Source organism: Rattus norvegicus, chromosome 5, assembly GCF_036323735.1.
Source record: "Rattus norvegicus strain BN/NHsdMcwi chromosome 5, GRCr8, whole genome shotgun sequence".
Lineage (NCBI taxonomy): Eukaryota > Metazoa > Chordata > Mammalia > Rodentia > Muridae > Rattus > Rattus norvegicus.
Genome location: NC_086023.1, coordinates 29,316,637 through 29,388,725, shown reverse-complemented (window position 1 = coordinate 29,388,725; position 72,089 = coordinate 29,316,637). Strand labels below are relative to the sequence as shown.

The 72,089-nt window shown below is 42.6% G+C and overlaps 1 protein-coding gene and 1 pseudogene across 2 annotated transcripts; one reads left to right on the top strand and one right to left on the bottom strand.

Moving 5' to 3' along the window:
• Positions 1 to 48,237: 48,237 nt before the first annotated feature.
• Rpl24l2 (ribosomal protein L24 like 2) lies at positions 48,238 to 55,682 on the bottom strand. 2 transcript variants are annotated; one of them, XM_039111538.2, is made up of 2 exons: positions 55,525 to 55,602; positions 48,238 to 48,782 (listed from the first exon to the last, which is right to left on the bottom strand). In XM_039111538.2, exon 2 carries the CDS (start codon positions 48,764 to 48,766, stop codon positions 48,350 to 48,352), a length of 417 nt encoding a protein of 138 aa, XP_038967466.1. In that variant the 5' UTR covers positions 48,767 to 48,782; positions 55,525 to 55,602; the 3' UTR covers positions 48,238 to 48,349. The 2 variants fall into 2 exon arrangements, 1 of the variants encoding a protein (XP_038967466.1); XR_010066494.1 differs by lacking the exon at positions 48,238 to 48,782 and adding an exon at positions 53,382 to 53,521 and having other exon boundaries at positions 55,525 to 55,682.
• Positions 51,271 to 53,100, top strand: Eno1-ps21 (enolase 1, pseudogene 21; annotated as a pseudogene).
• Positions 55,683 to 72,089: the final 16,407 nt, after the last annotated feature.

The following is a 72,089-nucleotide window of genomic DNA, read 5'->3' as shown; positions in this document are numbered from 1 at the left end:
GATGCTGAGGCCTGATCCTGAACGCATTAATGCCTAATTAGCATAACTATTCCTGTATGTGTCCCACAGGTCTCAAGAAATTTCTTCCGTGTGTGTGTGTGTGTGTGTGTGTGTGTGTGTGTGTGTGTGTTTCAGTCCAACTAATTCACCCCACGAAGGACAAAATCCAGGACAGCTCATCAGTTTGATAATTTGAATCCTAGAGAACCTAAGGGGCAATTAAGAGTCCTCTCTCACTTCGGGTCCAAGTGGAAATCACTGCCCTCTGCTGGCCGCTGGTAGAATTGCATGCAAACAAACATGGGAGGTGTGAGGGAGTGGGTGGGCTGGTGGGGGAGCACCCTAATGGAGGCAGGGTTTGGGGGGATAGGATAGGGGTTTCCTGACTGGAAACTTGTAATGGGCAAAATATTTGAAATTTAGATAAAGAAAATACCCACTTATAAAATTAAAAAAGATATAATTCAAAAATCAAACACCCTCCCCCAAAAGAAGGTACCAAATATATAGAAAAGGACTCAGCAAAAATTATCATTATTGAGAAGAACAAACAAACCACCAACAATAATACTAAAAATATCTGTCCCTCCAAAATTCATGGAATTTATTATCTCTGCATTTATCGCTGACACTATATTTCAAGAAAAACAGAGGCATACAGCTCTCTGTGTCCTGATATCTTTTATATACCCTTACTGCGTGCTTTTATTTCCTGTAATGTATTATAGAAATAGTTCTGTGTTTCTCCTTTGTCCAACATGATTAGCCACAGAGTAGTTCATTATAAAGGTAGCTAAAATTATGAGCACAAGGATACAGCAAGGATACTTTTTCATTATGAAGTCGGGATCCACAGAGTATGACATAATAATCACATTGAGGGCACAGTTTCCTGTGCAGCTCTGGCTGGCTGTGAACTGATCGTGAAGGCTAAGCTGCATGAGACTTGCAGAAAACCACTGTTGTCTGAGACTTGTTCTATTACAGGACAGGGAACCACGTATGAATACAAGAGGCTCTTGTGAGTGAAGGGTCACATCTTTACTATAAGCACACATGAATATATTCAACAACATTTTAAAGTGTAGAGTCAATGAGTTCAATGTATATAGCCCTAGGAATATAGCAAATTAATTGCAAAAACAAAAAGATAACAAATAAATAACAAAATTTCAAATGAAGACAAAGAAAACGAAGCACGTAAAGCAATCAAACTTCAAACCAAAAACCAAATAAAACAGGTGGGTTAAGTAGCATTCGATTGCTGCAGATTCGCAACAAACACCTACAGCCTGCTGCTGGCCTTGTAAACACAGCACAAGGGCAGGCAAGATGGTATCAATTTCTTCAAGATGAGTATAGACATGCCTCATTGGGGGTGGTTTATTGTAGATGGACAAGTCCTCCCAAGGTTAAGCCTGAGACATGTTCCAGGCGATATCTCAAAGTCTTTCAAATTGGCATGATTGAACTCCATGAAATTATACTTGATGACCCATCAGGACTAGCAAAAATTGTCACTCTTAAGACTCCTCCTGGATGCCCAGCAGTTCTTGATGTCCCTCAGCACTCCGCTGAAGCCCTCCAAAGAGACTTTTCCTGGGTCAGATGCTAGACGACATGAAGGATGCCTCACACATAGGAAGGCAAAGGAAAGAACAAAATGCAGCCCAAGATTGCCATTAGGACTGAGATTGGGGAGTCGTTGACATTTTTGCACACTCAGTGATCCTGGTGGACAGTTCTGTCTCTGCGAGCTGTAGTCCTTGTCTGTGCACTGTTCAAGATTCTGCTGGAATATTTCAGACCTAGTGAAAGGAAGACATAAAGGCCTGGTGAGAAAGAAAATACTGGATATCCAAACACACCAGAAAAGCAAGATTTAGATTTAAAATCACATTTTTTGATAATGATGGAGGACTTTAAGAAATAAATTGGGGTTGGGGATTTAACTCAGTGGTAGAGCGCTTGCCTAGCAAGCTCAAGTCCCTGGGTTTGGTCCTCAGCTCCAAAAAAAAGAAAGAAAGAAAGAAAGAAAGAAAGAAAGAAAGAAAGAAAGAAAGAATTCCCTTAGAGAAATACAGGAAAATACAATTAAACAAGTAGAAGCCCTTAGAGAGGAAACACAAAAATCCCTGAAAGAATTACAGGAAAACACAACCAAAGAGGTGAACGAACTGAAAATGGAAATAGAAACAATAAAGAAAGCACAAAGGGAGACAACCCTGGAGAAGAAAACTTAGGAAAGAGATCAGGAGTCACAGATGCAAGCATCACCAACAGAATACAAGAGATAGAAGAGAGAATCTCAGGGGCAGAGGATACCATAGAAATCATCCACACAACTGTCAAAGACAATGTAAAACACAAAAAGCTCCTAGCCCAAAACATTCAGGAAATCCAGGACACAATGAGAAGATCAAACCTAAGGATAATAGGTATAGAAGAGAGTGAAGACTCCCAACTCAAAGGACCAGTAAATATATTCAACAAAATTATAGAAGAAAACGTCCCTAACCTAAAGAAAGAGATGCCCATAAACATACAAGAAGCCTATAGAACTCCAAATAGATTGGACCAGAAGAGAAATTCTTCCCATCACATAATAGTTAAAACACCAAATGCACAAAACAGAGGAAGAATATTAAAAGCAGTAAGGGGAAAAGGTCAAGTGACATATAAAGGCAGACCTATCAGAATTACACCAGACATCTCACCAGAGACTATGAAAGCCAGAAGATCCTGGACAGATGTCATACAGACCCTAAGAGAACACAAATGCCAGCCCAAATTACTGTATAGCCTATATTCAAGAAACTGGAAAATCTGCAGGAAATGGATAATTTTCTAGACAGATGCCAGGTACCAAAGTTAAATCAGGAACAAATAAACCATCTAAATAACCCCATAACTCCTAAAGAAACAGAAGCAGTTATTAAAATTCTCCCAACCAAAAAGAGCCCAGTGCAGAATTCTAGCAGACCTTCATAGCAGACCTCATACCAATGCTGTCCAAACTATTCCACAAAATAGAAACAGACGAAGCACTACCAAATTCATTCTATGGGGGATTTAGCTCAGTGGTAGAGCGCTTGCTTAGCAACCACAAGGCCCTGGGTTCGGTCCCCAGCTCTGAAAAAAAAAAATTCATTCTATGAAGCCACAATTATTCTTATACCAAAACCACAGAAAGATCAAATAAAGAAAGAGAACTTCAGACAATTTCCCTTATGAATATTGACATAAAAATACTCAATGAAATCCTTGCAAACCGAATCCAAGAACACATCAAAATGATCATTCATCATGATCAAGTAGGCTTAATCCCTGGGGTGCAGGGATGGTTTAATATATGAAAATCCATCAATGTAATCCACTATATAAACAAACACAAAGATAAAACCCACATGGGCATTTTATTAGATGCTGAGAAAGCATTTGAAAAAATTCAACACCCCTTCATGATAAAAGTCCTGGAAAGATCATGAAATCAAGACCCACACCTAAACATAGCAAAAGCAATATACAGCAAAACAGTAGCTAATATTAAACTAAATGGAGAGAAAGTTGAAGCAATCCCACTAAAATCAGGGACTAGATAAGGCTGCCCACTCTCTCCCTACTTATTCAATATTGTACACAAAGTCCTGGCCAAAGCAATCAGACAGCAAAAGGAGGTAAAAGGGATACAAATTGGATGGGAAGAATTCAAAATACTACTATTTGGAGATGATATGATAGTGTATGTAAGTGACCCCAAAAGTTCCACCAGAGAACTACTTGACCTGATAAATAACTTCAGCAAAGTGTCAGGGTATAAAATTAACTCAAACAAATCAGTAGCCTTCCTCTACTCAAAGGATAAACAGGCTGAGAAAGAAATTAAGGAAATGACACCCTTCACAATAGTCCCAAATAATAAAATATCTTGGTGTAACTTTAACCAAACAAGTGAAAGATCTGTATGACAAGAACTTCAAATCTCTGAAGAAAGAAATTGAGGAAGATCTCAGAAGATAGAAAGATCTCCCATGCTCATGGATTCGCAGGATTAATATAGTAAAGATGGCCATTTTGCCGAAAGCAATCTACAGATTCAATGCGATCCCCATCAAAATTCCTATTCAATTCTTTATAGAGATAGAAAGAGCAATTTTCAAATTCATATGGAATAACAAAAAAACCAAGATAGCAAACCCTATACTCAAAAATAAAAGAACTTCTGGGGGAACCACGATCCCAGACTTTAAGCAGTATTATAGAGCAATAGTCATTAAAAACTGTATGGAATTGGTACAGAGACAGGCAGATAGATCAGTGGAACAGAATTGAAGACCCAGAAATGAATCCACACACCATGATCACTTGATTTTTTTTGACAAAGGAGCTAAAAACAATCAAAGGAAAAAAGATAGCATTTTCAACAAATGGTTCTGGTTCAACTGGAGGTCAGAATGTAGAAGAATGCAAATAGATCCATTCTTATCACCATGTACAAAGTTTAAATTCAAGTGGATCAAGGACCACCACATCAAACCAGATACACTCAAACTATTGAACTAAGAAAAAGTAGGGAAGAGTCTCAAACACATGGGCACTGGAGAAATTTTCCTGAACAAAACACCAATGGCTTATGCTCTAAGATCAAGAATCGACAAATGGGGGCTGGGGATTTAGCTCAGTGGTAGAGCGCTTACCTAGGAAGCGCAAGGCCCTGGGTTCGGTCCACAGCTCCGAAAAAAAAGAACAAAAAAAAAAAAGAATCGACAAATGGAACCTCATAAAAATGTAAATGTTTTCTAAAGCAAAAGACACTGTCATTAGGACAAAATGGCAACCAACAATTGGGAAAAGATCTTTAGCAATTCTACGTCTGATAGAGGGCTAATATCCAAAATATACAGAGAACTCAAGAAGTTAGCTCCAGAAAGCCAAATAAACCTATTAAAAATGGGGTACAGAGCTAAACAAAGAATTCTCAGCTTAGGAATGTCAAATGACTCAGAGGTACCTAATGAGATGCTCAACATCCTTAATCATTAGGGAAATAAAAATCAAAACAACCCTGAGATTCCACCTCACACCAGGCAGAATGGTTAATATGAAAAACTCAGGTGACAACAGATGCTGGGGAGAATGTGGAGAAAGAGGAACACTCCTCCATTGTTGGTGGGATTGCAGACTGGTACAACCACTCTGGACTCAAGGAATGGCCATTCAGAGCCTGACTGACATGTGGCCTATATATATATATATATATAGCCACCAATACTAGATAAGATTGATGAAACTAGAAAATGCATGCTGAAAGGGACCGGATATAGATCTCTCCTGAGAGACACATCCAGAACATGTCCAATACAGAGGTCAATGCTAGCCACAAACCACCAAACTGAGAATAGGACCCCCTTGGGGGGAATTAGAGGAAGGATTGAAAGAGCTGAAGGGGTTTGCAACCCCATAAGAACAACAATGCCAACCAACCAGAGCTTCCATGGACTAAACCACTACCCAAAGACTATACATGGACTGACCCAGGGCTCCAACTGCATATGTAGCAGAGAATAGCCTTGTTGGGGCATCAGGGGAAGACGAAACCCTTGGTCCTGCCAAGGTTGGACCACCAGTGCGAGGGCATAGGGGGGCAGAAAGGGGAATGTATAGAGGGAATACATGTATTGGGGAGGGAGAGGGGCGGCAATGGGGGCTTATGGACAGGAAACTGGGAAGGGGAATAACCTTTGAAATGTAAGTAAAGAAATATATCTAATAAAAGTTTTAAAAACGCCTGGTGAGGACATGTCATGCCAGTTATCCGGCCCACAGCAGTGCTATTCAGCAGGATAATCCAGTGTGATTCAGCTGAGGTCACTCTCTCATGCCCAAGGGAGAAGGGTAAGAGATCACACAGGCCTGCACATTTTCTCAGCTTTAAAAACTGGAGGGTTGGGATGCAGCCTTCTGAGGAAACTCTGTACGTAGATAAACACAAGTAAACTGGCATTGATGAGGACACAGTATCAGGAAAAACTCTCCTTGGTCTAAAAGTGAAGTCTGAGGACACACAGTTCTAGAGAGACAGTGAATCCCTGGCAGACCAAGAGAGCTATCTTTAAGCTTAACTCCTCAGCTATGTCCCTGTTCCCAACCATCATACTCCTATGACGACATATGCCATCATAGACATATACCACACTTCCTAATGTCATTCCCCGGGCACTGAAATGCAAAAGCTGGCCCAAATGAGAATTATTGGAGGACATTCTCAACTAATGCCTGATATGAGTCAGGTAAGTCCTAGAGTCCAAACTGCTTAACATCGTGAATCCCTTATCATGTGACTTCAAAGTAACTGAGACCTTGATATATGACCAGGAGAGTATCCCTCTTGGCGTCAATTACCCACGTAACCTACAGGACACTGCTGAGAATGAAGTGCTTCAACAGCCTATCCTTAGAGAGACAGTTTGTTATTCTTACAGAGGCTCATCCTGGTATTCTTTGACACTCCCCATGACATTAAAGAGGTCCAACAGAAGCCCATTGTCATATATCAATTTTTGGCTATCTGTCAAACTAATGATCAGAAATTTTTGATTTGGGTCAGCCATTTAGGAAGACTGAGGCTCCAAATCATACGTCCTCGTCCTGGAAGGACCAGCTCAAGCCGACCTCCTCCAGGAAGCTCCCCTACCCCTGCCCAGTACTCACTTGTCCTCCTCCAGGACCTTTCCATTCGTCTTGTTCTCCAACGTGCTAGAAGGCTGGCCTCCCTCTGCCTTGGTCTGGTCTCTGCATGGATATGATTGTCCCTCCGAAAGAGACTGAGGATCCTGGAGAACATGCCTCCTCGGGAACCCATTAGGAAATGAAGGGAAATCGCTCAGGCAGTTGGTGTCACCACAACACTGGTGACATCACAGAAGGTTCTAGGGTTCTCCTGGATACAAGAGAATTTCCAGGGAAGACCCTACCGGTGATGTCACTGGGAAATGCCATAGCTTCCTTGCTAACTCCCTCTACCCTGACTGACCAGTGTCTGCAGTGCCTTTTCCAGAGACTCACTTTTGAGCCAGGAACACCCATTCGCACACTCTCCTTCCAGAGCTTCAGAGTTCTCACTGCTCCATTACCACTCAGTTCTGAGGAGAGGGAGAGTTGGTTAAGGCCTTGATATGGATAGAACATCTTTGTTAACACCCAAAGATCTAAAGACCTTGGATGAGGGAGATTCTTCTCCCTGAAATGTATAAACCCAAGGCCCATGCATGTGACATATACTCCAATTCCTTGGCTTACACCATAAATCTGGAGATACATGGGATTCCTTCCTCCAAACATCATGATATAGTCTTAGAAGTTACATGATTGAGGGAAGCATCAGGAGAATCACTTGCTCATCAGAATGAAACACTCCCCATTACACTGTGAGAGCTGCAGGGGTAAAAGAGCAGCATCTACCACTCCTCTCCCTTCTTAATCTAGAGGGGAAAATTCTCCACCAGAGGTGTGTGGGCTCTGCTGTAGACTCCATACCCCCAGGCTAGCCTGAAGCTTTCCCTCAACACTGCTTTGATTGCTCATCAACAGGATTTACTCACCAGCTCCACTCCCAGGAGAGCTCCTAAATTCAGCATTTCATCTGATGGTCCTCATCTGCATGGCCGTCCAGGAAAAATTGTGAGAGATCTGCCTGAATCCTAAAAATGCTGAGATGCTGAGGCCTGATCCTGAACGCATTAATGCCTAATTAGCATAACTATTCCTGTATGTGTCCCACAGGTCTCAAGAAATTTCTTCCGTGTGTGTGTGTGTGTGTGTGTGTGTGTGTGTGTGTGTGTGTGTGTTTCAGTCCAACTAATTCACCCCACGAAGGACAAAATCCAGGACAGCTCATCAGTTTGATAATTTGAATCCTAGAGAACCTAAGGGGCAATTAAGAGTCCTCTCTCACTTCGGGTCCAAGTGGAAATCACTGCCCTCTGCTGGCCGCTGGTAGAATTGCATGCAAACAAACATGGGAGGTGTGAGGGAGTGGGTGGGCTGGTGGGGGAGCACCCTAATGGAGGCAGGGTTTGGGGGGATTGGATAGGGGTTTCCTGACTGGAAACTTGTAATGGGCAAAATATTTGAAATTTAGATAAAGAAAATACCCACTTATAAAATTAAAAAAGATATAATTCAAAAATCAAACACCCTCCCCCAAAAGAAGGTACCAAATATATAGAAAAGGACTCAGCAAAAATTATCATTATTGAGAAGAACAAACAAACCACCAACAATAATACTAAAAATATCTGTCCCTCCAAAATTCATGGAATTTATTATCTCTGCATTTATCGCTGACACTATATTTCAAGAAAAACAGAGGCATACAGCTCTCTGTGTCCTGATATCTTTTATATACCCTTACTGCGTGCTTTTATTTCCTGTAATGTATTATAGAAATAGTTCTGTGTTTCTCCTTTGTCCAACATGATTAGCCACAGAGTAGTTCATTATAAAGGTAGCTAAAATTATGAGCACAAGGATACAGCAAGGATACTTTTTCATTATGAAGTCGGGATCCACAGAGTATGACATAATAATCACATTGAGGGCACAGTTTCCTGTGCAGCTCTGGCTGGCTGTGAACTGATCGTGAAGGCTAAGCTGCATGAGACTTGCAGAAAACCACTGTTGTCTGAGACTTGTTCTATTACAGGACAGGGAACCACGTATGAATACAAGAGGCTCTTGTGAGTGAAGGGTCACATCTTTACTATAAGCACACATGAATATATTCAACAACATTTTAAAGTGTAGAGTCAATGAGTTCAATGTATATAGCCCTAGGAATATAGCAAATTAATTGCAAAAACAAAAAGATAACAAATAAATAACAAAATTTCAAATGAAGACAAAGAAAACGAAGCACGTAAAGCAATCAAACTTCAAACCAAAAACCAAATAAAACAGGTGGGTTAAGTAGCATTCGATTGCTGCAGATTCGCAACAAACACCTACAGCCTGCTGCTGGCCTTGTAAACACAGCACAAGGGCAGGCAAGATGGTATCAATTTCTTCAAGATGAGTATAGACATGCCTCATTGGGGGTGGTTTATTGTAGATGGACAAGTCCTCCCAAGGTTAAGCCTGAGACATGTTCCAGGCGATATCTCAAAGTCTTTCAAATTGGCATGATTGAACTCCATGAAATTATACTTGATGACCCATCAGGACTAGCAAAAATTGTCACTCTTAAGACTCCTCCTGGATGCCCAGCAGTTCTTGATGTCCCTCAGCACTCCGCTGAAGCCCTCCAAAGAGACTTTTCCTGGGTCAGATGCTAGACGACATGAAGGATGCCTCACACATAGGAAGGCAAAGGAAAGAACAAAATGCAGCCCAAGATTGCCATTAGGACTGAGATTGGGGAGTCGTTGACATTTTTGCACACTCAGTGATCCTGGTGGACAGTTCTGTCTCTGCGAGCTGTAGTCCTTGTCTGTGCACTGTTCAAGATTCTGCTGGAATATTTCAGACCTAGTGAAAGGAAGACATAAAGGCCTGGTGAGAAAGAAAATACTGGATATCCAAACACACCAGAAAAGCAAGATTTAGATTTAAAATCACATTTTTTGATAATGATGGAGGACTTTAAGAAATAAATTGGGGTTGGGGATTTAACTCAGTGGTAGAGCGCTTGCCTAGCAAGCTCAAGTCCCTGGGTTTGGTCCTCAGCTCCAAAAAAAAGAAAGAAAGAAAGAAAGAAAGAAAGAAAGAAAGAAAGAAAGAAAGAATTCCCTTAGAGAAATACAGGAAAATACAATTAAACAAGTAGAAGCCCTTAGAGAGGAAACACAAAAATCCCTGAAAGAATTACAGGAAAACACAACCAAAGAGGTGAACGAACTGAAAATGGAAATAGAAACAATAAAGAAAGCACAAAGGGAGACAACCCTGGAGAAGAAAACTTAGGAAAGAGATCAGGAGTCACAGATGCAAGCATCACCAACAGAATACAAGAGATAGAAGAGAGAATCTCAGGGGCAGAGGATACCATAGAAATCATCCACACAACTGTCAAAGACAATGTAAAACACAAAAAGCTCCTAGCCCAAAACATTCAGGAAATCCAGGACACAATGAGAAGATCAAACCTAAGGATAATAGGTATAGAAGAGAGTGAAGACTCCCAACTCAAAGGACCAGTAAATATATTCAACAAAATTATAGAAGAAAACGTCCCTAACCTAAAGAAAGAGATGCCCATAAACATACAAGAAGCCTATAGAACTCCAAATAGATTGGACCAGAAGAGAAATTCTTCCCATCACATAATAGTTAAAACACCAAATGCACAAAACAGAGGAAGAATATTAAAAGCAGTAAGGGGAAAAGGTCAAGTGACATATAAAGGCAGACCTATCAGAATTACACCAGACATCTCACCAGAGACTATGAAAGCCAGAAGATCCTGGACAGATGTCATACAGACCCTAAGAGAACACAAATGCCAGCCCAAATTACTGTATAGCCTATATTCAAGAAACTGGAAAATCTGCAGGAAATGGATAATTTTCTAGACAGATGCCAGGTACCAAAGTTAAATCAGGAACAAATAAACCATCTAAATAACCCCATAACTCCTAAAGAAACAGAAGCAGTTATTAAAATTCTCCCAACCAAAAAGAGCCCAGTGCAGAATTCTAGCAGACCTTCATAGCAGACCTCATACCAATGCTGTCCAAACTATTCCACAAAATAGAAACAGACGAAGCACTACCAAATTCATTCTATGGGGGATTTAGCTCAGTGGTAGAGCGCTTGCTTAGCAACCACAAGGCCCTGGGTTCGGTCCCCAGCTCTGAAAAAAAAAATTCATTCTATGAAGCCACAATTATTCTTATACCAAAACCACAGAAAGATCAAATAAAGAAAGAGAACTTCAGACAATTTCCCTTATGAATATTGACATAAAAATACTCAATGAAATCCTTGCAAACCGAATCCAAGAACACATCAAAATGATCATTCATCATGATCAAGTAGGCTTAATCCCTGGGGTGCAGGGATGGTTTAATATATGAAAATCCATCAATGTAATCCACTATATAAACAAACACAAAGATAAAACCCACATGGGCATTTTATTAGATGCTGAGAAAGCATTTGAAAAAATTCAACACCCCTTCATGATAAAAGTCCTGGAAAGATCATGAAATCAAGACCCACACCTAAACATAGCAAAAGCAATATACAGCAAAACAGTAGCTAATATTAAACTAAATGGAGAGAAAGTTGAAGCAATCCCACTAAAATCAGGGACTAGATAAGGCTGCCCACTCTCTCCCTACTTATTCAATATTGTACACAAAGTCCTGGCCAAAGCAATCAGACAGCAAAAGGAGGTAAAAGGGATACAAATTGGATGGGAAGAATTCAAAATACTACTATTTGGAGATGATATGATAGTGTATGTAAGTGACCCCAAAAGTTCCACCAGAGAACTACTTGACCTGATAAATAACTTCAGCAAAGTGTCAGGGTATAAAATTAACTCAAACAAATCAGTAGCCTTCCTCTACTCAAAGGATAAACAGGCTGAGAAAGAAATTAAGGAAATGACACCCTTCACAATAGTCCCAAATAATAAAATATCTTGGTGTAACTTTAACCAAACAAGTGAAAGATCTGTATGACAAGAACTTCAAATCTCTGAAGAAAGAAATTGAGGAAGATCTCAGAAGATAGAAAGATCTCCCATGCTCATGGATTCGCAGGATTAATATAGTAAAGATGGCCATTTTGCCGAAAGCAATCTACAGATTCAATGCGATCCCCATCAAAATTCCTATTCAATTCTTTATAGAGATAGAAAGAGCAATTTTCAAATTCATATGGAATAACAAAAAAACCAAGATAGCAAACCCTATACTCAAAAATAAAAGAACTTCTGGGGGAACCACGATCCCAGACTTTAAGCAGTATTATAGAGCAATAGTCATTAAAAACTGTATGGAATTGGTACAGAGACAGGCAGATAGATCAGTGGAACAGAATTGAAGACCCAGAAATGAATCCACACACCATGATCACTTGATTTTTTTTGACAAAGGAGCTAAAAACAATCAAAGGAAAAAAGATAGCATTTTCAACAAATGGTTCTGGTTCAACTGGAGGTCAGAATGTAGAAGAATGCAAATAGATCCATTCTTATCACCATGTACAAAGTTTAAATTCAAGTGGATCAAGGACCACCACATCAAACCAGATACACTCAAACTATTGAACTAAGAAAAAGTAGGGAAGAGTCTCAAACACATGGGCACTGGAGAAATTTTCCTGAACAAAACACCAATGGCTTATGCTCTAAGATCAAGAATCGACAAATGGGGGCTGGGGATTTAGCTCAGTGGTAGAGCGCTTACCTAGGAAGCGCAAGGCCCTGGGTTCGGTCCACAGCTCCGAAAAAAAAGAACAAAAAAAAAAAAGAATCGACAAATGGAACCTCATAAAAATGTAAATGTTTTCTAAAGCAAAAGACACTGTCATTAGGACAAAATGGCAACCAACAATTGGGAAAAGATCTTTAGCAATTCTACGTCTGATAGAGGGCTAATATCCAAAATATACAGAGAACTCAAGAAGTTAGCTCCAGAAAGCCAAATAAACCTATTAAAAATGGGGTACAGAGCTAAACAAAGAATTCTCAGCTTAGGAATGTCAAATGACTCAGAGGTACCTAATGAGATGCTCAACATCCTTAATCATTAGGGAAATAAAAATCAAAACAACCCTGAGATTCCACCTCACACCAGGCAGAATGGTTAATATGAAAAACTCAGGTGACAACAGATGCTGGGGAGAATGTGGAGAAAGAGGAACACTCCTCCATTGTTGGTGGGATTGCAGACTGGTACAACCACTCTGGACTCAAGGAATGGCCATTCAGAGCCTGACTGACATGTGGCCTATATATATATATATATATATATAGCCACCAATACTAGATAAGATTGATGAAACTAGAAAATGCATGCTGAAAGGGACCGGATATAGATCTCTCCTGAGAGACACATCCAGAACATGTCCAATACAGAGGTCAATGCTAGCCACAAACCACCAAACTGAGAATAGGACCCCCTTGGGGGGAATTAGAGGAAGGATTGAAAGAGCTGAAGGGGTTTGCAACCCCATAAGAACAACAATGCCAACCAACCAGAGCTTCCATGGACTAAACCACTACCCAAAGACTATACATGGACTGACCCAGGGCTCCAACTGCATATGTAGCAGAGAATAGCCTTGTTGGGGCATCAGGGGAAGACGAAACCCTTGGTCCTGCCAAGGTTGGACCACCAGTGCGAGGGCATAGGGGGGCAGAAAGGGGAATGTATAGAGGGAATACATGTATTGGGGAGGGAGAGGGGCGGCAATGGGGGCTTATGGACAGGAAACTGGGAAGGGGAATAACCTTTGAAATGTAAGTAAAGAAATATATCTAATAAAAGTTTTAAAAACGCCTGGTGAGGACATGTCATGCCAGTTATCCGGCCCACAGCAGTGCTATTCAGCAGGATAATCCAGTGTGATTCAGCTGAGGTCACTCTCTCATGCCCAAGGGAGAAGGGTAAGAGATCACACAGGCCTGCACATTTTCTCAGCTTTAAAAACTGGAGGGTTGGGATGCAGCCTTCTGAGGAAACTCTGTACGTAGATAAACACAAGTAAACTGGCATTGATGAGGACACAGTATCAGGAAAAACTCTCCTTGGTCTAAAAGTGAAGTCTGAGGACACACAGTTCTAGAGAGACAGTGAATCCCTGGCAGACCAAGAGAGCTATCTTTAAGCTTAACTCCTCAGCTATGTCCCTGTTCCCAACCATCATACTCCTATGACGACATATGCCATCATAGACATATACCACACTTCCTAATGTCATTCCCCGGGCACTGAAATGCAAAAGCTGGCCCAAATGAGAATTATTGGAGGACATTCTCAACTAATGCCTGATATGAGTCAGGTAAGTCCTAGAGTCCAAACTGCTTAACATCGTGAATCCCTTATCATGTGACTTCAAAGTAACTGAGACCTTGATATATGACCAGGAGAGTATCCCTCTTGGCGTCAATTACCCACGTAACCTACAGGACACTGCTGAGAATGAAGTGCTTCAACAGCCTATCCTTAGAGAGACAGTTTGTTATTCTTACAGAGGCTCATCCTGGTATTCTTTGACACTCCCCATGACATTAAAGAGGTCCAACAGAAGCCCATTGTCATATATCAATTTTTGGCTATCTGTCAAACTAATGATCAGAAATTTTTGATTTGGGTCAGCCATTTAGGAAGACTGAGGCTCCAAATCATACGTCCTCGTCCTGGAAGGACCAGCTCAAGCCGACCTCCTCCAGGAAGCTCCCCTACCCCTGCCCAGTACTCACTTGTCCTCCTCCAGGACCTTTCCATTCGTCTTGTTCTCCAACGTGCTAGAAGGCTGGCCTCCCTCTGCCTTGGTCTGGTCTCTGCATGGATATGATTGTCCCTCCGAAAGAGACTGAGGATCCTGGAGAACATGCCTCCTCGGGAACCCATTAGGAAATGAAGGGAAATCGCTCAGGCAGTTGGTGTCACCACAACACTGGTGACATCACAGAAGGTTCTAGGGTTCTCCTGGATACAAGAGAATTTCCAGGGAAGACCCTACCGGTGATGTCACTGGGAAATGCCATAGCTTCCTTGCTAACTCCCTCTACCCTGACTGACCAGTGTCTGCAGTGCCTTTTCCAGAGACTCACTTTTGAGCCAGGAACACCCATTCGCACACTCTCCTTCCAGAGCTTCAGAGTTCTCACTGCTCCATTACCACTCAGTTCTGAGGAGAGGGAGAGTTGGTTAAGGCCTTGATATGGATAGAACATCTTTGTTAACACCCAAAGATCTAAAGACCTTGGATGAGGGAGATTCTTCTCCCTGAAATGTATAAACCCAAGGCCCATGCATGTGACATATACTCCAATTCCTTGGCTTACACCATAAATCTGGAGATACATGGGATTCCTTCCTCCAAACATCATGATATAGTCTTAGAAGTTACATGATTGAGGGAAGCATCAGGAGAATCACTTGCTCATCAGAATGAAACACTCCCCATTACACTGTGAGAGCTGCAGGGGTAAAAGAGCAGCATCTACCACTCCTCTCCCTTCTTAATCTAGAGGGGAAAATTCTCCACCAGAGGTGTGTGGGCTCTGCTGTAGACTCCATACCCCCAGGCTAGCCTGAAGCTTTCCCTCAACACTGCTTTGATTGCTCATCAACAGGATTTACTCACCAGCTCCACTCCCAGGAGAGCTCCTAAATTCAGCATTTCATCTGATGGTCCTCATCTGCATGGCCGTCCAGGAAAAATTGTGAGAGATCTGCCTGAATCCTAAAAATGCTGAGATGCTGAGGCCTGATCCTGAACGCATTAATGCCTAATTAGCATAACTATTCCTGTATGTGTCCCACAGGTCTCAAGAAATTTCTTCCGTGTGTGTGTGTGTGTGTGTGTGTGTGTGTGTGTGTGTGTGTTTCAGTCCAACTAATTCACCCCACGAAGGACAAAATCCAGGACAGCTCATCAGTTTGATAATTTGAATCCTAGAGAACCTAAGGGGCAATTAAGAGTCCTCTCTCACTTCGGGTCCAAGTGGAAATCACTGCCCTCTGCTGGCCGCTGGTAGAATTGCATGCAAACAAACATGGGAGGTGTGAGGGAGTGGGTGGGCTGGTGGGGGAGCACCCTAATGGAGGCAGGGTTTGGGGGGATAGGATAGGGGTTTCCTGACTGGAAACTTGTAATGGGCAAAATATTTGAAATTTAGATAAAGAAAATACCCACTTATAAAATTAAAAAAGATATAATTCAAAAATCAAACACCCTCCCCCAAAAGAAGGTACCAAATATATAGAAAAGGACTCAGCAAAAATTATCATTATTGAGAAGAACAAACAAACCACCAACAATAATACTAAAAATATCTGTCCCTCCAAAATTCATGGAATTTATTATCTCTGCATTTATCGCTGACACTATATTTCAAGAAAAACAGAGGCATACAGCTCTCTGTGTCCTGATATCTTTTATATACCCTTACTGCGTGCTTTTATTTCCTGTAATGTATTATAGAAATAGTTCTGTGTTTCTCCTTTGTCCAACATGATTAGCCACAGAGTAGTTCATTATAAAGGTAGCTAAAATTATGAGCACAAGGATACAGCAAGGATACTTTTTCATTATGAAGTCGGGATCCACAGAGTATGACATAATAATCACATTGAGGGCACAGTTTCCTGTGCAGCTCTGGCTGGCTGTGAACTGATCGTAAAGGCTAAGCTGCATGAGACTTGCAGAAAACCACTGTTGTCTGAGACTTGTTCTATTACAGGACAGGGAACCACGTATGAATACAAGAGGCTCTTGTGAGTGAAGGGTCACATCTTTACTATAAGCACACATGAATATATTCAACAACATTTTAAAGTGTAGAGTCAATGAGTTCAATGTATATAGCCCTAGGAATATAGCAAATTAATTGCAAAAACAAAAAGATAACAAATAAATAACAAAATTTCAAATGAAGACAAAGAAAACGAAGCACGTAAAGCAATCAAACTTCAAACCAAAAACCAAATAAAACAGGTGGGTTAAGTAGCATTCGATTGCTGCAGATTCGCAACAAACACCTACAGCCTGCGGCTGGCCTTGTAAACACAGCACAAGGGCAGGCAAGATGGTATCAATTTCTTCAAGATGAGTATAGACATGCCTCATTGGGGGTGGTTTATTGTAGATGGACAAGTCCTCCCAAGGTTAAGCCTGAGACATGTTCCAGGCGATATCTCAAAGTCTTTCAAATTGGCATGATTGAACTCCATGAAATTATACTTGATGACCCATCAGGACTAGCAAAAATTGTCACTCTTAAGACTCCTCCTGGATGCCCAGCAGTTCTTGATGTCCCTCAGCACTCCGCTGAAGCCCTCCAAAGAGACTTTTCCTGGGTCAGATGCTAGACGACATGAAGGATGCCTCACACATAGGAAGGCAAAGGAAAGAACAAAATGCAGCCCAAGATTGCCATTAGGACTGAGATTGGGGAGTCGTTGACATTTTTGCACACTCAGTGATCCTGGTGGACAGTTCTGTCTCTGCGAGCTGTAGTCCTTGTCTGTGCACTGTTCAAGATTCTGCTGGAATATTTCAGACCTAGTGAAAGGAAGACATAAAGGCCTGGTGAGAAAGAAAATACTGGATATCCAAACACACCAGAAAAGCAAGATTTAGATTTAAAATCACATTTTTTGATAATGATGGAGGACTTTAAGAAATAAATTGGGGTTGGGGATTTAACTCAGTGGTAGAGCGCTTGCCTAGCAAGCTCAAGTCCCTGGGTTTGGTCCTCAGCTCCAAAAAAAAGAAAGAAAGAAAGAAAGAAAGAAAGAAAGAAAGAAAGAAAGAAAGAATTCCCTTAGAGAAATACAGGAAAATACAATTAAACAAGTAGAAGCCCTTAGAGAGGAAACACAAAAATCCCTGAAAGAATTACAGGAAAACACAACCAAAGAGGTGAACGAACTGAAAATGGAAATAGAAACAATAAAGAAAGCACAAAGGGAGACAACCCTGGAGAAGAAAACTTAGGAAAGAGATCAGGAGTCACAGATGCAAGCATCACCAACAGAATACAAGAGATAGAAGAGAGAATCTCAGGGGCAGAGGATACCATAGAAATCATCCACACAACTGTCAAAGACAATGTAAAACACAAAAAGCTCCTAGCCCAAAACATTCAGGAAATCCAGGACACAATGAGAAGATCAAACCTAAGGATAATAGGTATAGAAGAGAGTGAAGACTCCCAACTCAAAGGACCAGTAAATATATTCAACAAAATTATAGAAGAAAACGTCCCTAACCTAAAGAAAGAGATGCCCATAAACATACAAGAAGCCTATAGAACTCCAAATAGATTGGACCAGAAGAGAAATTCTTCCCATCACATAATAGTTAAAACACCAAATGCACAAAACAGAGGAAGAATATTAAAAGCAGTAAGGGGAAAAGGTCAAGTGACATATAAAGGCAGACCTATCAGAATTACACCAGACATCTCACCAGAGACTATGAAAGCCAGAAGATCCTGGACAGATGTCATACAGACCCTAAGAGAACACAAATGCCAGCCCAAATTACTGTATAGCCTATATTCAAGAAACTGGAAAATCTGCAGGAAATGGATAATTTTCTAGACAGATGCCAGGTACCAAAGTTAAATCAGGAACAAATAAACCATCTAAATAACCCCATAACTCCTAAAGAAACAGAAGCAGTTATTAAAATTCTCCCAACCAAAAAGAGCCCAGTGCAGAATTCTAGCAGACCTTCATAGCAGACCTCATACCAATGCTGTCCAAACTATTCCACAAAATAGAAACAGACGAAGCACTACCAAATTCATTCTATGGGGGATTTAGCTCAGTGGTAGAGCGCTTGCTTAGCAACCACAAGGCCCTGGGTTCGGTCCCCAGCTCTGAAAAAAAAAATTCATTCTATGAAGCCACAATTATTCTTATACCAAAACCACAGAAAGATCAAATAAAGAAAGAGAACTTCAGACAATTTCCCTTATGAATATTGACATAAAAATACTCAATGAAATCCTTGCAAACCGAATCCAAGAACACATCAAAATGATCATTCATCATGATCAAGTAGGCTTAATCCCTGGGGTGCAGGGATGGTTTAATATATGAAAATCCATCAATGTAATCCACTATATAAACAAACACAAAGATAAAACCCACATGGGCATTTTATTAGATGCTGAGAAAGCATTTGAAAAAATTCAACACCCCTTCATGATAAAAGTCCTGGAAAGATCATGAAATCAAGACCCACACCTAAACATAGCAAAAGCAATATACAGCAAAACAGTAGCTAATATTAAACTAAATGGAGAGAAAGTTGAAGCAATCCCACTAAAATCAGGGACTAGATAAGGCTGCCCACTCTCTCCCTACTTATTCAATATTGTACACAAAGTCCTGGCCAAAGCAATCAGACAGCAAAAGGAGGTAAAAGGGATACAAATTGGATGGGAAGAATTCAAAATACTACTATTTGGAGATGATATGATAGTGTATGTAAGTGACCCCAAAAGTTCCACCAGAGAACTACTTGACCTGATAAATAACTTCAGCAAAGTGTCAGGGTATAAAATTAACTCAAACAAATCAGTAGCCTTCCTCTACTCAAAGGATAAACAGGCTGAGAAAGAAATTAAGGAAATGACACCCTTCACAATAGTCCCAAATAATAAAATATCTTGGTGTAACTTTAACCAAACAAGTGAAAGATCTGTATGACAAGAACTTCAAATCTCTGAAGAAAGAAATTGAGGAAGATCTCAGAAGATAGAAAGATCTCCCATGCTCATGGATTCGCAGGATTAATATAGTAAAGATGGCCATTTTGCCGAAAGCAATCTACAGATTCAATGCGATCCCCATCAAAATTCCTATTCAATTCTTTATAGAGATAGAAAGAGCAATTTTCAAATTCATATGGAATAACAAAAAAACCAAGATAGCAAACCCTATACTCAAAAATAAAAGAACTTCTGGGGGAACCACGATCCCAGACTTTAAGCAGTATTATAGAGCAATAGTCATTAAAAACTGTATGGAATTGGTACAGAGACAGGCAGATAGATCAGTGGAACAGAATTGAAGACCCAGAAATGAATCCACACACCATGATCACTTGATTTTTTTTGACAAAGGAGCTAAAAACAATCAAAGGAAAAAAGATAGCATTTTCAACAAATGGTTCTGGTTCAACTGGAGGTCAGAATGTAGAAGAATGCAAATAGATCCATTCTTATCACCATGTACAAAGTTTAAATTCAAGTGGATCAAGGACCACCACATCAAACCAGATACACTCAAACTATTGAACTAAGAAAAAGTAGGGAAGAGTCTCAAACACATGGGCACTGGAGAAATTTTCCTGAACAAAACACCAATGGCTTATGCTCTAAGATCAAGAATCGACAAATGGGGGCTGGGGATTTAGCTCAGTGGTAGAGCGCTTACCTAGGAAGCGCAAGGCCCTGGGTTCGGTCCACAGCTCCGAAAAAAAAGAACAAAAAAAAAAAAGAATCGACAAATGGAACCTCATAAAAATGTAAATGTTTTCTAAAGCAAAAGACACTGTCATTAGGACAAAATGGCAACCAACAATTGGGAAAAGATCTTTAGCAATTCTACGTCTGATAGAGGGCTAATATCCAAAATATACAGAGAACTCAAGAAGTTAGCTCCAGAAAGCCAAATAAACCTATTAAAAATGGGGTACAGAGCTAAACAAAGAATTCTCAGCTTAGGAATGTCAAATGACTCAGAGGTACCTAATGAGATGCTCAACATCCTTAATCATTAGGGAAATAAAAATCAAAACAACCCTGAGATTCCACCTCACACCAGGCAGAATGGTTAATATGAAAAACTCAGGTGACAACAGATGCTGGGGAGAATGTGGAGAAAGAGGAACACTCCTCCATTGTTGGTGGGATTGCAGACTGGTACAACCACTCTGGACTCAAGGAATGGCCATTCAGAGCCTGACTGACATGTGGCCTATATATATATATATATATATAGCCACCAATACTAGATAAGATTGATGAAACTAGAAAATGCATGCTGAAAGGGACCGGATATAGATCTCTCCTGAGAGACACATCCAGAACATGTCCAATACAGAGGTCAATGCTAGCCACAAACCACCAAACTGAGAATAGGACCCCCTTGGGGGGAATTAGAGGAAGGATTGAAAGAGCTGAAGGGGTTTGCAACCCCATAAGAACAACAATGCCAACCAACCAGAGCTTCCATGGACTAAACCACTACCCAAAGACTATACATGGACTGACCCAGGGCTCCAACTGCATATGTAGCAGAGAATAGCCTTGTTGGGGCATCAGGGGAAGACGAAACCCTTGGTCCTGCCAAGGTTGGACCACCAGTGCGAGGGCATAGGGGGGCAGAAAGGGGAATGTATAGAGGGAATACATGTATTGGGGAGGGAGAGGGGCGGCAATGGGGGCTTATGGACAGGAAACTGGGAAGGGGAATAACCTTTGAAATGTAAGTAAAGAAATATATCTAATAAAAGTTTTAAAAACGCCTGGTGAGGACATGTCATGCCAGTTATCCGGCCCACAGCAGTGCTATTCAGCAGGATAATCCAGTGTGATTCAGCTGAGGTCACTCTCTCATGCCCAAGGGAGAAGGGTAAGAGATCACACAGGCCTGCACATTTTCTCAGCTTTAAAAACTGGAGGGTTGGGATGCAGCCTTCTGAGGAAACTCTGTACGTAGATAAACACAAGTAAACTGGCATTGATGAGGACACAGTATCAGGAAAAACTCTCCTTGGTCTAAAAGTGAAGTCTGAGGACACACAGTTCTAGAGAGACAGTGAATCCCTGGCAGACCAAGAGAGCTATCTTTAAGCTTAACTCCTCAGCTATGTCCCTGTTCCCAACCATCATACTCCTATGACGACATATGCCATCATAGACATATACCACACTTCCTAATGTCATTCCCCGGGCACTGAAATGCAAAAGCTGGCCCAAATGAGAATTATTGGAGGACATTCTCAACTAATGCCTGATATGAGTCAGGTAAGTCCTAGAGTCCAAACTGCTTAACATCGTGAATCCCTTATCATGTGACTTCAAAGTAACTGAGACCTTGATATATGACCAGGAGAGTATCCCTCTTGGCGTCAATTACCCACGTAACCTACAGGACACTGCTGAGAATGAAGTGCTTCAACAGCCTATCCTTAGAGAGACAGTTTGTTATTCTTACAGAGGCTCATCCTGGTATTCTTTGACACTCCCCATGACATTAAAGAGGTCCAACAGAAGCCCATTGTCATATATCAATTTTTGGCTATCTGTCAAACTAATGATCAGAAATTTTTGATTTGGGTCAGCCATTTAGGAAGACTGAGGCTCCAAATCATACGTCCTCGTCCTGGAAGGACCAGCTCAAGCCGACCTCCTCCAGGAAGCTCCCCTACCCCTGCCCAGTACTCACTTGTCCTCCTCCAGGACCTTTCCATTCGTCTTGTTCTCCAACGTGCTAGAAGGCTGGCCTCCCTCTGCCTTGGTCTGGTCTCTGCATGGATATGATTGTCCCTCCGAAAGAGACTGAGGATCCTGGAGAACATGCCTCCTCGGGAACCCATTAGGAAATGAAGGGAAATCGCTCAGGCAGTTGGTGTCACCACAACACTGGTGACATCACAGAAGGTTCTAGGGTTCTCCTGGATACAAGAGAATTTCCAGGGAAGACCCTACCGGTGATGTCACTGGGAAATGCCATAGCTTCCTTGCTAACTCCCTCTACCCTGACTGACCAGTGTCTGCAGTGCCTTTTCCAGAGACTCACTTTTGAGCCAGGAACACCCATTCGCACACTCTCCTTCCAGAGCTTCAGAGTTCTCACTGCTCCATTACCACTCAGTTCTGAGGAGAGGGAGAGTTGGTTAAGGCCTTGATATGGATAGAACATCTTTGTTAACACCCAAAGATCTAAAGACCTTGGATGAGGGAGATTCTTCTCCCTGAAATGTATAAACCCAAGGCCCATGCATGTGACATATACTCCAATTCCTTGGCTTACACCATAAATCTGGAGATACATGGGATTCCTTCCTCCAAACATCATGATATAGTCTTAGAAGTTACATGATTGAGGGAAGCATCAGGAGAATCACTTGCTCATCAGAATGAAACACTCCCCATTACACTGTGAGAGCTGCAGGGGTAAAAGAGCAGCATCTACCACTCCTCTCCCTTCTTAATCTAGAGGGGAAAATTCTCCACCAGAGGTGTGTGGGCTCTGCTGTAGACTCCATACCCCCAGGCTAGCCTGAAGCTTTCCCTCAACACTGCTTTGATTGCTCATCAACAGGATTTACTCACCAGCTCCACTCCCAGGAGAGCTCCTAAATTCAGCATTTCATCTGATGGTCCTCATCTGCATGGCCGTCCAGGAAAAATTGTGAGAGATCTGCCTGAATCCTAAAAATGCTGAGATGCTGAGGCCTGATCCTGAACGCATTAATGCCTAATTAGCATAACTATTCCTGTATGTGTCCCACAGGTCTCAAGAAATTTCTTCCGTGTGTGTGTGTGTGTGTGTGTGTGTGTGTGTGTGTGTGTGTTTCAGTCCAACTAATTCACCCCACGAAGGACAAAATCCAGGACAGCTCATCAGTTTGATAATTTGAATCCTAGAGAACCTAAGGGGCAATTAAGAGTCCTCTCTCACTTCGGGTCCAAGTGGAAATCACTGCCCTCTGCTGGCCGCTGGTAGGATTGCATGCAAACAAACATGGGAGGGTGGAAGGGAGTTTGTGGGCTGGTGGGGGAGCACCCTAATGGAGGCAGGGTTTGGGGGGATTGGATAGGGGTTTCCTGACTGGAAACTTGTAATGGGCAAAATATTTGAAATTTAGATAAAGAACATACCCACTTATAAAATTAAAAAAGATATAATTCAAAAATCAAACACCCTCCCCCAAAAGAAGGTACCAAATATATAGAAAAGGACTCAGCAAAAATTATCATTATTGAGAAGAACAAACAAACCACCAACAATAATACTAAAAATATCTGTCCCTCCAAAATTCATGGAATTTATTATCTCTGCATTTATTGCTGATGCTATATTTCAAGAAAAACAGAGGCATACAGCTCTCTGTGTCCTGATATCTTTTATATACCCTTACTGCGTGCTTTTATTTCCTGTAATGTATTATAGAAATACTTCTGTGTTTCTCCTTTGTCCAACATGATTAGCCACAGAGTAGTTCATTATAAAGGTAGCTAAAATTATGAGCACAAGGATACAGCAAGGATACTTTTTCATTATGAAGTCGGGATCCACAGAGTATGACATAATAATCACATTGAGGGCACAGTTTCCTGTGCAGCTCTGGCTGGCTGTGAACTGATCGTGAAGGCTACGCTGCATGAGACTTGCAGAAAACCACTGTTGTCTGAGACTTGTTCTGTTACAGGACAGGGAACCACGTATGAATACAAGAGGCTCTTGTGAGTGAAGGGTCACATCTTTACTATAAGCACACATGAATATATTCAACAACATTTTAAAGTGTAGAGTCAATGAGTTCAATGTTTATAGCCCTAGGAATATAGCAAATTAATTGCAAAAACAAAAAGATAACAAATAAATAACAAAATTTCAAATGAAGACAAAGAAAACGAAGCACGTAAAGCAATCAAACTTCAAACCAAAAACCAAATGAAACAGGTGGGTTAAGTAGCATTCGATTGCTGCAGATTCGCAACAAACACCTACAGCCTGCGGCTGGCCTTGTAAACACAGCACAAGGGCAGGCAAGATGGTATCAATTTCTTCAAGATGAGTATAGACATGCCTCATTGGGGGTGGTTTATTGTAGATGGACAGGTCCTCCCAAGGTTAAGCCTGAGACATGTTCCAGGAGATATCTCAAAGTCTTTCAAATTGGCATGATTGAACTCCATGAAATTATACTTGATGACCCATCAGGACTAGCAAAAATTGTCACTCTTAAGACTCCTCCTGGATGCCCAGCAGTTCTTGATGTCCCTCAGCACTCCGCTGAAGCCCTCCAAAGAGACTTTTCCTGGGTCAGACGCTAGACGACATGAAGGATGCCTCACACATAGGAAGGCAAAGGAAAGAACAAAATGCAGCCCAAGATTGCCATTAGGACTGAGATTGGGGAGTCGTTGACATTTTTGCACACTCAGTGATCCTGGTGGACAGTTCTGTCTCTGTTAGCTGTAGTCCTTGTCTGTGCACTGTTCAAGCTTCTGCTGGAATATTTCAGACCTAGTGAAAGGAAGACATAAAGGCCTGGTGAGAAAGAAAATACTGGATATCCAAACACACCAGAAAAGCAAGATTTAGATTTAAAATCACATTTTTTGATAATGATGGAGGACTTTAAGAAATAAATAAAGAATTCCCTTAGAGAAATGCAGGAAAATACAAGTAAACAAGTAGAAGCCCTTAGAGAGGAAACACAAAAATCCCTGAAAGAAATACAGGAAAACACAACCAAACAGGTGAACAAATTGAAAATGGAAATAGAAACAATAAAGAAAGCACAAAGGGAGACAACCCTGGAGAAGAAAACTTAGGAAAGAGATCAGGAGTCACAGATGTAAGCATCACCAACAGAATACAAGAGATAAAAGAGAGAATCTCAGGGGCAGAAGATACCATAGAAAACATCAACACAACTGTCAAAGACAATGTAAAACACAAAAAGCTCCTAGCCCAAAACATTCAGGAAATCCAGGACACAATGAGAAGATCAAACCTAAGGATAATAGGTATAGAAGAGAGTGAAGACTCCCAACTTAAAGGACCAGTAAATATATTCAACAAAATTATAGAAGAAAACGTCCCTAACCTAAAGAAAGAGATGCCCATAAACATACAAGAAGCCTACAGAACTCCAAATAGATTGGACCAGAAGAGAAATTCTTCCCATCACATAATAGTTAAAACACCAAATGCACAAAAAAGAGAAAGAATATTAAAAGCAGTAAGGAAAAAGGTCAAGTAACATATAAAGGCAGACCTATCAGAATTACACCAGACTTCTCACCAGAGACTATGAAAGCCAGAAGATCCTGGACAGATGTCATACAGACCCTAAGAGAACACAAATGCCAGCCCAGGTTACTGTATCCAGCAAAACCTTCAATTAACATAGATGGAGAAACCAAGATATTCCATGAAAAAAAAACAAATTTACACAATATCTTTCTACAAATCCAGCCCTACAAAGGATAATAAATAGAAAGCTCCAACACAAGGAGAGAAAGTACACCGTACAGAAAGCAAAAATATAATTTCCTTGCAATGAAACCAAAGGAGAGACAAACAAACATAATTCCACCTCTAACAACGTAAATAACAGGAAGTGACTCGATATTCCTTAATATCTCTCAACATCAATGGACTCAATTCTCCAATAAAAAGGCATAGACTAACAGACTGGATATGTAAAGAGGACTCAGCATTCTGCTGCATGCAGAAAACACACCTTAGAGACAAAGACAGACAGTATCTCAGTGTAAATGACTGAAAAACAACTTTCCAAGCAAATAGTCCAAAGAAAGAAGCTGGAGTTGCCATTCTAATATCAAATAAAATTGACTTTCAACCAAAAGTCATTAAAAAAAAAGATAAGGAAGGACACTTCATATTCATCAAAGGAAAAAATCCACCAAGATGAACTCTCAGTCCAAAATATCTATGCTCCAAATGCAAGGGCAACTACAATCATAAAAGAAACCTTACTAAAGCTCAAAGCACACATTGCACCTCACACAATAATAGTAGGAGATTTCAACACCCCACTCTCATCAATGGACAGATCACGGAAACAGAAATTAAACAGACATGTAGAGAAACTAACAGAAGCTATGAACCAAATGGATTTAACAGATATTTATAGAACATCCATCCTAAAACAAAAGAATATACCTTCTTCTCAGCACCTCATGGAACCTTCTCCAAAACTCACCATATAATCGGTCACAAAACAGGCCTCAACAGATACAGAAAGATAGCAATAATCCCATGCATCCTATCAGATCACCACTCGCTAAGACTGGTCTTCAATAACAACAATGACAGAAAGCCCACATATACATGGAAGTTGAACAATGCTCTACTCAATGACAACTTGCTCAAGGAAGAAATAAAGAAAGAAATTAAAGGCTTCTTAGAATTTAATGAAAATGAAGATACAACATTCCCAAACTTATGGGACACAATGAAAGCTGTGCTAAGAGGAAAACTCACAGCTCTGACGGCCTGCAGAAAGAAACAGGAGACAGCATATGACAGCAGCTTGACAGCACACCTAAAACCTCTAGAACAAAAAGAAATAAATAAACCCAAGAGGAGTAGAAGGCAGGAAATAATAAAACTCAGAGCTGAAATCAACCTAGTAGAAAAGAAAAGGACTATACAAAGAATCAACAAAATCAGGAGCTGGTTCTTGGAGAAAATCAAAAAGATAGATAAACCCTTAGCCAGACTAAGCAGAGGTCACAGAGAGTGTATCCAAATTAACAAAGTCAAAAATGAAAAGGGAGACATGACAACAGAATCTGAAGAAATTTTTTAAAAGATCATCAGATCCGACTACAAAAGCCTATATTCAAGAAACTGGAAAATCTGGAGGAAATGGAAAATTTTCAAGAGAGATACCAGGTACCAAAGTTAAATCAGGAACAAATAAACCATCTAAACAACCCCATAACTCCTAAAGACACAGAAGCAGTTATTACAAGTCTCCCAACCAAAAAGAATCCAGGTCCAGAATTCAGTGCAGAATTCTATCAGATCTTCATAGAAGACCTCATACCAATACTGTCCAAACCATTACACAAAATAGAAACAATCAAAGCAATACCAAATTCCTTCTAAGAAGCCACAATTATTCTTATACTGAAACCACACAAAGACCCAACAAAGAAAGAGAACTTCAATTTCCCTTATGAATATTGATGCAAAAATATTCAATAAAATTCTTGCCAACTGAATCCAAGAGCACATCAAAATGATCATTCATCATGATCAAGTAGGCTTCATCCCAGGTATGCAGGGATGGTTTAATATACAAAAATCCATTAATGTAATCCACAATATAAACAAACTCAAAGATAAGAACCACATGGTCATTTCATTAGATGCTGTGAAAGCATTGGAAAAAATTCAACACCCCTTCATGATAAGAGTCCTGGAAAAATCAGTAATTCAAGGCCCATATCTGAACTTAGTAAAAACAATATACAGCAAACCAGTAGCTAATATTAAACTAAATGGAGAGAAATTTGAAGCAATCTCACTAAAATCAGGGACAAGACAAGGTTGCCCACTCTCTCCCTACTTACTCAATATAGTACTCGAAGTCCTAGCCAGAGCAATCAGACATCAAAAGGCGGTCAAAGGGATAAAAATCAGAAGGGAAGGTGGGCTGGAGAGATGGCTCAGCAGTTAAGAGCACCCGACTGCTCTTCCAGAGGTCATGAGTTCAATTCCCAACAACCACATGGTGGCTAACAACCATCTTAAAGAGATCTGATGCCCTCTTCTGGTATATCTGAAGACAGCTACAGTGTACTTATATATAATAAATGAATAAATCTTTTTAAAAAATCAGAAGGGAAGAATTCAAAATACTACTATTTGCAGATGATATGATAGTGTACATAAGCGACCCCAAAAGTTCCACAACAGAACTACTTAACCTGATAAACAACTTCAGCAAAGTGTCAGGGTATAAAATTAACTCAAACAAATCAGTAGCCTTCCTCTACTCAAAGGACAAAGAGGCTGAGAAAGAAATTAAGGAAAAGACACCCTTCACAATAGTCCCAAAAAACATAAAATATCGTGGTGTGACTTTAACCAAACAAGTGAAAGATCTGTATGACAAGAACTTCAGGTCTCTGAAGATTGAGGAAGATCTCAGAAGATGGAAAGATCTCCCATGCTCATGGATTGGCAGGATTAATATAGTAAAAATGGCCATTTTGCCAAAAGCAATCTACAGATTCAATGCAATCCCCACCAAAATTCCTAATTAATTCTTTATAGAGATAGAAAGAGCTTCATCTGGAATAACAAAAAACCCAGGATAGCTAAAGCTATCCTCAACAATAAAAGGACTTCAGGGGGAATCACTATCCCTGAACTCAAGCAGTATTACAGAGCAATAGTGATAAAAACTGCATGGTATTGGTACAGAGACAGACAGATAGACCAATGGAATAGAATTGAAGACCCAGAAATGAACCCACACACCTATGGTCACTTGATTTTTGACAAAGGAGCCAAAACCATCCAATGGAAAAAAGATAGCATTTTCAGCAAATGGTGCTGGTTCAACTGGAGAGCAACATGTAGAAGAATGCAGATCGATCCATGCTTATCACCCTGTACAAAGCTTAAGTCCAAGTGGATCAAGGACCTCCACATCAAACCAGACACACTCAAACTAATAGAAGAAAAACTAGGGAAACATCTGGAACACATGGGCACTGGAAAAAATTTCCTGAACAAAACACCAATGGCTTATGCTCTAAGATCAAGAATCGACAAATGGGATCTCATAAAACTGCAAAGCTTCTGTAAGGCAAAGGACACTGTGGTTAGGACAAAACGGCAACCAACAGATTGGGAAAAGATCTTTACCAATCCTACAACAGATAGAGGCCTTATATCCAAAATATACAAAGAACTCAAGAAGTTAGACTGCAGGGAAACAAATAACCCTATTAAAAAATGGGGTTCAGAGCTAAACAAAGAATTCACAGCTGAGGAATGCCGAATGGCTGAGAAACACCTAAAGAAATGTTCAACATCTTTAGTCATAAGGGAAATGCAAATCAAAACAACCCTGAGATTTCACCTCACACCAGTGCGATTGGCTAAGATCAAAAACTCAGGTGACAGCAGATGCTGGCGAGGATGTGGAGAAAGAGGAACACTCCTCCATTGTTGGTGGGATTGCAGACTGGTACAACCATTCTGGAAATCAGTCTGGAGGTTCCTCAGAAAATTGGACATTGAACTGCCTGAGGATCCAGCTATACCTCTCTTGGGCATATACCCAAAAGATGCCTCAACATATAAAAGAGACACGTGCTCCACTATGTTCATCGCAGCCTTATTTATAATAGCCAGAAAATGGAAAGAACCCAGATGCCCTTCAACAGAGGAATGGATACAGAAAATGTGGTACATCTACACAATGGAATATTACTCAGCTATCAAAAACGAGTTTATGAAATTCGTAGGCAAATGGTTGGAACTGGAAAATATCATCCTGAGTGAGCTAACCCAAACACAGAAAGACATACATGGTATGCACTCATTGATAAGTGGCTATTAGCCCAAATGCTTGAATTACCCTAGATCCCTAGAACAAACGAAACTCAAGACGGATGATCAAAATGTGAATGCTTCACTCCTTCTTTAAATGAGGAAAAAGAATACCCTTGGCAGGGAAGGGAGAGGCAAAGATTAAAACAGAGACTTAAGGGACACCCATTCAGAGCCTGCCCCACATGTGGCCCATACATATACAGCCACCCAATTAGACAAGATGGATGAAGCAAAGAAGTGCAGACCGACAGGAGCCGGATGTAGATCGCTCCTGAGAGACACAGCCAGAATACAGCAAATACAGAGGCGAATGCCAGCAGCAAACCACTGAACTGAGAATAGGTCCTCTATTGAAGGAATCAGAGAAAGAACTGGAAGAGCTTGAAGGGGCTCAAGACCCCATATGTACAACAATGCCAAGCAACCAGAGCTTCCAGGGACTAAGCCACTACCTAAAGACTATACATGGACTGACCCTGGACTCTGACCTCATAGGTAGCAATGAATATCCTAGTAAGAGCACCAGTGGAAGGGGAAGCCCTGGGTCCTGCTAAGACTGAACCCCCAGTGAACTAGACTGGTGGGGGGAGGGCGGCAATGGGGGGAGGGTTGAGAGGGGAACACCCATAAGGAAGGGGAGGGGGGAGGGGGATGTTTGCCCGGAAACCAGGAAAGGGAATAACACTCGAAATGTATATAAGAAATACTCAAGTTAATAAAAAAAAAAAAGAGCAACTTTCAAATTCATTTGGAATAACAAAAAACCCAGGATAGAGAAAACTATACTCAACAATAAAAGAACTTCTGGGGGAAACCATGATCCCTGACTTTAAGCAGTATTACAGAGCAATAGTAATAAAAACTATATGGAATTGGTACAGAGACAGGCAGATAGATCAGTGGAACAGAATTGAAGACCCAGAAATGAACCCACACATCTATGGTCACTTGATTTTTGACAAAGGAGCTAAAACCATCCAATGGAAGAAAGATAGCATTTTCAACAAATGCTGCTGGTTCAACTGGAGGTCAGCATGTAAAAGAATGCAAATTGATCCATGCTTATCCCCCTGTACACAATTTAAGTCCAAGTGGATCAAGGACCACCACATCAAACCAGATACACTCAAACTAATAGAAGAAAAAGTGGAGAAGAATCTCAAACACATGGGCACTGGGGAAAATTTCCTGAACAAAACACCAATGGCTTATGCTCTAAGATCAAGAATCAACAAATGGAACCTCATAGAAATGCAAATGTTTCGTAAAGCAAAAGACACTGTCATTAGGACAAAACAGCAACCAACAGATTGGGAAAAGATCTTCACCAATCCTACAACTTATAGAGGGCTAATATCCAAAATATACAAAGAACTCAAGAAGTTAGACTCCAGAGAGCCAAATAAACCTATTAAAATGGGGTACAGAGTTAAATAAAGAAATCTCAGCTTAGGAATATCAAATGACTCAGAAGTACCTAATGAGATGCTCAACATCCTTAATCATTAGGGAAATAAAACAACCCTGAGATTCCACCTCACACCAGGCAGAATGGCTAAGATCAAAAACTCAGGTGACAACAGATGCTGGGGAGAATGTGGAGAAAGAGGAACACTCCTCCATTGTTGGTGGGATTTCAAATATGTACAATCACTCTGGAATCAAGGAATGGCCATTCAGAGCCTGACCCACATGTGACCCATATATATATATACAGCCACCAAAACTAGATAAGATTGATGAAACTAGAAAATGCATACCGAAAGGGACCGGATATAGATCTCTCCTGAGAGACACATCCAGAGCATGTCCAATACAGAGGCCAATGCTAGCAGCAAACCACCAAACTGAGAATAGGACCTCCTTGGGGGGAATTAGAGGAAGGATTGAAAGACTTGAAGGAGCTCGGAAGCCCATAAAAACAACAATGCCAAGCAACCAGAGCTACCAGGGACCAAACCACTACAGAAAGACTATACCCAGGGCTCCAACTGCATATGTAGCAGAGAATAGCCTTGTTGGGGCATCAGGGAAAGGGGAAGCCCTTGGTCCTGCCAAGTTTGTACCCCCTGTGCAGGGGAGTATGGGGGGCAGAAAGGTAAATGTATAGGGAGAATACCCATATCGGAGAGGGAGAGGGGCGGGAATTGGGGCTTATGGACAGGAAACTGGGAAGGGGAATAACCTTTGAAATGTAAGTAAAGAAATATATCTAATAAAAATTTTAAAAAACGCCTGGTGAGGACATGTCATGCCAGTTATCCGGCCCACAGCAGCGCTATTCAGCAGGATAGTGCAGTGTGATTCAGCTGGGGTCACTTTCATGCCCAAGGGAGAAGGGTAAGAGATCACACAGGCCTGCACATTTTCTCAGCTTTAAAAACTGGAGGGTTGGGATGCAGCCTTCTGAGGAAACTCTGTACGTAGATAAACACAAGTAAACTGGCATTGATGAGGACACAGTATCAGGAAAAACTCTCCTTGGTCTAAAAGTGAAGTCTGAGGACACACAGTTCTAGAGAGACAGTGAATCCCTGACAGACCAAGAGAGCTGTCTTTAAGCTTAACTCCTCAGCTATGTCCCTGTTCCCAACCATCATACTCCTATGACGACATATGCCATCATAGACATATACCACCCTTCCTAATGTCATTCCCCGGGCACTGAAATGCAAAAGCTGGCCCAAATGAGAATTATTGGAGGACATTCTCAACTAATGCCTGATATGAGGCAGGTAAGTCCTGGAGTCCAAACTGCTTAACATCGTGAATCCCTTATCATGTGAGTTCAAAGTAACTGAGACCTTGATATATGACCAGGAGCGTATCCCTCTTGGCATCAATTACCCACGTAATCTACAGGACACTGCTGAGAATGAAGTGCTTCAACAGCCTATCCTGAGAGACAGTTTGTTATTCTTACAGAGGCTCATCCTGGTATTCTTTGTCACTCCCTATGACATTAAAGAGCTCCAAGGAAAGCCCCTTGACATATATCAATTCTTTTTTTTTTTTTTTTTTTTTTTTTGGATCTGGGGATCAAACCCAGGGCCTTGCCCTTGCTAGGCAACCGCTCTACCACTGAGCTAAATCCCCAACCCCCATATATTGATTCTTGACTCTCTGTCAAACTACTCATCAGAAATTGTTAAGTCTCGGTCAGCCACGTAGGAAGACTGAGGCTCCAAATCATACGTCCCACTCCTGGAAGGACCAGCTCAGGCCAACCTCCTCTAGGAAGCTCCCCAACCCCTGCAGAGTACTCACTGGGCTATACCCAGAACGATTTCTTTCGTCTTCTTCCCCAACATAATAGAAGCTGGCCTCATTCTGTCTTGGTCTGTTCTCTTCATGTATATGATTCTCCGTCCAAAATAGACTGAGCAGCCTGGAGAACATGCCTGCTTCTGAACCCATTAGACTCTGAAGTGATATCACACAGGCAGGTGGTGTCACCACAACACTGGTGACATCACAGAAGACTCTAGGGTTATCTTAGATACAGGAACATTTCCAGGGAAGACACTGGGAAATGCCATAGCTTACTTGCTAACTACCTCTACGAAGACTGAAAAGTTTCTGGAGTGCCTTTTCCAGAGACTCACTTTTGAGCCAGGGAACATCCATTTGCACACTCTCTTTCCAGAACTAGAGAGGTCTCACTACTTAATTACAACTCAGTTGCTGAGAATAGGGAGAGTTGGTTAAGGCCATGATATGGATAGAACATCTTTGGTAACACCCAAAGATCTGAAGACATTGGATGAAGGAGATTGTTCTCCCTGAAATGTATAAACCACGGTCCATTCATGTGACATATAGCCCAATTCCCAAAGTTTTTGCTGTTTCCCAGAGGCCAGTATCTTTTTCCTACACCTTTAAAAGTATGCAAGTTGGAGTATATTGTTTCATTGAGTATTCCTTGAGAGGGGGCATTGTTTCAATATATTAACCCATGTGTTTTTATGAAGTCTCTCCCTTACAATCCCATTTTGTGCAGTGAAAACTCCATTGTCCTGGAAACATAGGGGCTCAGCTATACGGTAAACATCAAATTGTAAACTTTCTGTCCATTCTGAAAAGTTAAAGTCCCCAAAAGTGAGGGAACCAAGACTCAAGCTAGACTCAATGCTTCAGGTCTTTGTAGAAGGGGGGGCAAAAATACTCACAGGTGCATATATGCAGGCAGTATGTGCAGCAAAGAGTGAGGGAAAGGCCATCCAGAGACTGGCCCAACCGGGGGATCCAACCCATATAGAGACACCAAACCCAGACAATATTGCAGATGCCAAGAAGTGGATACTGACAGGAGGCTGATATAGCTGTCTGCTGTGAGTCTCTGCCTGGGCTTGACAAATACAGAGGCAGATACTTGCAGCCAATTGATAAACTGGAAACTGAGTCCCAATGTGGGAATTAGAGAAAGGAATGAAGTAGCTGAAGGGGTTTGCAACCCCAAAAGAAAACAATATCAACGAATCAGATCCCCCCCAGAGCTCCCAGGGAATAAACCACCACCCAAAGAGAACATAGAGATGAAGCTATCGTTTCATCTGCTATGAATATATAGCAGAGGATAGCCATGTCTGACATCAATGGGAGGAAAGACCATTGATTCTCTCAAGGATCAATTTCCTAGAGTAAAGGAATGTCAGGGTGGCACAGAGGAGAAAGTGGGTGGGTGGGAGAGGGACCACCCTCATAGAAGCAGGAATGGATGTGATATCAAGTTTCTGGAGGGGAAACCAGGAATGGGGATAACATTTAAAATGTAAATTAAAAGAATCCAAAAAAAGGCAGAGTATAGGTCTCAGCTCAGTTACACATTCTCAACGATCACATTCCCTTAAGCCATTGGTTCACGGGATGAAATGCTCTGCCGCAGCCCTTCCTAGTTCCCATAGCTTCTAGGCATCAAAAATAAATACCAATGAAATCCCTCAAATGAAGCACAAACTAATATATCTTCACGATTACGTCAGATGGAGGGATTACAGCATGAGATAGGAATATTAGCTAGATGTCTCAGTCTCTGTGGGCTACGACCTTGCACCTACAAAAACGTTAAAATCAGAGGACAGTGTGTGGCAGGTTTGCTCTTTCCTGAAACCACATGGGTCTTAGGGAAAGAGCTCAGGTTTGGAGAGTTGGAGGCAAATCCTGGACTTCCTGAGACGGCTCACACTCTGATCACCTCAGTCATAAACAGAAGCAGCTCTGTGTCTACAGTGATGTTCTCTGTGTGTATCTCTCTGTCATTCATAAGAGTAGATTCGTTTTGAACCTGGTTTGACAGCAGATGTCTATAGACTCATGGGATTCCTTCCTCCAAGCATCATGTCCCTGACATATGGTCTTAAAAGTCACATAATGGGGTTGGGGATTTAGCTCAGTGGTAGAGCGCTTGCCTAGCAAGCTCAAGGCCCTGGGTTCGGTACCTAGCTCTGAGAAAAAGAAAAAAGAAAAAGAAAAAGAAAAGTCACATCATTACTGGAACTGCACAGGAATCACTTATTTATAGGGGAAAAAGCACTTCCTACTAGACTGTGAGATCTAATGTGGTAAAAGAGAAGCATCTATCACTCCTCTCCATTCCTAGACTAGAAAACAAACATTCTCCAGAGGTGAGTGGTCTCTGCTGTAGGCTCCATATCCCAGGCTAGCCTGAAGCTTGCCCTTAACACTGCTTTGACTGTTCATCGATGTGATTTACTCACCAGCTCCACTCCCAGGAGAGCTCCTCAATTCTTCACTTAATCTGATGTCTTGAATCTGCATTGCCTTCCAGGATGAGATGTGAGAGATCTATTCCAACCCTGACAATGCTGAGAATCTAAGGTAGGATCCTGACCCCACTAATGCCCTCCATGGATACCTGGCAATTTAGACCATTATCGTGACTACTCCTGTGTCTCTACAGGTCTCAAGAAACTTCTCCCTGTGTTTCGGTGTGATCCGGTCCAACTAAGTCACCACAAAAGGAAAAACAAAAGTCCAGGATGGGGACTACAGACATGGCTCATCTGTTTGAAATTTTGAATCCCAGAGGACCTAAGAGGTAATTAACAATCCTCTGTCACTTCAGTTCCAGGTGAAATCCACTGCCCTCTGCTGGCCGCTGGCAGAATAGCATGCGACCACACATGGAGACATGGGAGGAAAAGTGTTGGCCTATAGGGTAGCACCTTCATGGAGGCAGGGGTTTGTGGGGAGAGAATAGGGGGTTTTATGAGCTGAAACTGGGAAGGGGCATACTATTTGAAATATAAATTAAAAATCCACTAAAAATTGCAAAAAAGAAATAATTCAAAATTGAAACACCTCCCCCACAAAAGAAGCTATGATGCATATCAAAAAGAACTCAGCAAAAATATCATTATCAAGAATAACAACAAAGGGAGCTGGGGATTTAGCTCAGTGGTAGAGCGCTTACCTAGGAAGCGCAAGGCCCTGGGTTCGGTCGCCAGCTCCGAAAAAAAGAACCAAAAAAAAAAAAAAAATAAAAAGAATAACAACAAAGAAATCACCAACAAGAATAATAAAAATATTCGTTCCTCCAAAATTGGTGGAATTCATTAAATCTGCAGTCACAACTGATGCTATATTTCAAGGAATCCACAGGCATACCGCTCTGTGTGTCCTGATCTCTTTTTATATCCCCATACTGAATGTTTTTATTTCCTCTAATGTATTAGAGAAATACTTCTGTATTTCTCCTTTGTTTGTCATTATAGAGGAAGCTAAATTTATGAGCAAAAGGATACAGCAAGGATATTTTTCATCATGAAGTTGGGATCCACCGATCACGACACACTGTCTACATCAAGAGCACAGTTTCCTGTGCAGCTCTGACTGGCTGTGACCTGATAATGAAGCCTACGCTGCATGAGACTTGCAGAAAACCACTGTAGCCTTACACTTGTGCTGTTACAGGAGGAAGAACCACACATGACTCAGGAGGGTCTTGTGAGTGAAGGGTTAGAGGTCACAGTTTCATTTATAGGCAAAAATTCATTTATTCAACAACATCTTAAAGTGGGGAGTCAATGAGTTCAATGTATATAGCCCTCCGAATATAGCATACTAATTAAAAAAACAAAAAGTTAACAAATAAAATAACAAAATTTCAAATGAAAACAAAGTAAACCAAACACATAAAACAATCAAACTTCAAACCAAAAACCAAATAAAACAGGTGAGTTAAGTAGCATTCAATTGCTGCAGATTTGCAACATACACCTACAGCCTGTTGCTGGCCTTGTAAACATAGCAGAAGGGCAGGCAAGATGGTAACAATTTCTTCAAGATGAGTATAGACAGGCCTCATTGGGGGTGGTTTATTGGCAATGGACAACAAGTCCTCCCAAGGTTAAGCCTGAAACATGTGAGAGGCGATATCTCAAGGTCTTCCAAATTCAGCCCACGATTGCTATGGTTATGAGGACTGAGATGCAGGAGGTGTTTGCACACTCAGTGATCTTTGCACACTCAGTGATCCTGGTGGACAGTTCTGTCTCTGAGAGCTGTAGTCCTGGTCTGAGCCCTGGGCAAGCTTCTGCTACAGTGTTCCAGACCTAAGGGTGGAAAAGGCCTGGTGAGGACCTGCCATGTCACTGTGTATCCCATACACAGCAGCACAATTCAGCAGGATAATCCAGGATGATCTTTCATCTGAGGTCATTTTCTCATGCCAACAGAGAAGGGTAAGAGATCCCACAGGCCTGCATATTTTCTCAGCTTTTAAAAATGCTAAAAATTGAACAGTGAACAGCAGATAATTCCAATCGTACATGTATATTATATTTTAATATCATGTAGCAATGTCTCAACATCAGTTGAGGAGATGTGAACAACCTAGAAAACAATAGGAAGGCCTTGGAAGCCTGGCCGTCACTGAAATGAAGGCTCTTATTATTCCTCCAGTGCAGGAATATGCCTGGGGTCCACTTACAACCACACTACATGCAAAGACCCAGAGAAACAATATCTCAAGAAGGACATGCACACAGAAATGATATTACATTCAGCAAGAACATACTGCATGGAAATCTTGCCAAGAGTAGGCATTGAGCTCTAAAGGAGATGCTCACGCACAAAATAAGCTATACCACTCCTTTGTTTATGGGTATCGTAAAACTATTTGTAGGGAGACTTAAAGGCACAGGGTCAGATAATACTAGAGAGCTCAGACTGAAGGGATCAGTACACAATAGCCAGAATCTCGATGGATCACATACACTTCGTGGACAGAATTTCTTTTAAAATGGACCAGAACAGTATTCTGAGCTGTTCCTAGCTGACAGTTGCTGAGAACTATGTAGAAAGTCAGACGCACAAAAAGACAGTTTATAAGGACAGGGAATCTACTTGGGTCCTCCCATCCACTGCTTTTAAATCCTCTCAGTGACACCGAAATGATGCTGCATCTTCTCAGCCAAGGCCTTTTGCTCAGTGACCAGTTCTTTCTGCTTCAGGGGGTCCTGCACCCTTTCTTATATTCTCTCCTGATGCTGGCCATTAGCAGATTATACTGTCCACGGAGGCATGCATGTATTCAGACAGACAGACGGACGGACGGACGGACGGACGGACGGACGGACGGACGGACGGACAGACACCCAGACACACACACTTTAGAACAACACCCAAATATATTTGTTCAGACATGGCTGTCACTTCAGGTCCGGGTGAAATCCACTGCCCTCTGCTGGCCGCTGGCAGAATGGCATGTAAACAAACTTGGGGAGGTGGGAGGGAGAGAGTGGGCCTGTGGGTTAGCACACTAATGGAGGCAGGCATTGTGGGGAGGGAATAGAGGATTTTATGAGCTGAAACTGGGAAGGGGCATAATATTTGAAATATAGATTAAAAATCCACTAAAAATTGCAAAAAAAGAAATAATTCAAAACGAAACAACTCCCCCCAAAAAAGAAGCTATGATATATATCGAAAGAAACTCAGCAAAAATATCATTATCAAGAATAACAACAAACAATCCACCAACAATAACAATAAAAATATTCATTCCTCCAAAATTGGTGGAATTCATTAAATGTGCAGTCATAGCTGATGCTGTATTTCAAGGAATCCACAGGCATAAAACTCTGTGTGTCCTGATCTCTTTTGATATTCCCATACTGAATGTTTTTATTTCCTCTAATGTATTAGAGAAATACTTCTGTGTTTCTCCTTTGCTTGTCATTATAAAGGTAGCTAAATTTATGAGCACAAGGTACAGAAAGGATATTTTTCATCATAAAGGTGGGTTCCACAGAGCATGACACCATATCTACATCAGGAGCACAGTTTCCTGTGCAGCTCAGGCTGGGTGTGAACTGATGATGCAGCCTACGCTGCATGAGACCCTCAGAAAACCACTGTAGCCTTACACTTGTGCTGTTACAGGAGGAAGAACCACACATGAGTCAGGACGGTCTTGTGAGTGAAGGGTAAAAGGTCACAGTTTTATTTATAGGCAAAAATTCATTTATTCAACAATATCCTAAAGTGGGGAGTCAATGAGTTCAATGTATATAGCCTTAGGAATATAGCATATTAATTAAAAAAAACAAAAGTTCATATGTAAATAACAAAATTTCAAACATAAACAAAGAAAACCGAACACATAAAAAAAATCAAACTTCACACTAAAAACCAAATACAGCAGGTAAGTTAGGCTGCATTCAATTGCTGCATATTTTGCAACATATACCTCCACCCTGTTGCTGGACTTGCAAACATAGCAGAACGGCAGGCAAGATGGGAAAAAATCTCTTCAAGATGAATGTAGACCTGCCTCATTTGGGGTGGTTAGTTGTTGATGGACAAGTTGTTAAAAGGTTAAACGTGAGGCATGTTCCATGCCACATCTCAAGGTCTTTCAAATTCAGCCCAAGATTGCTATGGTTACGAGGACTGAGATTCGGGAGGTGTTGTCAATCTTTGCACCCTCAGTGATCCTGGTGGACAATTCTGTCTCTGAGAGCTGTAGTCCTGGTCTGGGACCTGGGCAAGCTTCTGCTGCAGTGTTTCAGACCTAGCGGCGGAAAAGGCCTGGTGAGGACCTGCCATGTCACTGTGTACCCCATACACAGCAGCACAATTCAGCAGGACAATCCAGGATGATCTTTCATCTGAGATCATTCTCTCATGCCAGAGAGAAGGGAAAGAGATCCCACAGGCCTGCATATTTTCTCAGCTTTTAAAAATGCAAAAAATTGAACAGTGGACAGCAGATAATTCCAATCGTCCATGTATATTGTATTTTAACATCATGTTGCAATGTCTCAATGTCTATTGAGTATGGATGTGAACAACCGAGAAAACAATAGGAAGGCCTTGGAAGCCTGGCCATCACTGAAATGAAGGCTATTATTATTCCTCCAGTGCAGGAATATGCCTGGGGTCCACTTGACAACCTCAATATCTGCAAAGACCCAGAGAAACAATATCTCAAGCAGTACATGCACACTGACATGATATTATATTTGGCAAAAATATGCTGCATGGAAATCTTGCCAAGAGTAGGCATTGAGCTCTAAAGGAGATACTCATGCAGAAAATAAACTATACCACTCCTTTGTTTATGGTATCGTAAAACTATTTGTGGGAGACTTAAAGGCACTGGGCTCAGATAATACTAAAGAGCTCAGACTGGAGGGATCAGTACACAATAGCCAGAATCTCTATGGATCACATGCACATTATACAAGAATAATATTCTGGCTGCTCCTAGCTGACAGATGCTGAGAACTATGTAGAAAGTCACACACCCAGTAAGACAGTTTATAAGGAAATCTACTTGGGTCTTCCCATCCACTGCTTTTAAATCTTCTCAGTGACACCGAAATGATGCTGCATCTTCCCAGCCAAGGCCTTTTGCTCAGTGACCATTTTTTCTGATTCAGGGGGTCCTGCAGATTTTCCTCCTTTCTCTCCTCATCCTGGTCATTAGAAGATTATATTGTCCAAGGAGGCATGCATGTATACAGACACAGACAGACAGACACCAGGACATACACACTTGTGAACTCACCCAAATATATTTGTTCACACATACAAGCAGAGTATTTTGCAGAATGTGGTTAGTTTCCCAGTTAATGGTGATATAAGAGATCACCCAGTCTATATTGTGGCATAAGAAAAAAAAGGGGGGGCTGGAGATTTAGCTCAGTGGTAGAGCGCTTACCTAGGAAGCGCAAGGCCCTGGGTTCGGTCCCCAGCTCCAAAAAAAAAAAAAAAAAAAAACCTGGAATGGGGTAAGTACACAGTGAGCACAGCCTAAAGACAGCTCAGCCAATAAAGTATATTCCCTTGAAAATCAGAAATTAGAAATGTGACATCCAGGCCTGTCAGCCAAGCCTGCTTAGCAAGTTCACCAGGCTGTGCACAGGAGGCTGATTTCAGGCAACAGAGCACTGGGTGGGGGCAGGTGAGCCTCTTCAGTCCTCTGCTCACTGTTTCCCAGTGCATGCAAAGTGAGCAGCAATTTGCAATAGGAGCTCCCTTTACCATACCCTACCTGACATGGGAACCAAAACTATCAACACAAACAGCTAGGAAATCTCCATAACCACAATCCAAGGTAAAACTCTTGGACTTGCTATCAGATATAATTCGAGTAAGAATTTGTCTTGTTCTCCAACTTGATAGAAGGCTGGCCTCCCTCTGCCTTGGTCTGGCATGTATACGATTTTCCCTATGAAAGAAACTGAGGATCCTGGAGAACATGCCTGCTTCTGAACCCATTAGTCTCTGAAGGGATAGCACAGAGGCAGTTGCTGTCACCACAACACTGGTGACATCACAGAAGATTCTAGTGTTCTCCTGGATACAAGAGAATTTCCAGGGAAGACCCTACCGGTGATGTCACTGGGAAATGCCATAGCTTCCTTGCTAACTCCCTCTACCCTGACTGACCAGTGTCTGCAGTGCCTTTTCCAGAGACTCACTTTTGATCCAGGGAACACCCATTCGCACACTCTCCTTCCAGAGCTTCAGAGTTCTCACTGCTCCATTACCACTCAGTTCTGAGGAGAGGGAGAGTTGGTTAAGGCCTTGATATGGATAAAATATCTTTATTAACACCAAAGATCTAAAGACCTTAGATGAGGGAGATTCTTCTCGCTGAACTGTCTACCCCCAGGGTCCATTCATGTGACAAACAGTCCAATTCCCACAGTATTTAGTGTTCCCCAGAGGCCGATATCTTTTCCCTACACCTTTAAATGTATGCAAGTTGGAGTATAATGTTTCATGGAGTATGCCTTGAGAGGGGGCATGGTTTCAATATAATCAGCCATGCGTTTTCATGAAATCTCTCTCCTGCAATCCCATTTTGTGCAATGAAAACTTCCTTGTCCTGGCAACACAGGTGCTCAGGTATAGGGCAAACATCAAGTTGTAAACTTTCTGTCCATTCTTAAAAGTTAAAGTCCCCAAAAGTGAGGGAACCGAGACTCAAGCTAGACTCAATGCTTAAGATCTTCTTAGAAGGGGGAGCAAAAATACCCACAGAGGCATATATGGAGGCAGTATGTGTAGCAAAGACTGAAGGAAAGGCCATCCAGAGACTGGCCCAACTGGGGGATCCAACCCATGTAGAGACACCAAGCCCAGACAACATTGCAGATGCCAAGAAGTGGATGCTGACAGGAGGCAGGTATAGCTGTCTGCTGTGAGTCTCTGCCTGGGCTTGACAAATACAGAGGCAGATACTAGCAGCCAATTGATGAACTGGAAACTGAGTCCCAATGTGGGAATTAGAGAAAGGAATGAAGTAGCTGAAGGGGTTTGCAACCCCAAAAGAAGAACACAATATCAACGAATCAGATCCCCCCAGAGCTCCCAGGGAATAAACCACCGCCCAAAGAGAACATAGAGATGAAGCTATCGTTTCATCTGCTATGAATATATAGCAGAGGATAGCCATGTCTGACATCAGTGGGAAGAAAGACCCTTGGTTCTCTCAAGGATCAATATCCTAGAGAAGAGGAATGTCAGGGTGGCAGAGAGGAGCAAGTGGGTAGGTAGGAGAGGGACCACCCTTATAGAAGCGGGATATCAGGTTTCTGGAGGGGAAACCAGGAATGGGGATAACATTTAAAATGTAAATTAAAAGAATCCAAAAAAAGGCAGAGTATAGGTCTCAGCTCAGTTACACATTCTCAGTGATCACATTCCCTTGAGCCATTGTTTCATGGGATGAAATGCTCTGCTGCAGGCCTTCCTAGTTCCTACAGCTTCTAGGCATCAAAAATAAATACCAATGAAATCCCTCAAATGAAGCACAAACTAATACATCTTCACGATTACATCAGATGGAGGGAATAGAGCACGAGATAGGAATATTACCTAGATGTCTCAGTCTCTGTGGGCTAAGACCTTGCACCTACAGAAACGTTAAAATCAGAGGACAGTGTGTGGCAGGTTTGCTCTTTCCTTAAAGCACATGGAGAAGGAGCTCAGGTTTGGAGAGTTGGAGGCAAATCCTGGACTTGCTGACACAGCTCACACTCTGACCACCTCAGTCATAAACAGAAGCAGCTCTGTATCTACAGTGATGTTCTCTGTGTGTGTATCTCTCTGTCATACATGAAGAGGAGACCCTGGTTTGACAGCAGAAATCTGTAGAACCATGGAATTCCTTCCTCCAAGCATCATGTCTCTGAAATATAGTTTTAAAAGTCACATCATTAGTGGAACAACACAGGAATCTTATTTATAGGGGAAAAAGCACTTCCTACTAGACTGTGAGATCTAATGTGGTAAAAGAGAAGCATTTACTACCCCTCCATTCCTGGTCTAGAACACAAACATTCTCCACCAGAGGGGTGTGGTCTCTGCTGTAGGCTCCATACCCCAGGCTAGCCTGAGGCTTGCCCTCAACACTGCTTTGATTGTTCATCAATGTGACTTACTCACCAGCTCCAATCCCAGGAGAGCTCCTCAATTCTTCATTTCATCTGATGGGCCTGAATCTGCATTGCCTTCCAGGATGAGATGTGAGAGATCTATTCCAACCCTGACAATACTGAGCTGCTGAGGCGGGATCCTGAACCCACTAATGCCCTACATGGATGCCTGGCAATTTTGACCATTATCGTGACTACTCCTGTGTCTCTACAGGTCTCAAGAAACTTCTCCCTTTTTGTGGGTGTGATCCAGTCCAACTAAGGCACCGCACAAGGAAGAACAAAAGTCCAGGATGGGGACTGAGACATGACTCATCTGTGTGAGAATTTGAATCCCAGAGGACCTAAGAGGTAATTAACAATCCTCTGTCACTTCAGGACCATGTGAAATCCTCTGCCCTCTGCTGGCAGCTGGCAGAATAGCATGCGACCACACATGAAGAGGTGGGAGGGAAAGAGTGGGCCTGTAGGGTAGCGCCTTCATTGACACAGGGGTTGTGGGGAGAGAATAGGGGTTTTTATGGGGTGAAACTGGGAAGGGGCATACTATTTGAAATATAGATTAAAAACCCACTAAAAATTGCAAAAAGGAAATAATTCAAAATTGAAACACCTCCCCCACAAAAGAAGCCATGATACATATCAAAAAGAACTCAGCAAAAATATCATTATCAAGAATAACAAAAAAGAAACCACCAACAAGAATAATAAAAAAATTTGTTTCTCCAAAATTGGTGGAATTCATTAAATCCGCATTCACAGCCGAAGCTATATTTCAAGGAATCCACAGGCATACCGCTCTGTGTGCCCTGATCTCTTTTTATATTCCCATACTGAATGTTTTTATTTCCTCTAATGTACTAGAGAAATACTTCCGTGTTTCTCCTTTCTTTGTCATTATAAAGGAAGCTAAATTTGTGAGCACAAGGACACAGCAAGGACATTTTTCATCATGAAGGGGGTTCCAGAGAGGATGACACACTCTCTACATCAAGAGCACAGTTTCCTGTGCAGCTCTGGCTGGCTGTGAACTGATGATGCAGCCTACGCTGCATGAGACTCGCAGAAAACCACTGTTGCCTTACACTTGTGCTGTTACAGGAGGAAGAACCACACGTGACTCAGGACGGTCTGTGAGTGAAGGGTTAGAGGTCACAGTTTTATTTATAGGCAAAAATTAATTTATTCAACAACATTTTAAACTGTGGAGTCAATGAGTTCAATGTATATAGCCTTAGGAATACAACATATTAATTAAAAAAACAAAAAGTTAACAAATAAAATAACAAAATTTTGAATGTAAACAAAGAAAATCAAACACAAAGAAAAATCAAACTTTAAACCAAAAACCAAATACAACAGGAAAGTTAGGCTGCATTCAATTGCATCATATTTTGCAACATGTACCTCCAGTCTGTAGCTGCCTTGCAAACATAGCAGAACGGCAGGCAAGATGGTAAGAATCTCTTCAAGATGAATGTAGACCTGCCTCATTCAGGGTGGTTGGTTGTTGATGGACAAGTCGTCAAAAGGTTAAACATGAGGCATGTTCCATGCCACATCTCAAGGTCTTTCAAACTCAGCCCAAGATTGCTATGGTTACGAGGACTGAGATGCGGGAGGTGTTGTCAATCTTTGCACACTCAGTGCTCTTGGTGGACAATTCTGTCTCTGAGAGCTGTAGTGCTGGTCTGGGCCCTGGGCAAGCTTCTGCTGCAGTGTTTCAGACCTAGCGGTGGAAAAGGCCTGGTGAGGACCTGCCATGTCACTGTGTATCCCATACACAGCAGCACAATTCAGCAGGACAATCCAGGATGATCTTTGATCTGAAGTCATTCCCTCATGCCCAAGAGAGAAGGGTAAGGTGAGTCTCTTCTGTCCTCTGGCTCACTGTTTCCCAGTGCACGAAAGTGAGCTGCATTTTCCAATATGAGGTCCCTTTACCATACGGTACCTGACAGGGGAGCCAAAACTACCAGCACAAACAGCTAGGAAATCTCCATAACCACAATCCAAGGTAAAACTTGTATTGGGATGCTATCAGATATAATTCAAGTAAGATAAGACTGACTAATTCAAAGCCAAATGCTGGCAGGTGGGTTGGGGATTTAGCTCAGTGGTAGAGCGCTTGCCTCGGAAGCACAAGGCCCTGGGTTCGGTCCCCAGCTCCGAAAAAAAAAGGAAAAAAAAAAAAAACCAAATGCTGGCAGGTATAATCAAACTCAGCAACCGTCCATGGAAGGGCTGGACAGCATTGTACCTTTTCACTTTCTGACTGATGGACATCTGGATAATTTTGCTTCATGGCTGCTCTGAGGTGAACCCCTACAACACTAATGTGCCAGTTTCTCTGCTGACACCTACTTCTTCTTCTGGAATCGCTGTGTCAAAGGGTTGAACTTTCAGAAGAGTTGTACATGGCTTCTTACAGGGCTACCCATTTGACACCTCCAGCAATGTCTGAGGGTCATCACTTTTCTAAACCCTCCTTACAGATGATTTTCACTCAGATCAAATGGTTTTTAATAACAGTAGTTAAGAGTGCCACAGACCCAACACAGGATGAGTGCTTTGGACTATTTTGAGCCTCAGGTTCTGTCTGAGGCAAAGATGTGATTCCACCTCAGCATAACTCCTGGACATCTTCTGCTTGCACATTCAACTCTAAGCAAATTAATCTTTCAAATAACAAATTCCAGGCCAAACTCCAAAGCCACGGTATATTCAAACAAGTTTAGGCCAATCTGGAAAGAAATCCGTGGCAGGTTAATGATTAACATAACCAGGATGTTGAGAAGATACAACAAGCCACATGACCTTCCAGTGTTACTATACACCGAGAGCAAAGAAGGCAGAAGAGCCCTGAGACAGCAGTTTCCACACTCAGGTACATGGATTTCACACAGCAGCCTCTCCTCACATCCCTGTACCCCATTCCTGTGTGTTTCTCCAAGTAATGTCAATGTTGATGAATAGTTTTCCCACTGTAATAATTTCAATAGTGACCAAGACCCCATTAAGGACAGTTTAAAATCTGATTGGAAAAATTTTGTTACCTCGTGTTCTTTGAATATATACATGTTTTTTCATGTATATATATATATATATATATATATATATATATATATATATATATGTGCATATAGACTTATCCAGGAACTCAGTCTGTAAACCAGGCTGCCTTCGAAGTCAGAGATCTGCCCGCTAGAGTTCTGGGACTAAAATGGCACCTCCATGCCCTTTTGTTGTGGTTGCTGGGGACTGAACGCAGGATCTCATGCTAGCATGGCAAGCACTTTGAGTGCTCCCAGCCAGGTACTTTCCTCGGATACCGTCAGGTCCGCAGGCTTTCCCAGTCTATTCTCTCAAGTATTTGTCAGTGTGACAAAACGGATGTTCTAAACGGAGCTCTTAGGACCCAAGTAGAAGTTACAATGAAAACCACAAGCGAACTAAGCTTGTGGTTTCACACAGGTATATCCCGCTTTTAGAATCTGAACAGAACATTCTCCAAGGTGCTGAAAAGCTAACATTGCTTCCGCCTTATTTCAAGCAACATTAAACCACAAAGGACCAACGAACTCAGAACGCTGCCTTCCCTCAGAAAACTGCCTACCCATTTCACAGATGCAGATCTGGGAGGATAATTTCACATGTGGGAGTTCCAGCTACTAGTGCAGACACCTGACAATTGATGGGCAACAGGAGCTGTCCCAGCATTTATAATAATAACTATGTAACGACAGAGGCGCCAAAGGTTATTTTATTATGAGCGTTCAAATTCATGGGAATGGGACTCCATTTCATACTGCTACTGCGGACTACTAAATGGAATGGGCCTAGAGTTATTTAGCTCTCAGGAGAGTCCATTATACTGATTCCTTGGTTTTATTTACTTTTATTTAAGGTAATGGTCATTGAGCTTGGGCCCTTAAAAAAAATACTAAGTGCATATTTTATCTTCAAGCTAAACTTATAACTCTTCTCCTTTAAAACAAAGCAAAACCAAACCAAAATCCCTTATCTATAATTGTGTCTTTGGGTTTTCTTTCTTTCTTTCTTTCTTTTTTTTTTTTTTTTTTTTTTTTTTTTTTTTGCCTTTGGATTATTTTTTTCTTTTTTTCGGAGCTGGGGACCGAACCCAGGGCCTTGCGCTTGCTAGGCAAGCGCTCTACCACTGAGCTAAATCCCCAACCCCGTCTTTGGATTTTCTTATGGTACTTATAGAAGCAAATCTTTCATAGCATAAAAATAAGAGTTTATTGATTAAGCTTCAGTTTAAGTAATTTTTTTTTTAGAGTTAAAGACAAATCTTTATTTTTAAACTCTCATCTACCAAATTAGCGTTTCCCACCAACTCTGGGAGCAGAGACCTTGACAGGCTTCACCATCTTTTCTTTAGTGGCTGCCTTTTGGGGGGACCTTGGCAGCAGCCATTGCTGTCTTCTTTGATGCCTGCTTAGCTTTTTTTGCGTCCTTGGCAGCCCTGATAGCCTGTTCTCGCTGAGCTTTCCTAACTTCTGGTTTCTGATTCCTCTTGGCCATTATATCAGCCAGAGAAGCGCCCGTGATGGCCCGCTGGAATTTGACTGCACGGCGGGTTCTTTTCTTTTGAATTTCTTCCGACTGCCCTTTCTTGTGTTTTCTTCTGTAGAGGACAGTCCAGTTAATTTGCCAAGGGTTCCTTTTGGAAAGGAATGCAGACTCACATTTGGCATTAGGAAACTGGAAAGCCTTCCCATCGGTCCTGGCATAGCGTCGCCCGTGTCCCGGGTAGGTCTTGTATCCGCTAAAACTGCACACCTCGACCTTCATGGAGACAGATGTCGGCCTGCCGGGGGAAAGATGGCGAAGAGGCAATTTAAGTAATTATGTAGTTACCCTCTAAGGAAGACTGTCTTAAAGCTCTCTCTTCCTTCCGTTCCGCTGACCCACACACCAGGACCAAACTGCTCATCTTCATTGATCTCATTCCTGGTTTTCTTTCTCAGTTTAGTAATACTCTGTATCAGGCTAGGGAGATGGCTCGGCAGTTGGGAGCACTGACTGTTCTTCCAGGTCCCAGCAGCCACATGATGGCTCACGGTCATCTGTGATGGGATCTGGTGCTCTCTTCTGGTGTGTCTGAAGACAGCTATATTTAATTATATTAATATAATATAATATTAAATTAATATATATCTATTTAATATATATATTAAATAAATTAAAAAATAACACTATCTACCAGTGCCCTGGTTTTCCTAAGGCTCCCAGTTTCATTAATTCACTCACTCATTCATTCATTAAACATTACTAAAGGCTCGCAAGTCTACTTGCTACTGTTTTAATTTGATAGGAAACGTAGACATTAGAGAAGGCTGTTCTATTGACAACACATAGGAATATCATTATGGAAACATTTTTAGAACTAAAAATCTATTGTACAATTTCAGAATCACATATTAAACAGACATGTAAAGCAAATACCAGAATATATATCCTATATATGGTGCTATTTACTATTTACATCATAATTATAAATCATGATTGCACTGGCTGGTTTGGCGTGCCAACCTTACACAAGCTAGAGTCATCAGAGAAGAAGGAGCCTCAGTGGAAGAAATGCTTCCTTAAGACCCAGCTATAAGGCACTTTTTCAATTAATGATTGATGGGGGAAGGCACAGCCCATTGTGAGTGATGCCATCCCCGGGCATCACTGGTGGTCCTGTATTTTCGTAAGAAAGCAAGCTGTAAGCCAGGAGGACCAGGGCAGTAAGTAGCATCCCTACATGGCCTCTGCATCAGCTCCTGACTCCAGGTTCTAGCTTGAGTTCCTGTCTAGACTTCCTTTAATGATTGACTATGATCTGAAAGTGTAAGCCAAATAAACCCTTTCACCCCCAACTTGCTTTTTGGTCATGCTGTTTCGCCACAGCAACGGAAACCCTAAGACAATAATTTACATCTGTATAATTAAGACAATAATGCATTTGTCAATGTGTCCCTCTTTCCCCTTCTCCTATTTTACAGTCAGTGCATTGGAGGAGTCAGGCATGGCAGCATGAGACAGAAATTCCACAATTGGGAAACTGAGGCAGGAGGATAAAAAGTTCAAGTCAGGCCAAGCTACATAGGGAGACCCTGTCTCACAATAAATAAATAACAAGCCAGGTACAGTGGCACAGTGGATGGAGAATACAAAAGAACTGGGACACGTTTGAGGTCAGCTGGCTTACATAACAAGAGCCCATCTCAATAAAACCAAGCAAATATTAGCCCAAAGAAGAGAGTGAGCGAGGGATTAGTGCTTTTTAATATATATATAATTTGCTTATAACGTTTATTTATTGATTTAGCACGCAGGAGAGAACACTAATGCTGCAGCTTCCATATGGAGGTCAGAGGACAACTTTCAGGAGTCAGTTGTTTCTTTCCAGCATAGGATCCAATTCCGGTCATCGGGCTTAGCAACTAGTGTTTTCACCTGCTGAGTCACTGCCTTAGTCAGGGTTCACTGCTGTGAACAGATACCGTAACCAAGGCAACTCTTATAAGGACAACATTTAATTGGGGCTGGCTTACAGGTTCAGAGGTTCAGTCCATTATCATCAAGGCAGGAACATGGCAGCATCCAGGCAGGCATGGTGCAGGAGGAGCTGAGAGTTCTACATCTTCATCTGAAAGTTACTAGCAAAATACGGACTTCCCAGCAGCTAGGATGAGGGTCTTCAAGCCCACACCACAGTGACACACCTACTCCAACAGTGCCACGCCCACTCCAAGAGAGCCACGCCCACTCCAACAAGGTCACACCTTCTAACAACGCCACTCCCTGGGCCCAGCATACACAAACTACCACAGCCATATTACTGGCCCAGAATTTGGTACTTTTTATTTCATCTTATTAAGTAGTTAGTCACTACTGATCTGAGGTGACTTAAGTCTCAAATACTTACTTTGTTAATGTATATTTTCACAAATATTTCTTCCAACATTTATGTAGTTCTACACACTGAAAGTACATTAAACTCCTTTATCTTTAAATGTTTTATGAGCTGAACATGCTGAACATGCATGTGTGTTCCTCTGACCTCCATAAGTGTCTTCTGATGTCTAGATGTGCTCTTTACTCTGCACAACTGAGGCTTATTTTTTCTTAGATTAATATATTAATTATTATATGTTAATGTATTATTATATGTTGATTGCATATTAATTGTACTATAAACTATATAATTACATATTGGTATAATTAATATATGTGCATGTATATATATGTAATTATATATGTATACCTGCATAAACATATATAATGAATATATATGCATATACACATATCCATATATGTCCCAGTGTTGGTGGCACACACATCTTTAATCCAAGAATTTAAGATCTCCGTGGCAGGGGGATCTCTGTGAGTTCCAGAGCAGCCTGATCTACAGAGCAAGTTCCAGGACAGCCAGAGCTACACAGAGAAACTCTGTCTCAAAAAAAAAAAAAAAGGCTCTGTTCGGTGTCTACAGAACCCTCTTTCCTTCTCCTGCAGCGGTCTGACTACCAGAACTTCACCATGTCCATTCTCAGGGTCCATACCAGCGAGATCTTTGACTCTCATGGGAATCCCACCATTGAGGTGGATCTCTACACCACAAAAGGTCTCTTCAGTGCTGCGATGCCCAGCGGTGCGTCCACTGGCATCTACGAGGCCCTAGAACTCCGAGAAAGTGATAAGACCCGCTTCATGGGGAAGGGTGTCTCAAAGGCTGTTGAACACATCAATAAATAACACTATCACACCTGCTCTGGTTAGCAAGAAACTGAATGTTATGGAGCAGGAGAAGATTGGCCAGCTGATGATCGAGATGGACGGCACCGAGAATAAATCGAAGTTTGGTGCAAACGCCATCCTGGGAGTGTCCCTGGCTGTCTGCGAGGCTGGTACCGTGGAGAAGGGGGTGCCCCTTTACCGTCACATTGCTGACTTGGCCAGCAACCCTGAAGTCATCATGCCCATCCTAGCTTTCAATGTGATCAATGGCGGTTCTCACGCTGGCAACAAACTGGCCATGCAAGAATTCATAATCCTGCTTGTGGGGGCATCCTCTTTCTGGGAAGCCATGTGCATTGGAGCAGAGGTTTACCACAACCTGAAGAACGTCATCAAGGAGAAGTATGGGAAAGATGCCACTAATGTGGGTGATGAGAGCGGATTTGCACCTAACAGACTGGAGCTGCTCAAGTCTGCAATGGCAAAGGCCGGCTCCACTGACCAGGTTGTCATCGGCATGGATGTGGCTGCCTCTGGGTTCTACAGTACTGGCAAGTGTGACCTGGACTTCAAGTCTCCAGATGACTCCAGTCGCTACATCACACCCAACCAGCTGGCTGACCTGTACAAGTCCTTCATCAAGGACTACCCAGTGGTATCCATTGAAGATCCTTTGACCAGGATGACTGGGATGCTTGGCAGAAGTTCACAGCTAGTGCAGGCATCCAGGTGGTGGGGGATGACCTCACAGTGACCAACCCTAAGTGGATTGCCAAGGCTGCAGGCGAGAAGTCCTGCAACTGCCTCCTGCTCAAAGTGAACCAGATTGGCTGAAGTGCCATGGTGTCCCATCGATCTGGGGAAACTGAGGACACTTTCATTGCTGACCTGGTGGTGGGGTTCTGCACTGGGCAGATCAAGACTGGTGCCACTTGCCGATCGGAGTGCCTGACCAAATACAATCAAATCCTTAGCATCGAGGAAGAGCTGGGCAGCAAAAGCCAAGTTTGCTGGCAGGTCCTTTAGGAACCCGCTGGGCAAATAAAGCATGGACCAGAGATCCCTGGAGCTACCAAATCCTCTGTCCCTGATGTCATCCAGGTGGCTCAAGGTTGGCCCAGTGCTTGCCCCCCTCCCTTGTCACTGCTTCCTTAGACATCCACCCCTGACTGCCTGGAGCCCTGCTGGAGATCCCAGCTTTGTAATCATGTGATCGGTCTGAATCATTGTTTCTGTCACCTGACTTCCCAGCCAGTGTCTGGAGCCCTCAGAATTCAAGTGTAATCTCTAGAGTGCCCACACCATCAAGACTCCCTCCAGTGGTTTACATGCAAAAATAAAAGCCTCAGAAGTCAAAAACAACAACAACAACAAACACCTGCCTCAAAAAAATCAGAAATGAGAGCAAAAAATTGTAAGAGAGAGAGAGAGAGAGTCTGTCTGTCTGTCTGTCTGTGTATATGCTTAGGAGTTCAGGTATCCAAGGAAACCAGAGGCATGGGTTCCCCCTAGGAGTTGGAGTTATAGGTTATTTTGAGCCATCTGATATGGGTGCTGGGAACAAAAAAACTCCAGTCCTCTGCAAGATCAGTCCATATATATTCTTAACAGCTAAACCATCTCTCCAGCCCTGGGGCTCACATCCTGTATTATCTATGTCAGTAGACTGAGACCTCCTTGAACAACTTTTTATGCAACTCTTTGATGCAGATTCTTTGTGCATTCTCTACAATAACCTGACAGCATTAGGTGACAAAATAAAACCCAGAACAATTTTGTCTTAAATGTTGTATGAAATCCTAAACTGGATCACTGCACCTAAAACAGAAAAAGAGGAGGAATTTTAATCTCCAGTTAGGAACACACAAATGAGAATTTCTGTACATGGTAAAAAAGAAAAGTATAGACTCAGGGTCCCCAAGTCCGAGTTCTCAGGACAAGGGAGATGTATTCACCCCAGAAACAGAAGGCAGAGATAAGGGACAAAGACAGGAGACAAAGGAAGACAGAACAAGGGAGGGGGGAGAAACAGGGCAGGGAGGGAGGAAGGGGCATTTGTCTTAGGGTGGGGGAGAAAGGACTGCCTCTGGATAGAGAGGAGACAGACATGGCCCATAGGCAAATGGCAGGTTAAAAAGGTAAATAGGGAAACCTCAAGGTAGGATGAGATGTACAATTTTAATTGGGCATCTTAATTAGGTGAATGAGAGGGTGCTTTTGATTGCTGGACTTTAATTTTTTGATAGCTGGACCTTGGTGTTCAGCCTCAGGAGGAGGAAGTGGCCAAATAAGGGAATATACCTTGGTGGCCTGCTTTAGGAATGCAATCTAAAGGTTTTTAGCAAGGCAGACAGAATTGGGGAGAACAGCAAGGCCTGCCAAAGCCATGCTTGCCACTCTTGAGTTGGCTAGAGTCCCTTCCTGTAACTGCTGGAGATTAAAGTCAGGTCCTCACACTTTGTAGGCCTTATTGACTGAGTCATTTCCCCAGTCCCTGAATCTTGATTAATGTGTCACAGTGTTGTAACATGGTAACATTAGGAGACCCTGGGCGAAGGGACAAAGTCATCCCCCACCTACGCACATCCAACTTTTGTGACTTTGTGGTTTACAAAGTATATACAACTAAGCCCCTAAACAGATATTCTCCTGATGTAAATTTACAGTTTTGTATTGGGTTGTGTTCATAGCTGTCCTGGGACACATGTAATTCAGGGCTAGAGGTTGAACATACCTGCAGGATGCTATCTGGGCAATTCCTTTTTGTCCTCTCTCTCTCTCTCTCTCTCTCTCTCTCTCTCTCTCTCTCTCTCGTGTGTGTGTGTGTGTGTGTGTGTGTGTGTGTGCGCGCGCGCACGCGCGCACAGGGGGGTGGCAACAAGGGTGGCTGAACATCTGACCCTCCTGCCTCCTGCCTCATGCCTCCTGCCTCCACCTTTGCATTTCAAAGTGCCAGGGACCATGCATGTTAGGCTAATTTCCCTACCAGCTGGCCACATCACTAGTCTTCTTCTATAAACAAAGTTTCCAAAATAAAAAATGTAAGCCAGGTGCAGTAGTGCACAGCTTTAGCTACAGCCTCAAGAGGCTGAGGCAGGAGGATTATTTAAGTCCAGGTATTACGAACAAGCCTAAGCGATAGAGAAAAATCTCACTACTTAAACATCTAAAAGTAAAATGAAACGGGCTGGAGAAGTGGCTCAACCTCAATCAGTCAATCCACCTACAAATAAAAGGCTCTGAGAGTAACAATGTTTCACTAGCCTACAAGATCCCGCAGAGAGGAGGGAACAGTGCCAGGAAGACTGGTATTATACAACAGTTTCCTCTGAGATTGAAACAGTCCATCCTGCCAGAAAGCTCCTTAAACAGGAAGGTAAACAACTCAAAATTGCTTTAGGAAGTCCCTGAAACTGAGCAGATGCCCTAGGTGCCTCCTGCCTAAGTAAACAATAAAGGTTGAACATACCTCTCAGACTAACTAAGCCAAGTTGCAAAGAAAGGTCTTAAAATCAGACCAGCTGCCAGCAAGAAACCAGAAACCAGCCAGTCACCTGCGAGATGTTTGGACCAAGAGAGGTGGCTGGAAAGGACACTTTTCATCGCTGCCTGCAAGCTGTGCAGTATTCTCAAAGTTCCCAGGTTTTGTGAGGTGTCACCCATGCTGGATGGAATTGGTGATGCCAATGTCTTTGAGTCCTTTCCGCTCCTCTAAGTAGCTCTTCACCCATACTCCGGTAAGTAACCCTTCACCCATACTCCTGTAAGTAACCCCTCACCCATACTCTTGTAAGTAACCTGAATAAAACTCATTGGCTCACCATGTCGGACTTTGATGGTGTTGGTATTTTGTCCTGCCATGGACTCCGTATTTGGGATGAGCAGACACGCATGGTTTTTTTCCCTAGGAAAAGTTTTGTTACATAATGACCAGGGGGAAAGAGAAATGTTTCTGAGAGTAAGAACATTTGCTGTGCCTGCAAAGGATCTCACTATCTGTAACTCCAGCTCTGTTCTGCAGAGTATTGAAGTTCAGGAATCAACAGCTCTCTTTTGACTCACCTAATTAACCTGTCCAATCAAAATTAAATACCTCATCTTAGCACAGGGTTTCCCTGTTTACCTTTATAATCTGCCATTTGCCTATGGGCTGGCCATGTCTGTCTCCTTTATATTCAGAGGCAGACCTTTGTACCTATGGGGTGCATATCCTTTCCTCCTCTCTTGTTCCTTTTCCCTTCTCCCTTGTCCTCTGTCTTTATCTCTTATTCCTTTCCCTTTGTCCCTCTGGAGAAAATTAGCCTCCTTTGTGCTAAGAATTCAATCTTGGGGTGTTGTGCATTGATAATGGTATTTTCAGAAACCTATGAGGCTTCATCCAAAGTTGCACAGCTCCAATCTCAATGACGGTCAGCATTAGTCCATTCACTCAATGCCAGCACCCAATGCCAGATGCACAGCAGGGACCATACACTCTGGGTTGTTGGTGCCCCTTAGTTCCAGGCCCATGCAGTCAAGACTGTAGTTTCCATGTGCTCAAGGTCCATGCATGTAACCATGAGCTTTCCCACCTGTGCCCCAGTTGCTGAAATATTAATTCTGAGACCTAATTATATATGAATAAATGCCTACATCATAACCTTGAGCTTGTTCATAACTAGCTCATAACTTAATTAACTCATTTATTCTATTCTATGAGTGCCACACAGCTGGTTACCTCTTCTCAGCTCCATGTATCTGTCTGCTGAGAGTTCAGGCTGAATCTCTTCCCACACCTGACTCTATCCCAGAGTTCCTCTCTCCCGACTGGAGCTCCCACCCCAGCTCATTGACCAATCAGCTTTTTATTGACAGGCGATGCTTCCATAGACAAGAGACTCTCTCTGCATGTCCATGCTTAGCCCAATAAAAAGTAATTTCTCTTTCAATAACTATAAACAATAATAACAATACTGAAAACTGTCAGGTAAGATTTACACTCAGAATGTCCAGTCCATATGTATTTGGCAACCTTGGAGAAAGCATTCTACTGTCTATCATATCTTGGTGACTTTAGAATTCTGTACCCGAATCATTTTCTATCACAACTTGCATTGCCCACCTAAAGAAAAAACGTTTTCTAAAATTCTAAGCCATTTAGCTTAATTGTGAGATTATAACTAACTTGCCTTCAACCCCATCAGAGATCTTAGAAGGAATAGATATCTGGAGTAGGCAGGAAGCGCAGCAGTTCCCACAGCTATAGAAATGACAGAGAAAGCTGTCAGCTTGGACAACCCCCACACTACTCATAGGTTTCTCCGTGTCACTGGAGCATCAGCTTCTGCCCTCTGGCCCCGAATATCTAACAAACTATTCCGTGAAGCAAGAATTATGAAGGTTTGTGTCCCTTGTCCCTGTAAAGCTTGGCATTCAACTTCCCTGCATCCTGTTTGTCTGGTTTGGACAGCATGCTGTCATTAGTTGAGGAAAGTGTAATTTCTTGCCCACCCCCAACTCTCCACAGTGGCTAGCTTGCCACACATGAGGCAAAGTCCATGAGGAGGTGTGGGGAGCGGGTGTGGCGGCAGTCCCAAGATGGCACCCAGGACTGCAGCTAAGTCTCATGACTAGCACCTGACTTCCTCACATACCTGAAACTAGCCACGTCCATTGTGAGAGCTGCGCAGGCGCACCATGACGCAAGATCAGGCCATGTGACGTGGACCTATGAACTGAGATTACGCGGTCTGGACTGAGGAGGCAGAGTTGAGGGAGGATATAAAGGAGTGTGCTCAGGGGTTAGAGGAGGAGTAGAAGAAAATAAATATTCCTGCTTGCATGCTGTAAGGTTCCTGAGTAAACTGCTTTGAGAAGAATGATGTCGTGTCGCTCTTTTCTGTGGGTCGGAAACAGAAGCGACAAGGAGGTCCTTGGATGTTCATCATCTTCTCTGAAGTGGAATCGGGGTGCTGTCTCACTGTCAAAAAACCTTTTGTTAACAAAACATTATTAAATGCCACTTTTAGAAGTTTTGAAGACCATCTCTTTGTCTATAGTATATCTAGTTTGTTTCTAGATACTTATTACTGTTCGACTTTGAAAACATCTTACTATAAGTAACTAGACAAGTATCTAACATGACCCTGAGTTTGGTTGTCTGACATGCATTTTCTTTTTTTCTTTTTTTTTTTTTCCACGTGGAGAGGTTTAATGAGTGAAGAAGAGTAGAAGAGGGGAAGAACAAAGGCCGGCCCTGAGCACGTGGAAGGAAGGGGTGGGGAGAGAAGGGACAAGGACAAAGAGAGCAGAGAAGAGTAAGGGCAAGAGAAATGCTCAAAGTCTTTTTTTTTTTTTTTTTTTTTTGGTTCTTTTTTTTTTTTTTTTTTTCCGGAGCTGGGGACCGAACCCAGGGCCTTGCGCTTCCTAGGCAAGCGCTCTACCACTGAGCTAAATCCCCAACCCCGTGACATGCATTTTCTAATTATCCTTAACAGTTTGCAATAGCAGCTTTCCAGGATTAGAACTTCCACTCTATAGGTACAGTACCTTAAACAAGAGTTGAAACATATGTACATTATATGCTGGAGCAAAATATGATCCTAAATCTGTATTAATATACAAAGTCCATACCAATGTAAAAATATTTGTCTCATTGATGTTCTTTGGTCTAATAGTAGATTCATTAATCTACCCTTCTGTACTGGCTGGTTTTGTGCGTCAACTTGACACAAGCTGGAGTTATCACAGAAAAAGGAGCATCAGTTGAGGGAATGCCTCCATGAGACCCAGCTGTAAGGCATCTTCTCAATTAGTGATCAAGGTGGGAGGGCCCAGTCCATTGTGGGTGGTTCCGTCCCTGGGCTGGTGGTCCTGGGTTCTATAAGAAAGCAAGCTGATCAAGCCAGGGGAAGCAAGCCAGTAAGTAACATCCCTCCATGGCCTCTGTATCAGCTCCTGCTTCCTGACCTGCTTGAGTTCCAGTCCTGACTTCCTTTGGTGATGAACAGCAATGTGGAAAGTGTAAACTGAATAACCCCTTTCCTCCCCAACTTGCTTCTTGGTCATGATGTTTGTGCAGGAATAGGAACCCTGACTACGACACCTTGTTTCCTAGTATTCTATTTCCTCCCTCTTTTTCTTCACCCCTTCTCCCCCTTTTTCTCAACACTAGATAAGAAAGAAGGAATAGAGGAAAGAAAAGAAATCCCTGGATCTAACCTCCCTTATTTTGCTTCCTCCTTGCCCAAGACCATAACAACGTGTAATTGTCCCCCTTAAATAATGACAAACATCCACCATTCATTGAATGACCAAAAAAACACCCACCACCTCTTGGGAATGGGGGGCATCACCTTCTTAAAATTGCTTCCTGCTGCCTGGAGGCATCGTTTACTTTTGGGTGCCCATAAAAATTGAGATAGTGGCCAGGCTTAAGAAAGCCAGCTGTAGGGGCTGGGGATTTAGCTCAGTGGTAGAGCGCTTACCTAGGAAGCGCAAGGCCCTGGGTTCAGTCCCCAGCTCCGAAAAAAGAACCAAAAAAAAGAAAAAAAGAAAAGAAAAGAAAGCCAGCTGTATCCAGTCTCTGTGTGTTGAGAAAGTTCAGGCTTAAATGAAGTCCTGACTGGAACAGTCTGAGAGGCTGAACCAATTGGGGTCATCTGGGGTCAGCAGCTTTCTTTGAAGCTGTCCTGGAAGTAGGTTTTTGATGAAACGGCTATTAAGGCAGTCAGAGGTTGCATCAAGCAGGACGCCAGAACAAACAGGTGTCAGCATGTCAGCATCTCAGCATCGTCCAGGATGAATCCTGTCAGAGCCTCTTTAATTTCATCGGTGTCTGCAGACATAGAAGCTTTTACTACTTATATACATGTCTGCATTAATACACGTACGGGATGTGCAGTGTGCACAGTTCAGCTAAAAAGGATGCTTTGCTCTCTGTTAGAGCAGGTAAAGCATGTGTCTTTGGACTGTATAACCATACTGTACTATAAAGTTCTCTGCCGTTTGATAGGACGGCGTGTTAAGTCCTGAGGATTCTGTAGCCAACAAGATTTACTGGCTATGTTTAGCTGAAGTCCTGGCTGGAAAGATTTTCATATCTCAGCCAGTTTCCAAGGCGTTCCCTTGTAGAGGGATCAGCAACACAAGTTGCCTGTTTTGTTGGGCTCTGTGATTTCTTTTTTCCTGCCTGTAGTGAGGATCTTTAGAAGATCTCCTCTGGTCAGATTTGATTTTTATCAATTTGGAATAAATCCACAGTTTTTCTTCTCCTGTTGAAACAAAGACAAACCTTTCACCATTCTGAGGTAAGGGCATCCTTAATATTGATAGGCTGATGTAGTTCAAGCATTTTTTTTCCCCAATAATCCAATGCCTGTCCCTCCCTCTCTGTCTCTGTCTCTGTCTCTCTCTGTCTCTCTCTGTCTGTCTCTGTGTCTCTGTCTCTGTCTCTCTCTCTCTCTCTCTCTCTCTCTCTCTCCCCATAATTGCTTGACCTGTAGGATTCTAAGCTATACCTGTAACATGTTTTCTGCCAAAATGTCTAAGAAATCATTACATTTTAGTAGATATATGTGTTGAAGCACCATCAGCTTCAATCTGCATAGGCATTTCCAAGATACCCACCATCTCTGACAAATGTGCAATCCCCATCAGCCTTTTCAGGATTTAAGTCCAAAGCCCATTGGATTTCTAGATACGTTTGAATAGTACAGTGCATCAACGTGTACACATATCTTAATTCTCCAAACTCTACAAAATGAAACACAATCTAGTGTATGACTCTAAGGTAGCATTCAACATAATTTGTACTCTTAACTCAATATATTGCATCTGTATGAGTTGCCATTCTGGTTCCTCGAGCCTATGTGGGTTTTTTCCATATAGAATTAGCTTGTTATTGTAAATTCCAGATTGGATTCTTCTGAAGGCTCTTTATTCTGATTTAAAGAATCCTCTAGGGCTGGAGAGATGACTCAGTGGTAAAGAGCATTGACTGCTCTTCCAGAGGTCCTGAGTTCAATTCCCAGCAACCACATGATGGCTCACAACCATCTGTAATGGGATTCAATGTCCTCTTCTGGTGTGTCTGAAGACAGCTACAGTGTACTCATATACATGAAATAAATAAATAAATCTTTTTAAAAATGAAACAAAATCATAGACATTGTAGATGCCCTCTGTCATGGCATTTTTCTCCATTCTTCTCTTAAGTCTTAAGGACTTAACTTTCTTATTTTCAAGCTAAATATTTCTTCCTATGATTTTTTTTATACCCAGCTGTGGGTTGTTTGGTGGTGGTGGTGGTGGTGGTGGTGGTTTGGTTTGGTTTGATTTTTTTTCTTGCCAGTTTAAAAGTTTGGGGCTTTTCCATCCTATCACAGCTCTGGGGAAATTTTCCTTTTGCCCCTCTGTGTGTCTGCAGTCTCCTCAGGTCAGCAGGTGTCTGTGGCACCTAACTCTGCCCTCTCAACTCAAGCAGTCTGCTTTTGCAGGTTTTTAGACTGGGTCCTCCTACCCATGTGTACTGGCTGGGAGCTAAGCCTATCTGTCCCAGCTGTGGGAAGTTTTTCTTTTTCTTTTCTTTTTTTTTTTTCCGGAGCTGGGGACCGAACCCAGGACCTTGCAGTTGCTAGGCAAGCGCTCTACCACTGAGCTAAATCCCCAACCCCTGAAGTTTTTCACCCGTAGGACGCGGTGGCCCTCACTGCCTGCTGCTCACAGGCCTCTGCTTTCTCTCTATCGAAGGGCTGTAGTGTCCTGCCCTGCTAGGAAATTGTGTCCAGCTCTGGAAAGTGCTGGTTTCCCTTCTTTTCAGTGTCTTCCATGGCTTTCTTGCCTAGGTTTCTCAAGCCCTATGCTTGTATAACATGCCCCACGTTGGATGTCATTTATGACCACGGGCTTTTCCACTCAAGCCCCAGTTCCCAAAATAACAACTCTGAGACTTAATTGTATATGAATAAATGCGTACGCCATATCCTTGGGCTTGTTCCCTGACTAGCTTGTAACTTAATTGATCCGTTTACTCTATTCTATGAGCGCCATAATGACTGGTTACCACCCCTCAGTTTCATGTGTCTGTCTCCTCTGAGTTTGGGGCAAGTCTCTCCCTGTTCTTGACTCTATCCCAGAGTTCTCTCCCTCCCAGAACTCCCACCTCCTATTTCCTGCCTCAACTCATTGGCCAATTGTCTTTTTATTGACAGGTGATGATGCTTCTATACAGTACACAAGAGATTATTTCTCCACATGCATTCTGGGTTGTTGGTGTCCATGAGCTCTAGACCTGTTACATACAGTCTATCATAAGGCTTACATACTCCAGGCTGATCTCCACGCCTGTGGGCACCGTGGAATCCATGCTCAGGCCCACAGACTCAATGACAGGGCCCATGCGATCTCCTCCAGATCTCATGAGCTCAATGGTTTGGCCCACAGTCAATAGGCATAGCTATACGCTCCAGAGCAAAGGCCACGCCAGTGGTACATACTCTGGAGGCAGAAGCAGGCAGATATCTGTGAGTTCAAGGCCAGCCTGGCCTATATAATGAGTTCTAGGACAGCCAGGACCACGCATAGACTGTAGAGTAACGGGGCCAGCAGAAAATCACCCGGCCGGTTCCCTAGTTGAGACCTGGAAATCCCCGCCCTGTGGCTGACTCAAGTGTTAACCGCCAAACAACGTTACAGTGCTAACTACCAAACGATACTTTTGGCTGTTCTTTTGCACTAACTCACTGGACATACTCCAAAGACCTGTTCCTCTCTCTAGCCCACTGCTGTCTCTACATTCTGTTCTTGTCCCGGATAAATCTCTCCTGTGAGATTTGTCGTGTGGTGCAACTTGCGGTATTCATTGTGACTTCTGACTGCCAAAATGCCTTCCAGAAATACTGTATTAAAAAAAAAAAAAAAAAAAAAGGAAGAGAGGAAAGAAATTAAAATTCAACTTTAAAACTTAAGTGGAAAAGAAAGTGATTTATACAGATAGATACATGCTTATGTATAAAATAGAAATTAGGAACAGGACCTAGATCAAAATGTTACAGTCTTCATTCTTCAGGCGATGGGTTATACGGCTCATTTCTGAGCATCTTTACTTTTTAAATTTTCTACAATTTAAAAAAAAAACCACCATGTTGGCAGTAAAATCAGTTTTAAAAGATATATATTGTTTTCCAGTATAGTTCTAGGCAAATAAGTGAGATGGAGACTATACTACTTATTTGATAAGCTTAAGGCTGAATAACGAGGCAATTAATAATCTATTTTAAGCCTCTGAGCTAATGTGGCTACCCGCCAGCCAAAATCCCTGAGATACTTGTATTTTAGTTTTGGTCTGGCTCTCTGGTCTTCTCTCCCCCTCCCAATCCCCTGCCTGGCAGAAGTCCCGCCCTATTCTCTCTTCTGCCCAGCCATTGGCTGATCGGCTTTATTGACAAGTCAGAGAATAAATAGGAAGCAGTGTTTACACAAATTTGAAACAGGAGATACCTAGAATAAGCATTACAATGCCATGACAGGATTGCAACAAGATCTGGGGGCAGAGAAATCAGCACTTGAATAATACAAGGGTAATCTTTACACAGTACACAAAACATTAAGTGTAACCAGCAGTCGCAAGATTTTTCCAATTTTCTCTTATCAAAGAGCACTTTCAAGGACCCGCTGTGCTTAGCAATAGTATGGGTATTTCTGCTCTAGGCGGCAGTTCAGAAGTTAACAGTATCCCTCATGTTGGAGCAGATACAGAAACAGTTCAGAAAGGCCCAAAATGAATTTCACCTTGAGAAGTCACCCTAAGTGAATTGAGGCTGGCCACACACCCTCTTGGTGTGCCTGCTGAAACACACGTAAATTTGATTTTGTTTTGTGTTGTTACTCTAGACAGGGTTTTTCTATGTGATATCCCTGACTGTCCTGGAACTGCCTTTGTAGACCAGGCTGGCCCCGGAACATCCACCTGCCTTTGCCAACTCTTGAATGCTGGGATTGAAGGTATGTGCCACTATGCCCAGCTAATACATACCGATTTCCATCATCTGTGAGTGTTCTGTTCATCTAACACTTCATAAGGTTGAGCAACTACAACTGATATCTGACAGAATTTTTCATAATGGAACCAGAAACTACCCAATAAACAACTGCCGGTTTCCCATTCCCTGGCAGCAACTACTTGGCTTTCTGTGAGTGGATTTAATGACGCCCAGCGATGTGTTTATATAAAGATAAAGAGAGGGAGGATATGTTCTATGGAGGTGTTGGGGAAGGAGGTGCCTCGGCAGGCCCATGCTGAGACATCCCTTCCCCCTGAGGGACCAGCCACAGGATAGTATAGTATAGAACAGAGTTTATTCATGGCATGAGGACGGGAGTCAAGGGGGTAGTAGGGCAGAGGAAGGCAGAGAAAAAAGAGAGTAGAGAAGTAGAGGCCAGTCATGAGAATGTGGGTGGAGGGGAGTGACGAGAGGACGGACAGAGCAGGAGCAGGAAAATATGAGCAAGAGAGAGAGGAGGGGGCTAGCAGTCCCTTTTATAGTGAGTCAGGCACACCTGACTGTTGCCAAGTAACTGAGGGGCGGAGCCTAGACAGAATGCTAACACCCGGTACTTCAGATTATCGGGGGTCATACAGCATTCACATCTGCTTAGCTCATTAGCATACTTTCAGTTGTCATTGTTTGGGGGTTTCATTTGTTTTTGTAGTCCTGGCTGGCTCTTGTTATGTAGATAAGGCTGGCCTCAAACTTTCAGCAGTCTTCTTGCAGTGTCTTAAGTATTGGTACTAGAACTGACTGTACACCACCACACTTGGCTTTTTGTCTAAAAGCACGTTCATTTGTTTGTTTGTTTATTCTGTGCTTGTGTGTGTTGTGGGTGTGTGCAAGCTGTGGCATATGTGAAGGTAGGAGGACAACTTGCAAGAGATGGTTCTCTTCTTTCACCGAAGAGGTCCCAGGGATCAAATCTGATCAGGTTTGGCTGCTGGTGTCTTTATCTTTGAACGAGTTGGTACCCTCATTGGTTTCTTTGTCTGTTGTTGTTGTTTTGTTTGTTTTTCAAGATGGGGATCTCCGTGTAACCCTGGTTGTCCTGAAACTCACTCTGTAGACTAGGCTGGCCTCGAACTCAGAGATCCACCTGCCTCTGTCTCCCAAGGGCTGGGATTTAAAGCATGCGCCATCACTGCCTGGCTGATGCCCTAGTTTTGTTTTCTGATACAAGGCCTCACTATACAGCTCAGGTTCAGTCACATTCAAACGTATTTGTCAACACAGGCCGACCGGACTGGCAATCCTGCCACCTCAACTGGGAGAAAAGACACGCGTCACCACGCCCATTTTAGCATAATGTTTTTAAGGTTCATCCACATTGTAGCCTGTGTCAGGATTGACTCACTTTCAAGATGCATAGCGTTTTAATCTATGTATATCTCACATTTAGCTCATCCCATTGTCTGTATGTAAACACATACTGAATGTCTACGGGCTCAGCACTGGGCTAAGTAAATGGCTCAGTGTGTGTAGTGTTGATTCCCTACAACCTATTTACAAAGCCAGACATGGTGCAATGCATCTCTAATCCCATTACTCCTAAGATGGAGCTTGAGGGCCGGCTACTCTGGACTGTCTAGCTCCGCAACCAGAGCAAGAGAGAGAGTCTCACCTCAAGAGACTCAAGGAAAGAGCCGGCTTCCGAAATGTTCTCTGACCCTCACAGGCACAGCACGGCACATGTGTGTGACACACACACACACACACAGAGACACATAGACACACACAGACACACACACACACACACAGACACATACACACACAGACACACACACACACAGGCACACACTAAGTCTTTTTTAGCGTTTGCTGTTTCCACCACTTAGCTATTACGACTATTTCCCGTATCCTGTATATCCTTAACAATTACACTTCTTTGGTAATGTCATTACTATCTCTCCCACAGCAGTTGAAACGCAAAGTTCGCTCTGTTTAATCCCTACTCCAGGTCACCTCCCAGGCACTTTGCCTAGAGACAGGCACAGAATTCTGCCTTGGGAGGCAAGACAAGGGTGTGCAGACAGATACCAGAGAGATGCTGCAGAACGCAGAGCCCAGCAGAAACTGAGCCAAGACTGGCTGGGGGTGATTAAAGAGTTAAAGAATGGGGATTAGATCTCAAATATTCAAAGGAGGCTTTGCCCAAACAGATGTGTCAACAACTGTCACTCATCTGAACAAAGCCTGCCACCAGAAAAGCCAGTTTGACAGCTTAGAAGTTGGAGAGGGGAGAAGTCAAGGCTTCTAACGTGAACATTACAAACTCATCTGGACAGGACCCTCTCCGAGTTTGCAACTCTCTTGTTTCTGTTTTTGTTTGTTTGCTTTGTTACTCTGCTAATCTCTACTGTGCTGTAGGTAATTTCTGAAATTAACCTGAGGTTACAGATGCATAAGTCCTTCGGGTAGCCACGGTTAAAGTCTTTCACCAGCCTTTGACAAAGTTTGTCTGGGTGTGCGGAAACAGGGAATTGCCAAATGCGCATGTCACATATGTTAACTCACCCACAAGGCATTTCACGAATCAGTAGCATGCTTTCATTTTTTTTTTTTTTGGCTCTTTTTTTTTTTTTTTTCAGAGCTGGAGACCGAACCCAGGGCCTTGCGCTTCCTAGGTAAGCGCTCTACCACTGAGCTAAATCCCCAGCCCCATTTTTTTTTTTAAGAAAAAACTTCCCGTTTCTCTTTCTTTTTTCCTTTATTTCTGTTAGAAATGTTAATCGTGTGTGTGTGTGTGTGTGTGTCTGTGTGTGTGAGTGTGTGTGTGTGAGTGTATGTGTGTGAGTGTGTGTGAAGTGTGTATGTGTGTGTCTGTGTGTGTGTCTGTGTGTGAGTGTGTGTCTGTGTGTGTGTGCCTGTGTGTGTGTGAGTGTATGTGTGTGAGTGTGTGTGTGAAGTGTGTATGTGTGTGTGTGTCTGTGTGTGTGTCTGTGTGTGTGTGCCTGTGTGTGTGTGAGTGTGTCTGTGTGTGTGAGTGTGTGTGTGTGTGAGTGTCTGTCTGTGTGTCTGTCTGTGTGTGTGTGAGTGTGTGTGTGTGTGAATGTGTATAACCTTGGATAACACTACACAGGAGCTGTCTGCCTAGTGTTTTTTGACACAGGGTCTCTCATGAACCTAAATCTTATCAAGTAAGCTGGGCTAGCTGGCCATTGATCCCTGGAAACCTCCTGTGTCTGACCCTGAGCCTGACCCAAGGGTCACATGCACAAGTCACCTCATGGACCTTTTTTTTTTTTTTCTTTTTTTTTCGGAGCTGGGAACCGAACCCAGGGCCTTGCACTTCCTAGGCAAGCGCTCTACCACTGAGCTAAATCCCCAACCCCCCACATGGACCTTTTTACGTGTGGGTCCTAGAGATCAAACTCAGGCCCTCAGGCTTATGTAGTGAGCACTTTTCCAACTGTCCTATCTCCCCAGAACCCCAGAACCCCTATATCCAAATATTAGATGTATTTTTAGACATGTTCTTATGTGTAAACTCTGACTGGCCTAGAACTTGCTATGCCACCAACCTTAGATCTTCTTCTCCTCCCCGCTCCCTTTCTCATCTTGAAAGTGATTTTTGCTGTGTGTGCCAGGCTGGCTTCCAGCTCACAGTAATCCTCCTGCCTCAGTCAACTTTGTGCTAGGATTACCTGCATCATCTTACCTAGATGCACCTAAGTGGTAGATTATTTATCTGGCATGTGCAAGCCCTGAGTTCTACACACACACACACACACACACACACACACACACACACACACATACACACTTCACACACACTCACACACATACACTCACACACACACAGGCACACACACAGACACACACTCACACACAGACACACACACAGACACACACACACATATACACTTCACACACACACTCACACACATACACTCACACACACACACACTCACACACACAATTTTAACTTCGGTGAGTCTGAAGTATTGGTCCACTCCTGTAATCTCAGCACTGTGGAGCTTATGTTTAAGGCCAGTCTGTGCTACATAGTAAATTCCATGAGCTACATGGTAGTAAGACCCTGTGCCCAATAAACAAACCAAAACCAAATGCCTTACTGTAAAATAAAAATGTAATATAATTTTATTTTATTTACTTTAAGTAAAGCCTTAAAGTAAAAAAATTAGAAATCTTACATTTATAGTTGCCAAAATTAACTTGTATTTCCAGTGATGCCTGATCTCTGTGGTCTAATAGACACTTCTGTTGTGCTGGGTATGGGATCCAGGGCCTTGTGCAAACTTGACAAATGCACTACCACTGAACTATATCCTCATCTCCCTAAGGAGGTTTGAAGGAGAAAAAGGAAGTAGGAATAATGGCTTTAGACATGTGTGAGGCCCTGGGGTGGGATCCCTACGGAACACCATAAAACCACAACCAAAACCAATGCTTATGTGGGCTGAGGTCTAAGAGTTGTCAAATCTGTATCTGGAGTGAGTAGATATTTCTCATTTCTCCCCAGGAACAAACAGAGTCACACAACAAGAAGAAAAAGTTATTGGCTCAGAAAGGACACACACACACACACACACACACACACACACACACACACTCCCCTAAGATGAGAGAGACCACAAGTATCAACTCAGAAGGCAGGAGGACCGATTCCAGAGATATTAAAAGCTAATCACAGGCTTGGTGTCCACTGACTGTGAGAACCGTGGAGACAGTAGCATGGTCTAAGGTCAGGGGCAAATCACTAGGTGATTTGTGATGACTAAGGTGAGCCAGGCGAGCAAAGATCAGGGCTGGGAGAGATAATGTGGCAGCTTCAGGGGTGTATGTCTGCACAGCCAGCCCAGAGCTCAGGAGCTGTCTAGGTAGGAGTCCCTGTGCACCAGTAATTACAGGTCTAGTGGGAGCTGAAACTGCATGGAAGAACACAGAACAGGGATGAACAAGTGTAGCAAGTCTCACCTCAGGTCTCTGCACCTCTCACCTCGCACTAGGGTTGAACTGGTTTTGTCTATGGTTTTGACTGTAGAGAACTATCCACATCTAAAGACAGATTGAAATGTGTACTTAAAAAGAGATGGAGCCAGGTGGCGGAGTCACAGGCCTTTAACCCCAGCACTCAGGAGGCAGAGACAGACAGATGTCTGTGAGTTCGAAGCCAGCCAGGTCTATAGAGCAAGTTCCAGGACAGCCAAGGCCACATAGAGAAACCCTGTATCCAAACCCCACTCCCCACAAAAGGAGATATGGTTTGGGAAGCTGAAAGATAGTACAGTAGTTAGGAGCATGTTACTCATGTCAAGAGGACCAAGCTCAGGTCCCAACACCTACATGGTGGCTCACAACTGTCTATACGTTTAGTTCCTGGAGATATGATGCCCTCTTCTGACTTTCAAGGGCACCAGGAATACACGGGGTGCACATACATACATGTAGGCAAGCATTCATATGCAAAAAGATATTTAAGATGACACAGTTTGAACATCTATAAAAATTAAAACATGGGATAGTGGGAAGAAGGTTCTGGGGCGACTGACATGGTGGTGTTCAGTAGAGTAATTTATAAAAAGGAAGGTTTTGCGTGTGTCCTTTTCCACTCAAAATAGCCAGGCTGACATCCTACCTCTTGGGGGTTTGCTCCTTAGTTGAGTGTTATCCATCTGAAAGCTCTTTTAACAGCAGCGTCATTGGGTTCTGAGGACCCTCAGTTGGCTGCTGTACCTCCATACACGCTCTTAAACAGTGAGGCCTGCTCAAAGTCCTGGACCTCAAGATCAGGGCTTCCAATTCTTGGAAACATGGAGATTTAAAAGAATCTATTTCTTACTTGATAATTTCATCCATGTATTATATAATAGATTCTGGTCACACACACACACACACACACACACACACACACACACACACACACACACACTTTATCTTCTTCCGACATCCCCCCTAAGTCCCCATCCCATTGTCTTATCTGTGTCTTTTTCTTTTGACCCATTGGGTTTAACCAGGGCCTCCCCAGTGGGCATGGGTGTGGAGCTATCCATTAAAGTGTGAGTCACTTATCAGTGACTTCATCTCTGAAGACAGGCACTTTCTCTACCCAGCAGCCTTCACTTGCCAGCAGCATCCATGGGAGAGGCTGAGAGCCATGGGCCTTCCTCTGTCTGAAGACTGAGCGTTTACAGGGTTGGCCTGTGCAGGACCCCTGCGTGCTACCACAAGTTCACAAGTGACATGGTCATGTCATGCCCGTATAAAAGCACGTCACAAACCTTCTCCATCTTCCTAACCTTAACACTGTATTTCCTCTTCTCTTCAAAAGACTTCCTTCAGCCTTAAACAGGGAGGGTGTTTGGATGGAGTAACATGGAGGCCACAGTTAAGGCTGGGCACTCAAGAGTCACTGTTGTCAGCACAGTGACCAGCCACGTGTCAGCATTTACCTGCTCTCTGTTTCGAAGGAGAACATCTTTGCTGAAGGCTAGGACGATGTGTCCATTCAGTAGAACAAAAAATAAGGTTCACACCTAGGGCCTTTAACCTCCCCTGACCAGGTCCACAGTACTGGGCATGAAGAGAAGGCCTTTAACCCCAATCAAAAATCAATTGGCTACACCCATAGTAGTCATACCGGAACACACCTCTTGCCTGGGAAGTTGGCACTGTAACATGTGAGATGCAAAGTTGAGAAAGCCCACTGTAGGCTGTTCTCCTCCAGCAGCCTACAAAACAGGCTGCTATGAAGGCTAGTCAGATAGGAAGGAGCTTCCCCCCTCAGTTCCGGAATGACTTTTCTGTTTTCTACAACCAGAGTGTGTGAAGTCTTCAACAAGAGTCTTGCCATCCAGTCTTTGGGAGACCAAGACATTGGCCATAACCTATTAGTTTTGGTGGGGGGCTAAGGAGGGAACCTCTGGAGTTGTTTTTGGCTATCATCTCTTAAGGAGGTGTACTACACCTGACACGTGGGTTTTGTTTAATAACCCATAGCTTCTGGGGTCATTACCCACGTGGTGTGTCTATTCAAACTCTTCTAAAATTAGGAACATGAATTTTGTTTTTATTTTATCCTAAGGGTCTCACTATATAGCCTTCTGGCCTTGGTCTTGACCTCAAACTCACAGAGATCTGCCTGCCTTTGCCTCCCATCTGCTAGACTCCATATTTGCCTTAGTTCTTTATTTTTATGTACTTACTTGAGCGGGGGGATTACACAGACCACCATAAACATGTGGAAATTAAAGGAGAACTTCTAGTCCATTCTCTTCTTCCACCCTAGGGTCATAGGTTCAAACTCAGGTCGTTAGGTTCCACAGCAAATGTCCTTATCTGCTGAGCCATCTCACCAGCCCAGGAACATAGATAGGTTTTGATGTTCACCTCAGTAGAATTGCTTCATGGAAAGAAAGCCAAGTTGAAAAAACTTGGCAGAAAGTCCATCCAGCACTCACAAATTGTGAGTTCCTGATGGCATGATACATGTGACTTGAATTACAAGGTAGTGATGTGCCTGCAGAATGAGGAATTAGCAGGGGTTGGAGAGACAGGTCCATGGATTAAAGCATCTGCCAGCAACTGTGTGGGCCTGGATTCAGATTCCCAGAAGCCACATAAGAGCTAGACAGGCAGGCAGCCACCTGCAAACTGAGCATACAGGAAGCAGACACAGAGAGGGGGATCCCCAGAGCAAACTGGTTAGCTTCATCAGCTAGAATTGGCAAGCTCTGGGCTCAACAAGAAACCCTGCCTTATTAAGTAAAATAGAGAATGATCAAGGAAGACATCGGCCTTGGACCTTGCATGCGTACACCATGTGTGCACCCCTCCCCCTCCCATCCACACGAGAAGAAAAGACAAGTTGACAGGGAAGAACAGTGCTCTGAAGGAGGCAAAGTTGAAAATGCAATCCAATGTGCTGGAGATGGCTCAGTGGCTAAGGGTACTGTCTGCTCTTCCAGAGGTCCTGAGTTCAATTCCCAGCAACCACATGGTGGCTCACGACCATCTGTAATGGGATCAGATGACCTCTTCTGGTATGGTCTGAAGAGAGAGGACAGTGTACTCACATACATACACACATACATACATACATACATACATACATACATACATACATACATACATCTTGAAAGAAAGGAAGGAAGGAAGAAGAGGAAGGAAGGAAGGAAGGTAGGAAGGAAGGAAGGAAATGCAATCCAAACACACCAAGAACTTGCAGAGAGATTTGGAATCTCTCCTTCCAGAAGTGATTGACAGCAAATCAACAGTACTACGTGACTTGTTTGTTATTTGGTTTTTATGACAGGGTTTCTCTGTGCAGCCCTGGCTATCCTGGAACTCCCTTTGTAGACCAAAACCCAGAGATCCTCCCTGCCTCTACCTCCTGA

Excerpts from the sequence above, each read along its gene's own strand:
- Rpl24l2 (XM_039111538.2), bottom strand. The coding sequence starts at position 48,766 with ATGAAGGTCGAGGTGTGCAGTTTTAGCGGATACAAGACCTACCCGGGA.